Consider the following 72,089-nt stretch of genomic DNA (forward strand, 5'->3'; position numbering starts at 1 on the left):
CTACTTATAGGCGTCTCTGAGGAATAGATCCGTTGGTGGAGATCTTTTTATAAATTGCATATTTATTTAAATTGAGCATTGAGCATTTACACGAGCTATTTAATTAGCGAATCCTGAAGAATTATTACAGTTTGAATTATTTAATCCTAATTTTTTTTTTATTGTCCAATCAACTCTAGTACTCTACCTTCCTACCACCCACTCTACACTGTGCTTTGTACCTCAAAGCAACCCCAAACATCAGCTTTAAACCATGCCTAAGAGTGGCAGTCAATTCCGTAGTGCTCTGCTTATTCAAAGCTTTACTGAAGCCCTTCATCATGGCTTTTCCTTACACCTTCAGTAGTTCACAAGGCTTCTTCTCTTACAGCTAAGGCTGTCAAAATGGGCCGAGAATGGCCCGGCCCGATGGGCCCGCCCGTAGTTTTGGTCGAGCTGGGCTAGGATTTCCAAGGCCCAAAAAAATCCGGGCCTCCCTGGCCCGGCCCATGCGGCCCGCCGGGTCACGCGGCTCGCGGGCCAAAAAGTCCGCCAGGCTTTCGGGCCCAAATCGGCCCGACAATATAGAAGGTGAAAATTTCAAAAATTTATATCTCCTCCCAAATCTCAATCGGCCAATCCCAATGGACCCAACCCAATCTAAGTCCATTTCTTCAATTGACGACAATGACGAGTCGAAGTCTAACTTATGATATAAATTAGCAATCAACAATCAATATTAAATTATTTTTACTTGAAAGATTTATTTATTTTTGATTATTTTTGGTGGTTGTTATTTGATTCCAATTGATTTGATTACTGTATTAATTTATTTGTGAATAAATCGTTTTCAGTTTTTGTTGTTTTTGCAATTAGTTTTTGTTTTTTACTTGTATTCATATTGTTTACATTTAGTTTTAATCATATTTGTTTACATTTAATTTTAGTCAATTACGTAATTTAAATGTAGATTGTTTAAGGCCCTTTTTATTTTATCGAATTTGTCTTCAATTTTTTTCCTTAAATTTGATTTAATTTATTAATTTTTGGAAATATATATATATATATATTAATTTATCAATTTTTGGCCCGTTTTGGCCCGACCCGCCCGGCGGCCCGTATAGGGCCGGGCTGGGCTTCATTGTTCGAGGCCCGCTGAAATTTTGGGCCGGCCCGACCCGGCCCAAAAAATTACCTAGACCCGCTGGGTTAAACCGGGCCGGCCCAGCCCGCAAGGTTTGACAGCCAGCCGAATTTTAAGTGCATCAAGGTAAGAACTCAAAAGCTATTTTCCTACTTCCTAGTTAAGTAAACAACCCTTCATTGTTTTTAATCCTCACAATTCTAAACCATTCCACAGCAGTCAGCCGAAATCAGAGCACCCACACCAAGGTAACCACTTGTTTTACCACTTACCTCTCTTATTCATACATCGAGCTTCAGTTTAGTTCAGAAATGAAGTATAAACTATGAATACACACATCACTTCCACATAGCATTTATAGATTATACATATAAGTGATTGAACAAAATGACATTCACAAATTATTTACATAAATGCATACAATCTGTGTACATGATTGAAGAAAAAGAAGAAAGATAAGAGTCTTGAATTTTAGTCTCTGCTTTTGAATTGGTGGTGCATCGAGTCGGGATGCTGCATATGTTTGCGTGTGAGAGTCGAGTCTGAGGAGTAGTGGAACGGCGGCTCGTCGCTGCTGGTTCATCGGAGAGGGACGGCGGTCGGTGCCCGGCGTGCACCGTCGTCTGTAGTTATGTGAGTAATAGGCCAAGGGATTTGAGGAGTGGTAGAGAGAGAGAAGAAATGGGAAGAGGGAGAACAGAGGCTGAGGGGCGAAGGTCTTGCCAGAAAGTGGAGGGAGGCGGCGGCGATAGTTTTCGCCGTTGTCAAGGTGAGAGGCGTCGTGGCGGCTTTGCCGTCGTCGTCCGCCGGAGTAGAAACTGAAACTTGAGGGCGGTGGTCGTGGATTGGGGCTTCGGCTGCCGTATTTCAAGGCACCGCTCCTCGCCGGGGCCGTGAGCGGCGCAAGGTGCGTCTGCGTGTGTGGGTTTTGTTTGAGTGAGAAGAGGGGTGATGGCCGGCGGCCTTGCTGCCGTCGACCTGAGGAGGGAGAGCCGAGCGTCGTCAGCGGCTGTCGCTGTTGCTCCGGCAAGCTTCGGCGGCGGCGGATTTCCGAGGGAGAAGGGGGCGGATTTCTGGCGTGAAGAGAGAGAGAGAGAGAGTGGATGGGGGCGCAGCGCAGCTAGGGATGAAGAAAGGAAGGGTAGGGTTTAAGTTGCTGGGCTGGTCTGTTGGGCCGGGTCTTGGGCCGATTTTTATGAGTGTTGGGCCCGTTTTTATTATTTAATTGGGCCATGTCTATTTTTTTTAGTTGGTCTGCTACCTAATAATTTTAAAATGGGCTATTCTTATTTAATTGAGATTGGGCCTTTGCTTTTAATTAACATTGTGTTTATTTTTATTTTTATTTTAAAGGATGATTTCATAATAATATCATATTATTATTATGTGCATATTTTAAGTAATTACTTACCATATGCTAAGTATGCATTTGCATCATGCAATAAAAGTATTCATGATTTAATTAGTTCTTTTTATAAAACCAATTATTAAAGAAAATCGAGTGAGGATATTGTTAGTGTCCTTGACTCAAGAAATTTAGTTTTCAATTATTTATTCATGAAATTTTGAAAACCCAGCGTGATCAATCATAGTAGTTAAGTGCACCCACTAAGACTTTATGTTAGTTTCAGGATATGAATTGATTGAAGAACTGATTATTCGTACTACGATTTTTTTAATAAAAAATTAAAAATCGGTTATTTATTTTATCCCCTCTGCTACTCATTGCAATTATTTTTCCTCTTGACAGAGCTCAGCATCAACAGTTTACTTGCTGTATTCGGTGCCGGAGTCAGAATCGGTTTCCGGTGGCGTTGGGGGCTACTGCGAGAAATATCCGCCCCCTTTTCTGAACAGAGGTAAATTTCCGGTCGCATTCTTTCTTTCTGGTCTTCACTTTACATGTTATATTGGTTTTTCAAAACAACTTCTTTGTTGTATCATGTGCGCGCGCGAGAGAGAGAGAGAGTATTTTGTGGGTTTTAGTAGATGTTTGGTTTTGGGGATTTTTTTCCTAGTGTGTTTATACAACATTAATCGCTCATAATTTACAATGTGAGAATGAGTGCGTGGCTGCTGCTGTAGTTTGAGCACTTTGAAAATGAAGTTATCCATCATACCCAAGTAACAAATTCTATCCATCACACCGAAGCCACAAATTCTATAAGTTTTGCACAATGGTGTTGGTTTCTTAGATGATCTTTTGAGCCAATTGGTTGTTTTTGTGCTAGAAATTTAGTTGCTGGAAATGTATCGAACTGATGTCAGAACTTTGAAGTTCATAGGTTTTCCTGATATTCTTCTTGGATTAAAATAAAATATTGCAACTCTTATTCCATTGTAGTTCTGTCATGTAAATTCCTTGATTGTATTTTGTTCCTGAAGCGTTTATAATTTAAGTATTAATGATTCTTTTTTTTCAAATGTATCATTGGTATTGCTTACGTTTTCATTAATAAAGTGAAAAACCGATTCTTTTTGTCTGAAATATTAGTGTAGTACTAGTAAACTGTATGGGGTTAACTTTTACAAGAATTGTGAGCAGTAATATTTCTCAGATATAGCCTGTGTATACTACCACAAGACGTTTTAGCTTCTTGGTATTGCCAGTGTTTAGATATATTAATGTGGTAAACCAGAAATGAAAACTATCATTAGATGCATTGACTACAATACTTATATTAGCTCTTTCAGTTTTAGCAGATTTGAGTTCTAGCATGACTGAATATTGTCGATGTAATTTATTCCTTGCTCTCTAGTTTGTATTTGTAACCAGATTGCACGGTTTGAACAGGATATTGAGTTGCTGAGGAATCCATTGCAGCTGCCACCACATATTGGGTACTATCACCATCACTTTTCAGTGATCTGCGAACTGATGAGGCCAGTCCTTCTCGAGAAAGTCCTCTTCACCTATAATAAGAACCGTGTCTCCTCCTTTACTTGTGCTCCTTCACCTCCCTACTCCTACATTCAAGCACAAACTTATGTGCAGGCATATATGAAATGGAAAAAGGACCCCTACTTTGACTCGATTGATTCGATTCACAAGTCCCTTGAACTGAAGCCCATAATCGCTGTGAAAAATTTCTTTATCACAACATCTTCCTCGCCACATGACAAATATTCCATTCCCATCTCAGCTGTCTCCAAAAAAGGCTCAGAATTTGATATAAGTATCAAAGTTATAAGGTTCTTGAGGAACTATCCTTCTTTCTTTGAGGAGTTTAAAGGTCCTTGTTATAATTTACCTTGGTTTAGACTGACTGATACAGCCATTGAGCTTGATAAAGAGGAAAGATTAGTATATGAAGAATTTAGAGATGATATTTTGGGGAGATTGAAGAAGTTTATAATGATGAGCGGCAGTGCACAGATGCTTCCTTTAAAGGTCATTAAGGGCTTGCGGTGGTATCTAGGTTTGCCTAATGAGTTTTTCAGGGATCCTACTGAGTATATCGGAGGTGATGGCCATTTTAGGATTGTGGACATAGAAGATGGATTAAAGGGGTTGGCTGTAATCGAAAGTGATAAAATCTTGTCAGTGATGCAACAGAATGCAATGAGGAAGGGAATATACAATGGGGGTGCTGATGAGGCAATTGCATTTCCATTGTTCCCGTCTAAGGGGCTGCGGTTAAAGCAGAAGATAAAAGATTGGTCGGATGAATTTCAAAAACTGCCGTACGTGTCTCCATATGATGACTACTCATATTTGAATCCGGACAGCGACATATCAGAGAAACGGGTGGTGGGAGTGATACATGAGTTGTTGTGTTTGTTTGTGGAACATGCTGCTGAAAGAAAGTCGCTTTTTTGTTTGAGGAAATACTTAGGGTTGCCTCAGAAGGTTCACAAGGCCTTTGAGAGGCATCCGCATATCTTTTATTTGTCGCTCAAGAATAAAACCTGCACAGCTATTCTGAAAGAAGCTTATCGCGGCGAGAAGGCTATTGATCCGCATCCACTTGCTAAAGTGAGGAGAAGTTATATTGCTATGATGAAGGAATCAACAGAAATTATGCGGAACAAGAGGCTCAAGAATACCAAGGCTTCTGATCAACAAAGTGTTCTCTCCGAAGATGGAAGATCTCATCCTACAGAAGCGTGACTCCCTTTTCAGATCACACTGAAAGTTGTTCCTTATACTCAGAGGTTGCATGTGTGCTGCAGTTGATCTGACTCTCTCATTTTGCATGGGCTGCAAAATTAATTTGATTATGTTGATAATTATGATTACTGCTTCTGTGGAAACACGCATCTACTAGTAAGCTCTACTTGAACAAACATGACAATCTGGATTGCATTGATCAACATGGGAAAATGAATATGAGTGATGGCCGCTCGCAACCCTTGGAACATACAACAACCCTTCATCGAAGTAGAACTACTTTAAAAAATACACTTTTTCGTCAAAATTTCAAAATTATAAATAATTAGTTTTTTTCTTTCTGCTACTCTAAGTCATAAAATATATTTTTATTATAATTTTTTTTACTCATAGAATTTATCACATTTTCATGATTTGTAATTATTATTTTAAAAATGAGTTTATAGTCTAAATCTGTCATATATGATCATATTAAATATATAATAACATATTTATGTTTAAAATGATCACAAAATGTTCAGTAAATGTATATAACATATTTAATAAACATAAATAAAATAATCAATATATATATATATATATTTTTTAAAATAATAATAAAAAAATTAATACAGATTAGATTTATGAATGGACTTTTAACATATGTATTTAATTATTCTTTCTTTGTTTCATGAACATTTAGTCAACAAGTATAGAAAGAATTTTGAACATTTAAGATTAATAAAGCCACTATATAAAGAATATGCACTTATATAGCCATATAGGGGATTGAAATAAGTATAGAAAGAATTTTGAACATTTAAGATTAATAAAGCCACTATATAAAGAATATGCACTTATATAGCCATATAGGGGATTGAAACACAATATTTCGCCCTCCATCTTAAAAACATAAATGTTTGGCCATTTTTTGTAATTTCGAACTGTAGTGCCCTTAATTTGGCCAGACTAGAACGGAAATCAATGGCTTTTCCTTAGCAACCCAAACATCAGCTTTAAACCATGCCTAAGAGTGGAAATCAATTACTTAGTCCTCTGCTTATTCAAAGCTTTACTGAAGCCCTTCATCATGGCTTTTCCTTACACCTTCAGTAGTTCACAAGGCTTCTTCTCTTACAGAAGAATTTTAAGTACATCAAGGTAAGAACTCAAAATCTATTTTCCTACTTCCTAGTTAAGTAAACAACCCTTCATTGTTTTTAATCCTCGCAATTCTAAACCATTCCACAGCAGTCAGCCGAAATCAGAGCACCCACACCAAGGTAACCACTTGTTTTACCACTTACCTCTCTTATTCATACATCGAGCTTCAGTTTAGTTCAGAAATGAAGTATAAACTATGAATACACACATCACTTCCACATAGCATTTATAGATTATACATATAAGTGATTGAACAAAATGACATTCACAAATTATTTACATAAATGCATACAATCTGTGTACATGATTGAAGAAAAAGAAGAAAGATAAGAGTCTTGAATTTTAGTCTCTGCTTTTGAATTGGTGGTGCATCGAGTCGGGATGCTGCATATGTTTGCGTGTGAGAGTCGAGTCTGAGGAGTAGCGGAACGGCGGCTCGTCGCTGCTGGTTCATCGGAGAGGGACGGCGGTCGGTGCCCGGCGTGCACCGTCGTCTGTAGTTATGTGAGTAATAGGCCAAGGGATTTGAGGAGTGGTAGAGAGAGAGAAGAAAGGGGAAGAGGGAGAACAGAGGCTGAGGGGCGAAGGTCTTGCCAGAAAGTGGAGGGAGGCGGCGGCGATAGTTTTCGCCGTTGTCAAGGTGAGAGGCGTCGTGGCGGCTTTGCCGTCGTCGTCCGCCGGAGTAGAAACTGAAACTTGAGGGCGGTGGTCGTGGATTGGGGCTTCGGCTGCCGTATTTCAAGGCACCGCTCCTCGCCGGGGCCGTGAGCGGCGCAAGGTGCGTCTGCGTGTGTGGGTTTTGTTTGAGTGAGAAGAGGGGTGATGGCCGGCGGCCTTGCTGCCGTCGACCTGAGGAGGGAGAGCCGAGCGTCGTCAGCGGCTGTCGCTGTTGCTCCGGCAAGCTTCGGCGGCGGCGGATTTCTGTCGTGAAGAGAGAGACAGAGAGAGTGGATGGGGGCGCAGCGCAGCTAGGGATGAAGAAATGAAGGGTAGGGTTTAAGTTGCTGGGCTGGTCTGTTGGGCCGGGTCTTGGGCCGATTTTTATGAGTGTTGGGCCCGTTTTTATTATTTAATTGGGCCATGTCTATTTTTTTTAGTTGGGCTGCTACCTAATAATTTTAAAATGGGCTATTCTTATTTAATTGAGATTGGGCCTTTGCTTTTAATCAAAAACATTGTGTTTATTTTTATTTTTTTTAAAAGGATGATTTCATAATAATATCATATTATTATTATGTGCATATTTTAAGTAATTACTTACCATATGCTAAGTATGCATTTGCATCATGCAATAAAAGTATTCATGATTTAATTAGTTCTTTTTATAAAACCAATTATTAAAGAAAATCAAGTGAGGATATTGTTGGTGTCCTTGACTCAAGAAATTTAGTTTTCAATTATTTATTCATGAAATTTTGAAAACCCGGCGTGATGAATCATAGTAGTTAAGTGCACCCACTAAGACTTTAAGTTAGTTTCACGAGACCTATTAAGAATAGAATTTCTTGTAGACTTTGTGGATTAAGGGGATTAGCGCTACTTTCCCAAGATGAGTTTATATGATTATGATCTTCAGGCTTTGCCTAACCAGGTGGGCTTACTTTCCAAATGTATAAAGTATGATTAAATTATTAAGCTCTAAATGTTTCAATGAAATGCAAATTGTTTATTCAATAAAATGCAAACTGTTTATCCATTAAAATATTTTGTGCACTCTGCTCCGTTTAAGGCTCGCAACAATGAATCGATTGAGGTTCTCTCTTGACCTAACACGTTATTTGAGAATTGTGTACACCTATTAGCTGACCTGGTAGGTTGATCTCCATCGGGCACTAATCATGTATGAGGCGTTATAAGGGTGCTCGACGGGATGTGTTCCGGAGCATTGGGTCCCAAATGGGAACTTAGCTGGGTTACGCCCTCAGTTCAAGCAAGCGGGAGTAATGGATTCGTCGGTGGCTAAAAGGTCCGGGATCACAGCGAGTAACGGAAAGGGAGTGTGACATGTGCGCACAAATGAAAGAAATTATTTTAACATGCTTAGAAGTCCTTTCAATTTAAAACCTTCTAAATCATGTCAAATATGATTGGATAAACTGCTCTTACAAAAATATGAAATGTTTATGAAAATGCATGCCCAATGAGTACATTAGTACTTAGCCTAAAAATACTTTCAAATGTTTTCAGGTTGGCTGGCCGGTGCTGACGGGACTGAGCTGAGGCTAAAGTTCAATTTCTATATAGACTTCCGCTGTAGTAATAACTCTTATACATCTTTTGTTTTCTCAACTTAAGATGACTTCATGTCGAGCTTCAATTTAAAATTTCTAGTTTCGAGTTAATGAACGTCGGTTGTCAGAAACATGAAACAAAACTTGTGATCCAAAGGGGCCTAGCCCGACTCGTTATCTTATTATTCGGGTTTTAACAAGGTTGTTCCTTGTTTATTTCTATGAATTATTCACACCTCGATCATACTTATTCATTCAAGAATTGGGGTGTGACATCACCCCATACTTCTTTTCATCTTTTATTGCCATGTGTCAAAATTCAATTGGTGTATTAGATTTTATTTAGATAAACTTTTATAATAATTTTCTTTATAAAAAATACATTAAAATTATATTAAAGTTTTTATTATATTCAACTCTATAAATATAACCTAATTTCAGTATATTTTCACACACAAACCAAATCTCTCTATTTCTTCTCAATTTAACATTTTGTTTAGTTTTTTCCTTGCAAATTTGTTTTCATTCTAAGTTATGGATCCAAATCATCCCAATTACTTTAATCCAAATTCTCAAAATCATCAAAATTACCAAGATTATCCTAATTATGAAGATTCTGCAAATTTTACATCTTATCCGACTCACTTTTTTTTCCAAATTTCGAAAGCCAACCAAATTCTCAATTTTATCAAACTCAATTTTCTCCAAATCTATGTCAAATTCCTACATCTCAAAAATAATTCACATAAGAAAATGGCACCCGCAATTTGTTTATGGGTGTTCAACGCCCAAACAAAAATCAGAAATGAGCAAAAATGTAGCTTGGTGTGTGAAAGAAGATGTAGTCCTTATGTCATCTTGAATCTATGTTAGCGAAGATAGCATTCGAGGAAAAAATCAGAAGGAGGAATCGCTTTGGGCACGTGTTCATAAATTGTATCACAACACTGAAGCAGAAAATCTGAATGAGATTAATGAACGAACATTGAATCGATGAAAGGTTGTTGGAAATGTCTTAACGAAAACGGAAACAAATGGGTTGTTGCTTGCAGGGAAGCAAATGCTCGAAGAAGGAGTGAGATGAGTGACAATGATGTTGAGAAAGAAGCTCATTCCATTTTCGAAGTAGGTGGAAGCAAATTTCTAGACTCGGTTGTATTTAATGAAGTTATGAGTAAACATCCTAAGTGGAATCTTCATTATAGTACACATGTTTTTCGTCATCAAAGTGAAAATGTTAAGGACTAGCAAAGTGGTGGCAGTTCGAAAAGATCAAAGACTTCAGAAGATAGGGATTTTCTATCTCTTCTAATCCAGAAACTCCAACATCTGAATAGTCAACTCCGACTAGTCACAATCTGAATCTACTAATGAATCTCTTGTTGCTGCAGAAATTTGTGTAATGAGACTCACTAGAGATGCCGAAGTTGAGTTAATGAAGACTCGAATCGAACTAGAGCGCAAAAAGTTGCAAAGAAACGCAATGAAGATGAAAGAAACAATATTGCTTCAATTGTTGGTGAAAGATCACTTATCTCCATAAGACAAAGAGATGAAACGTCAACTATTTAAAATTGTGTTTGAAGAGTGAATGTATTTTAATCATGCATTATCTATGTACTTTTGTACTTTCTTTGTGTGATTTAGTTTATTTACTTTCTAGTTTATGTACTTTCTATTTTAATCATGCACTGTCTTTGTATTTTATTTTGTTGGCAAATTGTGTTATGAATTTGTTCTGCTTTTAATTAATGAATAACTATATTTCATCTAAAGTTTACTACATGTATGATTTAAATAGCACTGGATCCGTTTTACTCTCTAAATTAATTATCTTTTGTACAATCACATGCATAAGTGCATTTCAGACAAAGCATTACCAAAACATGCAATTATCTATTTCTGACAAAGTGATGAGGACTGGAATACTCATCAGCGCTGTACTTAGTAATCCAAGCCTATTTTACCTAATTATTATTATTATTATTATTATTATTATTATTATTATTATTATTATTATTATTATTATTATTATTATTATTATTATTATTATTATTATTATTATTATTACAGAAACTAACAGCGCAGGTACGATCGAATATCTTAGATAAAAGAGTAAGAAATCCACCTAAGTAGATGGAGTGAAGAATGATTGCACAAAGAAACCTTCCCGCGTAGCCAAGTAGCTTTCCCGTGCAGCCGCGCAGCCAAGGTACTATCCCACGCAGCCAAGGTACCTTCCTGCGCAGCCAAGAAGCTTGCCAGCGCAGCCACGCAGCCAAGGTACTATCCCACGCAGCCAAGGTGCCTTCCTGCGCAGCTAAGAAGCTTGCCCGCGCAGCCACGCAGCCAGGATGCCTTCCCGCGCAGCTACGTATGATAGTTCAACTTCGGGAATAAGACCGTTGTACTGAGTTTTGGGCCCAATTGACTAGATGAGTGGGCTTTTAGAATTAGGGTTTGCTCACAAACTATAAATAGCACATCTATTGGAAAACTGGAGGATCAATTCATTTTGGAGCAACACACTTGTAATATGTAACTCTCTCAAAGTATAGTGAAACAACTAAGAACCTCCCGTGGATGTAGGTCTTGATGGCCGAACCACGTAAATCCGTGTGTCGTTTATTGCTTTCTAGTTACTAGTTTATAGTTTAGGTGTTGGTGATTCCGTGCTTCACCACTTGGTATAACAAACACACTTCCAATTTGTTGTGTTTCGTAAGTCCCGAAAAAATTGTTTTGGGTTTTGTATGTTTTGTATGTTTTGTGTTTCCTTTCATCCACCAAACTAATATATGGTGAAATTACCTAGCTTATCTATAAACTTTTTGTACCTTATTGATGTTAACAAATCATATACAAGAATTTTAGTATAGCTGCTATAATTCTTCATGTGAGAGTGAAGAATAAGTGTAAGCATAGTACATAAAATATTACTTTATGCGCATTTTTAAAAATTTCTTAATGCGCATAAAATATTTTTATGCGCTTAATTAATAATTGATGCGCATAAAATAGGTGAATAAAGCATTAAACAATAATCATGGGCATAAAAAAAATACTAGAATTGCGCATTAAAAATACTTATGCGCAAAATTTAATGTGCATAAAAAAATAATTATGCGCAAAATACTTGAATTACGTAAAATACATATGTAGAGCTGTCAAAACCTCCAGGCCGGGCCAGCCCGGCCCTACACTGGCTGTCGGGCGAATTAGGCCAAAATGGATCAAAGTTGGACAAAACTTATCACAAATTCTCAATTTTATAAAACCTATTAACAACGTATAGATATACAACCACACACTTCACTTTTTTATTTTATTTAAAATAAAGTATAACACACACAAAATCAAGCTAAAATAATATCCCAAAAAAATAATTACGTATCGCACGCTCTTCAAAAGAATTATTGGGTGGTTGAATTATACAAACCTAGGATCAGTACCCAAATCTGTGGAGTGAGAAATGGGTCCGCTTGCCCCCATAGAAACCCCTAACGTGGGGACCACAAGCTGGACAACTGGTTGCATGGCCCCGCTTGCCCAGAGAAATGAAATCTGCTTTTATCAACGCCTCCCACCTAATTCTACATTTCTTCATCCCTTGATAAGCCACAGCAATTGATGAAGAAGAAATTGGCTTTCTCCCCTGACCGTTTCCTTAGCACAGAACCGTACGTTAGGCGATAGAGAATATAATTCTTTATTTTTCTTTTATCGGTGGTCATAGATATACAATCACTAAAAATATATCATAATTAAACTCATAAAAATAAATCATTAAACAATAATCATGGGCAAAGTACTAGAATTGCGCATTAAAATTACTTATGCGCAAAATCTAATGCGCATAAAAAAATAATTATGCGCAAAATACATATGTAAGGCTGTCAAAACCTCCGGGCACGGGCTGTCGGGCGGATCAAGTCAAAACGGATCAAAGTTGGACAAAACTTATCACCAATTCTCCATTTTATAAAACCTATTAACAACATATTGATATACAGCCACACACTTCACTTATTTATTTTATTTAAAATAAAGTATAACACGCACAAAATCAAACTAAAATAAAATCTCAAAAAAATAATTATGTATCGCACGCTCTTTGAAAGAATTATCTAGTGGTTGAATTATACAAACCTAGGATCTGTACCCAAATCTGTGGAGTGAGAAATGGGTCCGCTCGCCTCCACAGAAACCTCTGGTGTGGGGACCACACGCTGGACAGCTGGTTGCATGGCCCCGCTTGCCCAGAGAAATGGAATCCTCTTTTACTAAAGCCTCCCACCTAAATTTACATTTTTTTTCGTCCCATGATAAGCCATATCAATTGATGAAGACAAAATTGGCTTCTCTCCCCTGACCGTTTCCTTAGCACAGAACCGTATGTGAGGCGATAGAGAATATAATTATGTGTTTTTTTTTCGGTGGTCATAGATATACAACCACACACAATCACTACAGCAATATCATAATTAAACTCATAAGAAACATTTCAAGTATCCAACAAATCTAAAATAGCGAAAAGATAATCTGAACTGACAAGTAACAACTCATAACCACAAATCTTTCCTTAATTATAGAACAAAATGATGGGCCAATTTGGCTCGAAAGCCCAACGGACTTTTTTGGCCCGTGGCCCGCTTGGCCCCGCCAGGCCGCATGTGTCGGGCTTCGCTTTGATATTTGTAGCCTAACCCGGCCAAAACTACTGGTGGGCTGCACAATTTAGGGCCCATTTTGAAAGCCCTATCATATGTAATCAGTACACGAATCAAGAAATGCGCAACAGACTTTAATTGCCCCCTATTTTGCACAACATACTTTAATTATGAATTCCCGTATAAGCTAATAGATTCACGCATAATGTTTAATAAAGCGAAAATATCAAAGTTAACAAAAAACACATATTGCGCATTAAATATAATTATGTGCAATAAAATTAGTAACCAAGTTTTGAACAATTAAACTATTGTGCACTAAATGAGCATTAAAATAACTAGATTGCGCAAAAAAAATTGCGCAAAATAGTTTAATTGCTCAAAACTAGGTAATAAATTTTAAATACATATTACGCAATAACACACATTTGTGTAAAATAACTAAGTTGCGAAAACTAAAATAAATTGTGGAAAATAACTAAATTGCGCAAAATAGATTAATTGCGCATAAAAAATAAATTGAGCAAAATAAAATAAAAATGGGCAAAATAGGTAATCAATTGCGCAAAAATGGATAATAAATAGTGCAAAAAATAAAATAAAATGAGCAACATAAAATAAAAAATGCGCTAAATAATTTAATTGCGCAAAACTAGGTAATTGTGAATTAAATTGTTAATATCTCGAATTTGTAAATTTGTAGAAACTCTTTCTGCGTGAATATCATTTCGGAAACAATTTTTGGAGCATAACTGTAAATTAGTATAAATTGTCAATATAGTCGCATATTCATTACAAATCTTTAATTCCGACATCTTATATCTAAATTTCATGCATTAAATAGCGCATAAATAAAGTCAATATCTGCATTTACGCATAATTGACATAAATTTCACATAAATTATAAAATATGCGCGTTAATCTACTCCCTCCGTCCCATAAGCTTAGGCTTGTTTTCCTTTTTTGAATGTCCCATTTATATAGACTTGTTTCCATAAAAAGTAATATTTTTTTACTCATTTACTATTATATCCCTATTTAATTCTTCAATTTACTCTCACTTTAATACATCATTAAATAATAAATATGGGCATACTAGGAAATTTACTCATATATTTTCATTTCCAATGATTTTTCTTAATCTTTGTGAAAATCCCAATCAGCCTAAGCTTATGGGACGGAGGGAGTATTAATCTTGTAATACACATGAATCTTTATAATGTGCATCTACTATGCACATAAATTTCAGTATTACGCACTTGCAACCCCGTAAATTATGAAAGTGCCTATCTGCTAATTGAATATTCCAAAATATTAATCAATTCCCAATCATTTGTACTTTATATGACACATCACAGCTTTGTCATCACAGCTTTAGGGCTGGTAAACCGGTCGGTTAGGTTAGGTTTACCGGTTAACCGGAACCGAATTAAGCCATATGCAGTAACCGAAAACTGAACCGATTTACGAACCGGTTAACCGAATAACCGGTCAAACCGATTAATTCGGTGATTTCAATTTCGCCCAGAATTAACCGGTTAATTTGGTTAACCGGTTAACCAAATAACCGAATAACCGAATTAATCCCAAATAATTCAAAATTAATGAATTTGTAAGAAGTGAGATTCAAACCTTGGCCTTTCAAAGAAAGGATAAGATCCTATCCACTTCACCAACTAATTTTTTATGCTTATTTAGAACAAAAAAATATTTTATAAAGACTTGTAAGGTTATATTAAAAAAAAGAACAATTCTAATTCTAATAAATAAATTCCCAACCTAAGCAACAATTTAACCACTTACTAGTAAACAAACAAGACAACTTATTAGTGAACAAACAAGTTAGTCAATTTATAAATCACTTACTACTTTCTCTTTAAACATCATATAAAAAGCTCAATTTACACATAATCAAGACAACATCAAGACTAAAAAAAACTAATTAACAAGAAAATGCCTACACATGCATATATTTAGGAACCAAGCTACTAATTAACAAGCTACTAAATGAAATTCACGTAAATTAATGCCGGAGAGCACCTATGATGGACCAAAACATGCAAAAGACGGACAGCAAGTGATCAGGCAACCGAGATAATATAAAATTCTTTTTGTTCATGGTCTGTGAATAGAATGCCTACTGGCACCTAAAGAACTCTGCGTTACACTTAAAGTTCAGTAAAAGGCCTCACTTCCAAAAACTTGCTGAGATCTACTATCAATCTGCAAAATGATTGATTTGCTGCTCATGGAGGCGTCCCTTGTTAAATCAACAACTATGGGAGCACGAGTAGCACCACCTTCCCCAGTTGGCTGTATAGTTAAGGGTAATCAGAAGGCTTGAGTTTATTCTTATGTTAAGAGATAAAAAAATTTAAAAATTGATTATGAGCTTGCTCACGACTCTCACCAATGCAGGATGACCAATTAGACTATTTAATACAGCAGACTTACCTGCACCCTGATAAAAATGTCCCAGTCAGAAGTTAACCCGAGGAAAAGACAACAAAAAGATAGGTCACCAGGTAGCTCTTAAAGTTCAAAGGTAACAACTAATATCAACTCCTTCAATGTTCACCCTAGTAAGAATGTAAGATGCTAGCCTACCTTGCATGTTTTGGTCCATCATAGGTGCTCTCCGGCATTCACGCCTGCAGAGTGGGCGACGTCGGCATAGCAACGCTGGCGGAGGGCTGAAAGATGTCGTGCTGGTGGGAGAGGCAGCACGAGCGCCAGCGGGACTGGGACTGGGACTGGGACTGGGAGAAAGGTGTCGTGCTGCTGCTGCTGCCTGCTGGGATTGGGAGAGCGTCGGCGGAGAAAGGGAGGGAGACGCCGGTGCCGGTGGGAGGCGTCGGTGCAAGAGAGGGAGGCGGAACTGGGAAGACAGAAGTCACAGAACGGGAGGGGAGGCGGAACTCAATATGGAACAGGAACCCTAACTAATGGATCTAATGATGTGGCAGGGAGTTTAAATTTTAATAAATTAATTAATTTTAAAAAAAATGGTTAATCGGTTTAACCGGTTAACCGACCGGTTAAACCGATTAACCGGTTTACTGTAGGAGTACTAACCAATAACCGAACCGAATCGGGAAAAACCGATTTTCGGTTAACCGATAACCGGTTTTTCCGGTTCGGTTACGGTTTTAACCGAATAACCGGCACCGATTTACCAGCCCTAGGTAGTTTAGAAAATGTCAATTTTATTTTCTAGCATTATCTTTCATCCCCCTTCCACCCCCCCAAATGATTGTTTTATAAACTTTCGCCTTTAGACTATATATGTGATACCCCACTCTTTTAAGAGTATGCTTTTGAAATAGCCATTTTGAATAAGGAAACACAATATTTGGCCACTAATTGAAAAAATACAAAATCTGATCATTTATTACGTGTAAAGACTGTTTTGCCCTTAATTAGGGCGGACCGGATTCGGGTAAAATTCAGGTTTGCGTGCGGGTTAGGCACATATGACACTATTAGTGCCATATGTGTCAACCGAAAAAAAAAAATCTAAGTATATGGCACTAATGACACTAAGATGACCATAAGTACCATTCGTGCAACACTACAAAAAAGAGTATATGGCACTAATATGGCCATAAGTACCATTTGTGCAGCATACTAAATAAAAAATCTAAACTCTGAATGGATAATCTAAACCCTAAATGAGGAATCTAAACCCTGAATGATAATCTAAATCGTACCAGGAAGTGTTCAAAATGTCATAGTACCCATCTAAAAAATATCAGCACACGAGTATATGGCACTTACGACACTAGTATGGCCATGAGTATTATTCGTATGGCACTAATAGCACTAATATAGTCATAAGTATCATTCGTGTAACACTGAGCATATGGAACTAATGGCACTAATAATGCTATGTGTGCCTAACTCGCACGCAAACCCGAATCCGACCAAAATCTGGTCCCAAACATAAAAAAAAATTGTCAGATTTTGTGTTTTTTCAATTAGTGGTCAAATACTGTGTTTCTTTCTTCAAAATGATCGTGCGAGTATATTGTTTCCTCTTTTAATGCATATTAGATTAAATAGTTGCATTAGTTATAATAGTTCTTTTGCATATTTAATTTTTTATTTTTTAGAATGCATATTTAATTATTATTTGTGACTATTATATCAAGATAATATTATTTCAGCAAATACCTGTATAAGTGATAGAATTTGCGATTCAATATTCAGTCCTAAATCAAACCAATAAATAAATTTATTGGTTTGGCTGCGCGTTTGAGACTTTATCCTACCAATTGATTCAATCAATAATATTAGAAATTTCAAATTTATAAACGATTTCATAAATTGTGTTATTTAAATCGAATTACTATAATTATAACTTGAGCTTGTGTGAATAATAATTTTATTATTTCGCATTATATGTATTTAGTATTAAACCAAGAATCAATTCCAATTTTCACGAATTAAATCCCGAATTTGAGGATTTAATTTATAGAAATATGACAATATTTAATTAGCAAGAATCGGAGAATTATTACAAAATAAGGATGAATTAGGAAAAATTAGATCATGATAAATAATCATATCAAAATCCTACTACACTATTTCATTGTCCCCTTCAACACTGCAACAATCCACTTTTTTTCAAAGGGCGTAAATTTTCACCATCCTCTTCAACACTGTAGCAATGCACCTTTTTGAAACGACCACGGATTTTCAGAGTAAAATCCTCCAACTTCCATAAGTATAACTTCCGCTTGTGTGGGGGAACACATCTTTATATTGACCCAAATTATTCAGCTCAAAATAACGGTAAAGTCTATGCTAGGTCATACTCACTGAGGACCACCGCTCGGATTGAAACACGTGGCCTCCGTTTTATTTGAATTCAGTACCGATTTTTTGTTTACCAAAAACCAGCCTTGAGCCCGGTCCCCCCAGGATATAGACTGTTCATGTTGTTCTGCAGCGCTTTTTTGAAATTGAAGCTTACAGGGCACGCTGGTACATCGGACAAGTTTTAAAATCGCCATTAACGTTGAAATTTTGAAGCTTTCTTGCATCGACCGCAACTGTGACCGGTTATCCTCGTTAATTTGTTGCCGATCCCTCATCGGTTTACATTCTTCCATCCTTTTTTCTTTTTGAAAGGTAATAATTTGAACCGTGGAAATAGATATGTATATATTGTTTCGTATTATTTTGCGGGCTTATTTGGTCAGCATTTCGGAATGTGTTTGCGAGGTACCGGAGAAAATTGGCATTGTTCGATTTTGGGTTTCCTGAAGTGAATCAAAATTAATGAAGCTTGCAGTACAAATTTGTACGAGGACGCCAATAGCAGTTCTTCTTTCGCCGGAGTTTGGTAATTTTTAATGGGGTTCTAAATGCCCGGAATTATTTTGGAAAATTAAGTTCATTTTTATCCAATTTTTTCCTCATTTTGTTGTTAATATCGGGTAAATTAAATGCTTGTCTGAATGGGAATGAAGTTCTTCTAAATTACCGCTATAAATTTATGGAATTAAGTATATTCTTTGGTGTTGTTCTATAGATTTATGTGTTATTACCAGAAAATTGAATTACATGTATTAATTGGAATCATATCTTTGTAGGTAATTTGTCGTCGTGTATCTTGCCTTGGAGTTATTCTGCAGTGACACTATTATGTTGATACATATCTGTGAATAAGAATTTCTGGGATTTAGTTAATTTCTGCATTATGGTTATTGATTTGAATGTTAGTGATGACGGATTTGATGATGAAGAAATTGAGAATGATTTTGAGGGCAATGAATGTAGCTTGTCTGAAGAGATTATAGAATCAGATCTCCATCTGGAGTTTGAGTCATATAAGGCAATAAGAAATGAACTTGAGGAAAAATTGCAGGTTGGTGTTGTTTATGATAGTTTGGATGTGATTTATATTTTGTACTTACAATATGGTGTTTTAAGTGGATTTAGTATTAAGAAGGGAAGCCAAAAAAGATTCGATAATAGTGATGATCTTCGGTTAAAAGTTTATAATTGTTCTTGTGAAGGGTATCCAGATAATAAGCGTTCGGTTGGCCGAATTGCTTGTTACAAGAAGCAAGTTAGTCGGACGAATTGTAAGGCAAGGTTGCGGGTCGTTAGAGGGGAAGAAGGCCTATGGACTGTAACTGTTTTTTTTAACCAACACAACCATGAATTAGTGTCACCTGATCAGTGTTATACGTTGAGGTCGGCTCGACAGATGTCACATGCCAAGAAATCTGTATTAGACGCTCTTAGGTCAGTTGGAATTAAGATCAGTAGTGCCTATAGGTTCATGGAAAAAGAAGCCGGTGGACGACCGAATGTAGGATTTACCAAAAAGGATGCATATGCACATGTAAATTTATCCAAAAAGCAAACGAAACTTGAGAATGGAGATGCAAATGCATTATTAAAGTATTTCATTGGCAAGGGAAATAGTGAGACTAACTTTTATTGGAATGTAGACCTTGATGATGATGGCCGGTTGATGAACTTTTTTTTTAGGGATACCCGGTGTGCTGTTGATTATGAGGTATTTGGGGATGTTTTGTCGATTGATACCACCTACCGAACCAATAAGTATAATCTGTTTTGTGCACCTTTTGTTGGTATAAATCACCATAGAAACAACGTCTTGTTCGGCATGGCCTTCTTGTCTGATGAAACAACTAAATCATTTGAGTGGTTGTTTAATAGTTTTTTGGAGTCGATGCACGGTAAAGAGCCTGGGATTATATTTTCAGATCAATGCCAAGCACTCATGAATGGTTTAGATTATACATTTCAGACTGCAAGTCACCGTTTGTGCCAATGGCACATAAACCAGAATGCTCCGTCTCATTTTGGTGCTCTAAATGGTAACGCAACTTTCAAGAAGACATGGTATTTTTGTATGAACGGTTGCGAGAACGAAGCTGAATTTGATTCTACTTGGCAGGCAATGATTAAAGATTATGAGCTCACTGAGAATCGATGGTTTCGCAACATGTATAATTTGAGAAAGCGTTGGGCTTCTGTCTTTACCAATGACAAGTTCACAGCCGGCTTACACGCCACCTCAAGGAGTGAGGTGACGAACAAGGTTTTGAAAGGTATATGTTCTGCTACAACCTCTCTGCATGAGTTTGTGATCCAATACGAAAGACTACTACATGAGTGGCGTTTGCGAGAATCTGAAGAGGATACTATGTGTCGTGGTGTCCCTGGGCAATTTATCCAAAATAATAATTTGCTCCGAAATGCTGCGAGTGTGTACACGCGCAATGTGTACAAAACGTTTGAATGCGAGGTGGCTCATTCGTTGAATGTGAAGATTATTCAGCACCCTTATGATTTTGGTGGCGATGAGTTAGTTTACGGAGTGTTGTCCAGTTCATCAATGAATGGCCTTCGAACTGTTCATTTTACACGTCCTACAAGTAATGCTACATGCTCATGTCGAATGTGGGAGGCTGAAGGTATTTTGTGTCGCCATATACTGAAGATTTTCTTGTTGTTGAATATAGATAGTTTGCCTGCCCAATTCATTCTTAATAAGTGGAGGAATGATGCAAAGAATAGAATTCTACCTTGTGAACAAAATTTAGCAGACCAAGCAGCAGTGGATAACATTGGAAATATGGTTTTTGTTAACCATCATATGAAAATTCTTTACAACATGATGTTGGAGTGCAAGGGAGATAAGATCTGCCGGGATGTAATCAGTAAATTTGTGGTGAAATGTGTGAAAGAAGTTGACAGATTGAAATCTGCAAGGCCCGAATCGAGTCATGATCGTGGAAGTCAAGGGACCAATTCAGCACCTGTCAATATTAAAAACCCGCGAACACCGAAAAAGCGAAAGTTCCCTTCAAAACGTTTGCGTCGACATTGGGATTTGCCTCGTCCCAAACGTGGTGCAGACAGTTCAAAGAAGCGAACTTGTTTGGGTAATGTCTTGCACTTTGTAAATTACTTGCCACCTAATTACTATATTTTATTGACACTTTGAAATCCATTTATCTAATATATATATATTTTTTTTTTTTTGATTTAATGTCCTTCACAGATGATGATTCAGTGTCCAACTTCGACCTCTCACAGAATGAGAAATTGCATTGTAGCCAAAATTCAGGAATCCAACAGCGAGGGCCAAGTTTGAAAGTCCGCTGCCAATCTGTTTCCCAAACCAAAAACATTACTGTAAGTGGCTTAATGGATTGTGTTGTTTAAGTTGTTTTCCCATGTTTGATTCCATTAATAATGCGGCGTTGTTTTTGTTACTTATAGTTTTTTTGTTTCGATATTTGTAGGAAACGGATGCTTCTTATTGGAATGGTTTTAAGGACTAATATTTGTCTCCAGTCATGTTAAATAGCTAAAACGGTACCTACTTTTTTTCCTTTACATTTACAAAGACCACCCGATTGTAGTTAATTTAGGGCGTAAAGACTGAAGGAGATCGATTACTTAGGGCTTAACATTTTTGAATTTTAATCCATAAATCTCTTTACCATTTGTGAATCTATTAAATTGTGGTGTCTCTCTAAAATTAGATATGTAATAGGTTATGTGCATTGTTCATATTTCTGGTTTATTTGACATGTGAGTTGTGGCCTAAATTTCATTTGAGCTAAATTTCATGTGAGTGGTGAATCACTACCATTGACTAAATATGCTGAATCACTACCACTCACCTGTGTTATTTGACATGTGAGTGTTGGACTAAATTTCATTGAGCTATTTTGGCTGTGGCAGTATATTTCTGAAATTTTTTTTAACAACTTGTGAATTAGTGGCAGAAAAACGTTTGTTTCACATGTGATTGGTTTGAATAAATTTGACCATGTGAGTGGGTGTGTGGCAGGCTAGTAAGGACATGTGAGTGATAGGCTAGTAAGGACTTGTCACATATTATTAGTTCTTTGAAATATGTAACCTATAATTGTAGATGTGTTAAAATGGTTGTCAGTATAGCTTATAATGCTTTCTCGTGAACCTTTATCCACCCCTAAATATTATTTATATGTAACCATTATCATGTCAATGTATGAAATCTGTGAACCCAAAAATCTTCCCCAAAAAAATGTCTACCTTTACTTAATTTGTATGATAATGTATGGTCAGAAGCAATGGAAGCAAAGCTAATGGAATTAATCGTTTCCGAAAGCGATTCAAAGGGTAACCCAAAAGGACTTCCTAAGTCATGTGACTTCCTTGTAAAAGTGCAAGAAACGCTTAATGCACAATTCAACATGAACGAAGGTGTATATTTCTATATTTCGAAAATCGATTATCTTCAAACCAGGTATCAAGCTTGGGTGTCTCTTTTGCACGAACAGGGAGTCTTTTGGGATGACCTTAGCAACACAGTGAGGGCCTCCGATGAGACTTGGCGGAGAATTCAGGAGGTAATCTTTTACACTTTACTTTTGTTTATGAATATTTGTTTGTTCTATTTTGCAACTAATGATTCCTTGTTGGTTTGTTTGTATACCGTTGTTGAAATATAGACCAATTCTACACAAATGCTTTATAGGGAGCGAGGGGAGCCACATTATGTTGCACTGGCCAAATTGTTTCACGAAGAAGTCTTCAAATATCTGGATTATGACGAGAGTGAACCTGAGTCCGAATCCAATTCAGACTAATTGGAGCATGTGTGTGAAGGGACAATGTTGTCGTGCTTTAATCCAACATATTTATCTTTGTTTCATGTGTTGTTGTAATGTAGTTACTTTTCAAAAGTTGGATTTACTTTGAGTAGCTTTAGGAACGTCGGTCGAGTCGGTCCAATAGTGTGGAGATCCACTTTTTCCAATTTGTAATGATCTCCTGTCAAGATTTATGAAATATTCCAAAAAAATGAGGCTCTTTTACAGTTTTCTATTACCAATGATGGCAGACATTGAAACATAAGATTCTTTATTGTATGTCATTTTGTGCAATGCTCTTTATTTATTTGTGCAGGGCTATTTTATTTGTCTTTGAAAATGAGTATTTGCCTATTTGTGTCGTTGGCTTTGAAAGCAGTATAAATGGTGGCCTCATAGGACAGACTACTAAACACAAAAAATTCCCAAAAAAAGTTTGAAAATGCCTCGTGCAAAACCAATCTCACAAAACGTTCTATTTTATTACGGGGAGTGGACTCGTTCTGTTGAGTCACTTGTTTTAGGAAAATTGGAGTACAAACGCTGGGAGGGTGTTTGGATACCAGGCCCTTCTTCACACAATATGCATCTCTTATTTGGAGTCAAAATGGAGATGCGAGACCACTTGCATATCGACATCTCTCTTGAGGACTACCATATGAAAGTGCAAGAATGGGAAGATCGATATCATCAATTCATTTGGTTGATTAATCAACCAAATTTTGTTTATGATACTGCGAAAAATGTGGTCAATGCTTCAAAGGAAACTTGGGATTCAATAGCTGAGGTAAACATTTGTAATTATGTAAATTTTTTTACATTGCCCAACTATAATCTTGAAATTTTATTCTGTCACTTTTTCCATTTTTCCTAGCTTCGTCCCGAAATGTGTGTGTATATGAAAGAAGGTGAGTTCAACTATGCACGACTAACGACACTATTTAAAGAAATTCCTGAAAACAGTGCAAGTCGAATTCAACTTCCACAGCCGACGAACTCCGGGGGAAGTGTTTTCAGCGAAGTGGTGGATAAGCCTAACTTAGACGGTAAAAAAACACCCATTAAAAGTTTATCGAGTTACTCTCGTGAATTCTAGATTAAAAGTAACGACGAATTTTATGGCACATGTTTTATTTTCCTTTTATTCCGTATTTTCAACTATGCACGAGTAATGACACTATTTAAAGAAATTCCTGAAAACAGTGAAAGTCGAATTCAACTTCCACAGCCGACGAAAACCGGGGGAAGTTTTTTTAGCGCAATGGTGGATAAGCCTAACTTAGACGGCCCAAAAGCACCGAGTAACAGTTTACCGAGTTACTCTCGTGAAATCTAGATTAAAAGTAACGAGGAATTTTATGCAATCAAGGGAATTCAGCTAATCCCTTTAGAATGTTGGTGAATGAATCTCTTATGGCACTTTTTTTTTCCCCTTTTATTACGTATTTATTTTTTGTTAGTTTTATTTTGATGTAATGTAGTACATGATTGACAAAATTTAATTAAGTCGGAAATGGTTATATATTTATGTGTAAGCATTTAATTTCAAAGGAATTCCATCAAGTTTGGAAAAGAGCGTATGGGTTTCCAATCTTAAGTGATTAAGTGTGATAATTAAGACCAATTTGAACAATAATATTAATTAACTTATCTGTTGTGGGTAAGATCTTGCTTCAGTCAAAGTTTACATTATTTATTATATTTATTTGTTAATTAATTCATAAATTTATAAAGTACTAATTCACAAAAATATATTTCTATGAAGTATATATTTTATATTATTATAATTTAGAAAGGGTCAATTTTAGTAAGACTAATATATTGTTTGTATATATATTATGTATATTATATACTTTATGAAGAATGAGATTGTCACTCGTCCTTCGATAACAAATATTAAATTCGAAATTGTGTTATTCGTATTCCATAACAAATATTCGATTCGATTCGATAAATATTCAAATACTTATATGAATATATAATATTCGGTTCGATATTCGCATAGAAACATGATTACACACACACATTCTCCATATATATAAATATTCGATTCTATTCGATTCGGTTAGTATTCAAATATGATGACAAATATATGATATTCGACGATTCGGTTAGAAAGCGTCCGATGGATCAGTGCTAGCTATTCAGTCTATATGCAAGTTAAATACTATTAATGATGGTCCGATACTGTTTTGCTAGTAATGATGGACCTAATAATGATTACGATGAGTCGGATTAGTCGCTTCAGTGCTTTCAATAAATTACTATTGTTGTTGCTGAATGAAATGCTTTGGCTTTTCTGGCGAGGACCGATTACTTATCAGTCTTGGTTATGGGATTCAGGCAACGGTGAAGGGACACTTGCTATTGGCACATCAATGTCAGCGGTGGGTAGCTGTATTGCAGATCGTAACATGCGACGGCAATTAGAAAGCGTCCGATGGATCAGTGCTAGCCATTTAGTCTATTTGCAAGTTAAACACTATTAATGATGGTCCGATACTGTTTTGCTAGTACAATATTGCGAAAAGCTCAGTTCGATACGGAAACCTGATTGCTGGGGATTTGGACTTGTACCTCCCCCATTCTAGTGCGATTTGGTGTGGACCTAATAATGATTACGACGAGTCGGCTTGGTCGCTTCGGTGCGTTCAATAAATTACTATTGTTGTTGCTGAATGAAATGCTTTGGCTTTTCTGGCGAGGACCGATTACTTATCAGTCTTGGTTATGGGATTCAGGCAACGGTGAAGGGACACTTGCTATTGGCACATCAATGTCAGCGGTGGGTAGCTGTATTGCAGATCGTAACATGCGACGGCAATTAGAAAGCGTTCGATGGATCAGTGCTATCCATTCAGTCTATTCGCAAGTTAAACACTATTAATGATGGTCCGATACTATTTTGCTAGTACAATATTGCGAAAAGCTCAGTTCGATACGGAAACCTGATTGCTTGGGATTTGGACTTGTACCTCCCCCATTCTAGTGCAATTTGGTGTGGACCTAATAATGATTACGATGAGTCGGCTTGGTCGCTTCGGTGCGTTCAATAAATTACTATTGTTGTTGCTGAATGAAATGCTTTGGCTTTTCTGGCGAGGACCGATTACTTATCAGTCTTGGTTATGGGATTCAGGCAACGGTGAAGGGACACTTGCTATTGGCACATCAATGTCAGCGGTGGGTAGCTGTATTGCAGATCGTAACATGCGACGGCAATTAGAAAGCGTCCGATGGATCAGTGCTAGCCATTCAGTCTATTTGCAAGTTAAACACTATTAATGATGGTCCGATACTGTTTTGCTAGTACAATATTGCGAAAAGCTCAGTTCGATACGGAAACCTGATTGCTGGGGATTTGGACTTGTACCTCCCCCATTCTAGTGCGATTTGGTGTGGACCTAATAATGATTACGATGAGTCGGCTTGGTCGCTTCGGTGCGTTCAATAAATTACTATTGTTGTTGCTGAATGAAATGCTTTGGCTTTTCTGGCGAGGACCGATTACTTATCAGTCTTGGTTATGGGATTCAGGCAACGGTGAAGGGACACTTGCTATTGGCACATCAATGTCAGCGGTGGGTAGCTGTATTGGAGATCGTAACATGCGACGGCAATTAGAAAGCGTCCGATCACCGATGGATCAGTGCTAGCCATTCAGTCTATTTGCAAGTTAAACACTATTAATGATGGTCCGATACTGTTTTGCTAGTACAATATTGCGAAAAACTCAGTTCGATACTGAAACCTGATTGCTGGGGATTTGGAATTATTTTCCAAATTATTTATTTTTTTACCTGAATTTTCAGTTTATTTATTTATTTATTTTCAAGTTTTTTGTTTGTTTATTTTTTCTCCCTTAATTATTTCTGAATTTGTTTTTGAATTTTAAATTTGAGTTTATTTTTTTGCCAGTTTAATTTATCTTCATATAATTTATTTTCCAGTTTTTTTATTTCCTATTAAATTTATTTTAGTATTTTCCAATTTACTTATTTGTTTTTTTGAATTTTCAAATCTGGTCTTGCTTTTTCAGCAACGAGGAGTAATAAATGGTTTTGGTGTTTCCCCTTTTTATATGAACAGTGGCAAAAACAAACTAACACAAATTAGATGCAATATTTATTATGGTTTTTTAATTTCAGGAATTAAGGTATCTTAAATTATTAATATCACAAATATATTCGAATATATTTGTTAATAATTTAGATAGTGGGCCATAGACCGCAAGCTTTCAATGGAAGTTTCAAACGGAAGTAGAACAGTTGGGGTGGGAAAATAAACGCAAAAGTCTTTTTCACTATCTTCTTCCCGCGTGCTACAACACAAGATCTATGTCGTTTTTTTTTGGGGGAGTTCTTCGGTGCTGAAGTTTCAACATTTTTCTGCACTCAACCATGTTGGCGATGCTATAACCCAGCGAACGAAGTTTCAACACCATAGGTTTTCGTTCAAAATTTCTTAATTTCTTCAATGTTTGCATGCTTGTTGACATTTTTAGTTTTTCACAAAGAATGTAGCAGAAATCAAGTGTTTTTAAGTTAATAGAGTGTTTTCCTGGTTCGCGGTTGTATTATTGTAGGTAATCGGAAATAATCCTAAAAGATGACAGATATTACGGGCGAAAACATGGACGAATCCGAGGATACAGGTATTATACACTTCCTGTGTTGCAAAGAATGCAAATGAAATCTCTAATTCTTCCACTATTTGGTATTTCTGCAGTTTCCAATATTAGGGGACATCTTCTTATTTTCATTTCCTTTGTAGTGGACATTTCAATATTTTAGGGTTTTTAGTGTATACAACTGACAACTATGCTTTTTGTTTATTACTGTGTGAGAGTTCTATTATTGAAGGCCCACATACATCAATTTCTACTTTGGTGCATAAAACTATCCCGAGAGGACCACAAATTTATTTGCACAAATTTGTGTTTTAGGTGCAGGTATAAAAGTATCACCACGGAACCAACCAACTCTATACATTCAAGAAATCCGCCAGTGGTTAGGTGCTACAAACCTAACCAGGTTACAAAACTCTTGTTTTGGTGCTTTTCTAGGGTTAGATAAGCTTAAGTACCAAGGACACCTACTATATCTGATGTATTCTAATCTTGTCCCGGAATCTATGGATGAAAGACTGCTACGTATTTCTGTGTGTGGTAAAGAATTGGAACTAGGGCCAACTGATTTTCATGTGTTAACTGGTCTCTCGTTTAATGGGTGGGAGCAACCTCCAAGCACTTCAAATTTCTTTAAAAAACATTTCAAAGGGTTGAAAAAAATAACATTCAGCCAACTTAGAGAAGCCTTTCAGAAGCATTGTACTAAATTGGGTGGGGCTGATGACGATGCTTTGAGGTTTGCTTTGTTGATAATTTTGTATGGAGTGTTATTGATAAAACACTCAGCAGCAAGGGTAGAAGAAAGTTATATGCATCTAGTTGATGACTTGGAACGTTTTGATAAGTTTCCTTGGGGACTTGTGGCGTAAGAATTCCTTGTTCTTGTCAGCCACAACAATAGAATAAAGCTGAATCTTCAGAAGAAAAATAAAAAGGGATTTACGGTCGAAATACAGGGATTTGGCTATGCGCTGCAGTTGTTTGCTTACGAAATGCATAACAAAATTGGTGGTCTTTGTGCTACGAGGCTGGATGAGGCAATAACTCCAAGGATGCTCAGATGGGCTCCGGTGCCACATAAGGTTGGTCGGCAAAAGATTCAGGCACTATTGAAGCCAACCTTTGCACGTGATCTGGTATTTGACTTTGAAATTCTTATAATTGTGAATGATGTACTCCTTATTGGTTTTCGATTTTACTAACATATTATAAGTTGTTGTACATTTTCAGAATAGCATGCAACTATTGCCTGGTGAGTTGGAAAATTTACAAGCTGCGGGAATTGCGAAGCGAGTTGAATGCCGTGTACCGCTGAATGAGATCATACATTTCACAAAAAAGACATAGCCACTGCTTACACTTAAAAAACATCAAAATGTAAGTAAAGACGATCCGTTGAGTAGTATGCCCGTTGAAAGAAGAGGAATTCACCTTCCCAAAAGGTCCACAAGAGCTGCCCATTCAGTTGTTGACATCACAGATAGGGAATTGTTTAGCAAACGTGGGCTGAGGGACATTCAGGCAGAGAAGCAAGGAAACATTGAAAAAAAGGAAACAAAAAAAAGGTAAAAGAAAGATAATGGAGAAGGGACAGATTTCTTCCCCAGGCTCGAAGAATAAGAGAAAAAAGGTATCCAAGTAATTGCACCTCCAATTGGTTTCATAGTTAAAATGATTTTGTGTGTACTTGTTTCTCTTTTGTTGTAGGTTGCTCTTCAGAAAAAACCAAATGTACCACCAACAAATGAGCCCCCGCTGAATGATGGACAGCCAAGTGCCAGCCAACAAGGGAATTTGGCAGAAGCAACAAATGAGCCCCCGCTGAATGATGGACAGGCAAGTGACAGCCAACAAGGTAATTTGGCACAAGCAAATGAAGCCCAGCGTTCTTCTGAGCCCACTAGAATGCAATTTCAGGAGGTAAACATTAAAGCAGAATGATATTTACAAAATGTCAATGACCATGAAATATCTAAATTATTTCCTTCTTTGGTTTACAGCTTATAATGCTTGGTCGTCAATTACTTGAGAGAGTTGGATCTATTGATGAGAATCTCAAAAGGTCGTCAAACAACAAGAAGATGGAAAAAGGGACAAATGATTACCAGACAAAAGCTGAAACCAAAGATTGCCAAAGCAAACCAATGAAGAATCCTACAACAAAAGTTCCCACGGTATCCTTGGAAACCGAGGTCGTTACAACTGAGGTAGTGGATTGTGAATTAATAACGGATGAGGAGTTTGAGCCAAATCAGTCAAGGAGAAAATCAAGCAGATTAAAACGACCTCTACCACTGAAGTATGGACTTAGGGAGGGCCCTTATCCATTACAAGTAGCATCGGCAGCTTCAATTTCAGCTTTCGAGGCATGGTACACTAGCAGCGTCAATGATCTACAGTACGTACCGAACATTTAAAGTTTTTATGTTTGATAAACTAGTAACATGAACAAAAGATTTGTGTTCTTTTATTAGGTCTAGGCCATTAAAGGGAATGCCATACGTTGGAGAGCGTCATGCAACTTGGTTTGAGGAGTTGTGGAAACCCAATGGATGGGTTAGTGGTGATGTGAGATATTCCACCTAGTGATAATATCTTCTTCTAAATTGAAACTTGAATGAGGATGCTTGCGAATGACGTACCTTTTTTTTTGCAGCATATCGATTGTTTAGTGAATATGAATATTGCTGCATTTAAAAGGGACCAAACGGGCTTTCTTGCAAAGTGGACTGTGGTGGAGCAGACTGGCTGGGTAAGTTTCTGAAATTATTAGCATCTTCTATGTTAGGGCTCTTATTTGTATGTTAAGTGAACCCAATTTCCTTTTGGCAGAGATTTAATATTTTCCAAATGATGGCAGAACGCTCTTTGCGCCTTGACCCACGGCGTTTTGCGCAGTCAACTTAAACCTTATGTCGAAGGTAGGGCACCATTTCAGCTGGCTACTCCGTGGTGGGAGGCGGAGAAGATCTTGGGATTAGCACAGATAAATAGGGACCATTGGGTTTGCTATGAGATCCAGATTGACAAACAACAGGTCACCGTGTACGACTCCCTCTCAGACACGAGGGTGGCCGAGAGGGTTCGCAAACCATTTGACCAGGTGTTGAAAAACTTAGCGTGGATTTGTAAGGAGTTTAAAGTTTGGGACCGACGATCGACGAAGAGCAGGTTGAAAAGAGTGTGGGATTTCAAGATACATCAACACCCGCCTCAACAAGGAAATACAACGAACTGCGGAATCATGGCCTTGAAGTACTTCGAATGCTTGATAACCAACACGCCATTGAAGGTACTACACGAGGATCACGGCTCAGAATTTCGTCGGTCTTATTGCGCACAACTATTCGAGTACGGAGTTTAAGATGACTAAGAGATGACATCTGTTGAAGCCAAATCATTTGATGTGTGACTGTTTTGTAAATAACTCAACTATGAAATGCTTTTGTTTGCAAGATCGAACTTGTGGTTTAATATGGGCAGGTTACTTTGGAAAGTAATGTTACCTGTTATGCAGTGCTAGCTAAATGATTGATCTGCTGAATGAACTATTTAGGTTAATAGCAGCACAATATTTTTATCTATATATTTTTCATCTATTTATTGCTCTATATATTGGAGTCACGAACTGGAGTCATATTGGTCTTTATTGGTATATATTGGAGTCACTTACTGAATGAACTAATTATGTAATATTTTGATCAGGAATACGAGAGGAGTTCTGCACCATTGGTTAAAAGACGAAAAGAGCCAAATTGAGGTAGTTGAGCAGGAATACGAGAGGAGTTCTGCACCTCTGATTGTTCAGCCGCTTGCTGTTGTGACTGACAACAACGCTGTGCTAACTTTGACTGGGACGACAGGACCCATTTCTCGTACACGAGGGCGTCCGAAAGGGGCTATCACCAAGAAGGGGAGAGTTTCTGATTCTTCTATCAAGCACAGGCTCCGTCGTATCATAATCAATGGCATGTCTTCGGATTTCCAAAACTCAGCACGCCGTGACGATATGCATGGCCCAGGTCTTGACACTTCTTCGCCTGTGGAGTTCCTGAATAAAGTGAAGTATGCTCAGTCTCGAGGACATATACTGCAAAACTTTGTGATCAACTCCTCTAACTCTACCGATGCAGCCCATGCTATGTCGGTTGTGGCCTCTTCAAAAATGAAGAAAAAATGGGGCGATATGTTGGACGATGAAGAGGACGATTTAGACGAGGACGACCCTCTTAAAATGTTCTCTTAGTCTTGGTTTGTTTTTTGGTTACCCGGGGTTTCTTGCGGGTGCTTTTGCTTGCTTCCTTTGTATCTGGTCTCTCTTTTTTTCTTTTTCTTTTTAATAAAATTTCTATTTCAGCTCAGTAATATTTTGATCTTTATATTGGTCTATATATAGGTTAAGAGCAGTAACAATATTGGAGTCACTTACATATTTTGATCTATATATTTTACATATGAGGTCTAATATGAAATAAAATTCAAGAATCATGAACATTGTGCAAGGTTTTAGATCAAACTTACAAAGTTTTTTTTCAAATAAATGGCATATCCGATAAGAAGTTATGGCATTATGGCAGCCATAATACCAGTTATCAATTCATGCATTGTGTGTTAGCAAATACACGTTAATATATAATAACAGAATTCAAATACTTGTTTAAGCGTCCAACCTATTATAATGGTTGCTTCGTACTTAATAGCATAACTAAACATCCAAGTTAAGATAATCTTAATACTAAAAAAAGGTTCATCATTCTCCCCATGAGAGCTAAACACACATGCTAATAAAAACTTAATAGAGGCAGATGCCAATTTCACCAATCATCTTCGTCTGAACAAGAATACACTTCTGGCTCGTAGAACAGGCGTTTTAAGATATCCCAGTTTGCCTCTCCCTCTTCCATGTAACATAACGCGCTTGGATTTTCCTTATTGAAATAAAATTACAAAACATTAATATAGGTATTTAAAAAATAATAATAACTAAGTAATTTTGAAAAAATTACTTACGATTTCAATTTGACTCCATGATATATCTGTGCAAAACACTCGCTTACTCTCTTCACAATACCAAGTTCGATCATCCTTCAACAATGCATTGAATCGAACATATCGGAACCACCACTCCATAACTTTCTCATGATACTTGTGCTTTGGAATATGCAATAAGTAAGGATGACCGGTTAACTCATCGCAAACACTGTCAATGGCAGCGATATTGCCTTCATGATCGCCGGGGTTCCATTTCCCATCTATTCTTGCACGATCCAGCTTTAGTAATACAAGAAGCTCAGTTGGGCGCGACCATGGCGGGTAGTAATGAACATCACTTTGGGATATGGCATTTGGTTTCATTTTTTTGGGAGAAATGAGTTCTGCCCAAATGAGGCTCAAATATATAGCCAATAAAATTACCTTTTTTGTTGCTCAAAACTAGAAGTGGAAATCTGAGATCTCAAATACACTCATGGCCAAGTATTGTCATATCAAACTTTATCATTTATCAGATAAAGCATAAAGCAAGGAATATATGCTCCAAAAAAACCAGCAAATAAAAGACACTTCACTCGAAGACAAAAATGAATATATTCCTTTTTAATTCAAATTATATTAACTAAATAAAACATACAAATACATAGATACGCGTAACAAACTTTATGTGAGTTGTCATCTATACTAATATCTTATTTTAAGCCTTAACATGAAAAAAAACAAAAAAAAAGGGAATAAGCAATTCACCGAACCTTATGGCATTAGATCCAACAACAAATAATGGAAATCTATTAGTAATAAATATCCATAACCAAGTCATTCATATTACAGATAACCACGAGTATTGTTGTTGTCTAACATAATTACATCAAAATATTCAAAAGAGACCTCTGCTCATAACTTTGCCTTTGGCTTCCTAGAAAGTACAATACAAAACCAAACTCAAAGCTATGAAGGAGGATTCTTTCCAAAACAATAAAATCCATGATTGTTCAAGTTCCAAAAAAACACGTGCTGCACATCACAAGAAAGGGTACCTGCACCTGCCAAAACTCCAACATACCGACAATTTAGGCTTCAAAGGAGGCTCCAAACAGACGGACTACGTACCTCCGACGTAATATGGCACCACGCTCAGGATTTATGCGATCAACGGGGACACCATATGTACGGCATTCCATATACTTTAGCGCCATGATTCCACAATCGCTGGAATTTGTTTGTTGTGGAGGGTTCTCGAACTTGACAACATCCCAACGATCTACGACCGCGTCTGAATAGTTGGACCTCTCCCACACTCTACCCAAACGGCATAATATAGGTATATTCTTCCGGACATTGTCAAAATGGCTGGCAACTACATCCCAACTATAATTGAAAGAGTCATAGACCACAATACGTTGCTCCGGTATACATATCTCATAGAAACACCAATGATTGCCATTGATGTGAGCGACACCAAATACACGTCGAACCTTAAACCATTCAAGCCCACCTATGAAAGGAAGACTTCCTCGGACATATGGCATCAATGCGGCAACCATTTCCTCAAGGTTTTCACTTTGCAAAGCCAACTTCTCACATATTAAAGGCAAGATAAAGAACAAAATCAGTCGTGTATACACAAAACTTAATGGAAAACAATGAAAGTATACTTACCCAACAACCCATCTCGAGGCAACACCAATCACGTAATACTGGAGACGCTACGTCTTTGTTGAAATCAATCAATAGCAAATAGATGAGTGCATTAATATGCTGCCAAAAAAAGAAATATTATTCCCGCTCACAATATGAGTTACGAAATGAGTTAAAAAAAAATATTGTTCCTCCCACATAGATGCATACTGTACTCACAATATTATTCCTCGTCAGAATATGAGTACCAAATCAATTAGTGCACTTTTATATGAGTAGCAATATGAGTCACAATATGAGTAACAGTATGACTCAAAAAATATAAATATTATTAGGGCCAAATACATGAATAATATGCTCACAATATTATGCCTGCTCACAATATGAGTACGAACTTAACGAGTGCATTATTATGATCCATAGTGAAAAAAATTCTAAAATTGATATGTTTCTTACCTTGCTCTCCAGCCATCCATGACATCAAACCACTCAGAATCTAAAACACGCAGGAGTTTGATCGGAAGCCTACGATCATATCGGCTACAAGTGCAAATGAGTCAAAACAATATCAGTTAAAAATGGGAAAAATTCAACAAATACATAAACTAATGAATGGGCAGTTGCAAAAAAAAAATCATACCGATCTCCAAGAGAAGCAGCCTTCTGCCATCGAAGGAATGGATTTAGTTCAGAGTAGTTGAAGTCATAATCACAAGGATCATATTTCAGGCGTTCCATCAACATTTGGTCAGAACCAACTTCCATGTTCGCCGATGTGCAACCAACATTGAGAGACGGGATGAAGTTGGTTGTATAGGCATGGCTGTTTTCTGTAGTTATGTCCTTGCTCTTCAAAGCTATACCAACACCAGTACTCATACGTGGAAAGAAGCTTTTTTCTTCATAACCTTTAGATTTTGACCTCTGATCATCACAGAAATTAGACTTCTTTAAAGGATTATCAGTTAAGGGAACCGACTTCATGGGTTGATGACGAATAAACTGATTCACAGCCAGTGGATCTTCATGCATCAATTCGTTGCCACACAAGTCATTACTAAAACCCTCCTCTTGCTCGTGTGTTTTACACATATTAATAAGTTCTTCAATATTCGCAAAGCGAGCAAATTCACCTCCATCACAAGGAAACTCTCCATTTATTTTGCCAAACAAACCTTCATCAAGTTTACTGCATTGTTCTCCACCAGATTTTATTGGGTTTGCACTTGCCTTCGGGTGAAAGTAAGACCGGAGGCACTCTAACACCTCATCGTGTAGAGTCGTAGTACCACTCTCAACTTTAACAAATAGCTTATCAATTTTCTGATCTAACTTATCGACTTTCTCCATCAACTCCATCATCAAAAAGATCAAGGCCTGTCGTACCAAAAAAAAAATTAAATATAACACAAAAATCATTTCTGTGTTTTAAAAAAAGGAAATAAGACTCACATTGCTATTAGTCTTTGCTTTTTCAGCAACCGTAGTGTAATTCAGAATTTCCACGCTATTGTTAGAAAGGGCAGGGCTAGATGCTCGATTTTCTGCATTATCATCCTCAACTTTCGCCTTCTTTGCTTCTATATTCTTTGTTTTTCCTACCAAACGAGGGGAACGGCGGGGATCCAAGCTTATCAACGGCTTCTCTCCACAGCCTTTTCCAACAGCCACATTTCCCAACGGATCCAAGCTTAAATGTTCTGAATTCTTCATTGGAGTATTCTGGATTGCAGCTTCTTTTCCAACAGCCTCAGCTTCTTTTCGTACCAAACTCTTTGCATTAAATACAGGAATGGGTGAAGCGGGATGCAAGGTTGAAGGAATACCAAGAACATCCATCAGCTTATATTCCGTGGGAGAAACAATGATGGGAACCTACAACAATGCATAAAATGTTATTAAGACAACAAAAAAAAAATGTAATGAATAGAAATGTTCAAAAAAAATATATGCAACATACCGGATCCCTTCTGGATCTAGGTAAAAAATATGGCCACAAGTCATCAAAGTGAAACCCGGAATCAACAGACCAACGTTGCATTCTTGGAATGTTGTTCTCATGCTCCATCAATCGCTTGCCGCAAAAGGCAGCCAACGATGGCATAATTTCATAAGCCCAAGCCTGTAAGGCGTACACAAAACCATAAGCCTCTACTGTCAGCCTATTTTCAGTTCTTCCCATTTTATCGAGGAGCTTTCTTGCATTATACGTACGAGTGACCAAGAAATCATAAGCTGTTCTGCCCTACGGATACCGAAGGAACCTCTCAAGGTCATCCATGAGATGAATATAACCAAGATCGACGTTCTTCTGCGTCCTATCCTTCATCACCAAAAGCCTGTACACAATATACAAATAGGCTAGCTTCAAGCTTGTCTCTGATCTGCCACAGGTCTCTTTGCATTCTTTGATAAAGGTTTTCTCTATGTTTACCAAACGCAGATAACGTTGTCCACCAAAAACTTTTTGGTGGAAATAAGAACCTTGAGGTAAAATGATACTACCACCGAACTTCAGTCCCGTCATTATGGCAAAATCAGCCGGCCCAAATTCTACAAAATGGTTTCCAACTCTATATTGTAGTACAGACTTTTTCAACGAAGCACTCTGCAATCGCCGGCACATCACGTTGTAGAGTTGCCCTTGGAACTCAAAATTTTGGATCTCCAACAAACCTCCAAAGCAAGAGCCTCGTAAATGAGCAAAGTTTTCAACAGATAAATGCTCTCGTAACAAGTTCAAAAACCGAAGGTGAGACCTAGCAGATACGAGCGCACCTACACATATTATAAAAAATCAGCTTACATACCACAACTACACGACACCAAGTTCAAAAATTTACACAACTACAAAAATATTAAACTTTTACAGCACATACAGGACCATTCTTTTCAATAAAGACAAAAAAACAAAACATATACACATCTCCAAGTTCTAATGGAATTTTAAATGGAAACACATACACATCTCCAAAAATCGAAACATATACACATCTTCAGGTTAAATGGAATTTTATAAAATCATACTCAAAACTCAACATGTTCTAACAATGTTCAAAGACAATAAGCCAAGCCATCAAAAAAAAAAAAATAAGACAACAATCCATGACTAATGAAACAAAACATTTAATGTGTACAGTTAACATACAATAAATGGGTATTCTGGACAAAACATTAAATATCACCAACCAAAACATATTCATCAAATACAGTTAACATACAATCAACGGGAAAGTATCTCAAACATGATTACATAAAACAAAAAAATAGTATTTCAGACAAAACAACACTAATGTCTACATAAAAACCAACCTCGGTTGTTAATGGCTACACTTTCTTCTTAGGTTCGATTACTTCAAAACGATTCGTCACTTTATGAATGAGAGACGCCGAAAGCTACGAATTTAACTTCTCCAAAGGAACGCAAGTTTGGAGAGTTTCTGGGTTTCCTCCAGTACTAGAATTATTTTTCAGGAATACAACCAGGCGGATGGTCTAGATCAAAGAAATGGGCATTCTTGACCAAAAAGGACAAATCCATTCTAACGAAGCAAAATCTAAAGGGCAAAGAGGTCAACTTCGAAAATTCACCTAAGCAACAATGATCGGGAACTGTGAAACGAAATCAACAGCATATCTCTAAGTATCAACTCCTACATACACAGAGAAGTTTCATCTCCAGAAAATGTATTCAAAGTTAACCACAAAACTTCGATTTAATTGTAACCGATATATCAATCAACCCAAATATCACAGCCTAAAAACCTATCAAATTTTCAACAGAATCAAACTTCCTTTCGAAAATTCAAGTGCAATTCGATTTAATTCAATATCGAATTGAAGCCCACACCAAGAAATGATTTTCTGCATGACCCCTATTGTCCGAAAATCGAGAAGCTAAAGGCTAGTTGGGTTTTCTCAAATTGTAGACTGCTTTAAACCGAACAAGAACCGGGTTCGGAGCAAGTCGAGTTGGGTTTTCTCAAATAAAACGGAGGCCACGTGTTTCAATCCGAGCGGTGGTCCTCAGTGAGTATGACCTAGCATGGACATTACCTCAAAATAACACACTTCACCCAACAAAAATTCTAAATTGCAGAGCTGTTCTGACAAGATTTAGTAGAGCAAAGTTATCAGCAAAAGAAAGGTGTTACATCCAGCAGAACTTAAGCAAATCATATTATCACTTTCACAGCTTTACATATTTCTTGTGTACATCAAGTTTTCATTGAAAATCACACATTCCTAGGGGTGTAACCGAACCGAGTCGAACCGAATAGTGGTGTGCTTAAGTTTGATTTGTTTAGTATCGAATCGAATCCCGAATTTTACTTATACTTTGAGGCTCGCGAGCGGCTCACGAGCCTAATCCAGCCTATACGAATTTTCTAAATTTATATGTATATTCAAAATATTGATTATTTTATTTTAAAAATAAATTATTTTATTTAAAATAATAAATATATTAATTATTTTCTTATGACAAATAAAATTAATTAGAGATTTAATACAATTATTATTAATTTTAATAGATAAATATAAGTTGTATATATACTAATAATTTATATTTTTAAAACTGAATCACTTGACGAACATATTCACGAGCTAACGAGTCGAATATTACGAAGTTCAAGTTTGATTTATTTATTTATCGAGCTTCTTTAAACGAAGCTGAACGAACTTTTTCGAGTCGAGCTCCAAATAGCTCGCGAGCGGCTTGGTTTGTTTACACCCTTGACATTACATCACTATAAACTAGAATACAGAAAACCAAATTCACAGTTCAAAGTTGAGGGCGGTGGCTGCCGAGGCCCCTGCTGTCCACGGCGGCGGCGACTCCGGGCGAGGTGGTTGCTGGCAGTCGACGGCAACTTCAGTACCACCAGCAGCTCCGAGCGGCGGCGTTGCTTCAGCGGTGTGCGCTTCAGTGAAGGAGAGAGAGAGGTGTCGTGTGAACGATAACAGAGAGAGGGAGACGGCGATTCTGGGAGGCCGTCGGCGGCGAGCCCCCGCCGGAAACAGAGGAGGCGAGAAAGAGAGAGCAGTCGTGTGGGTGTGCGTGCTGTGTCGATGAGGAAGAAGAGAAAGGGGCGCCAGGCTCAAGCAGATCGACACCGGCATGGAGGCGGACGGCGGCGGCCCGCGCCGAACCTTCGTCGGCCTCAGGCGGCGGCGGCAGAAACGAGAGAAGGGAGAGAGGAGAGGCCCGTGTCAGTGTGTGCGCGTGAGTTCTGAATTGAGAGAGAGAGAGAAGAAGGGTTTTTGAAATTGGGCCTCTATCTTTAGGCCAAAGTTTTTGTTAAAACTGATTTTTGGACCTTCCTATTGGGGTGAGAAAATTGAATAAATGGGCTATCAAATTTCTTTTAATTGTTTAAGTGAGTGAGCTAAATATGTGGGCTGAGTTTTATTACTGTATTTGTTATGTTGGATTTAATTTTTAATTTTTAATTTGGCTTTGATTAATTAAATTAGTTTGGGTTAAGTTTTATTAATTACTTCGATCCTTTAATTAGTTAATTATTGGAGCCCTATTATGTTAAACTAGTGTATAACCCGTCGAAATTCGACGGGATTTTAAATTATAATTTAAATTATTTTTGTATAATATAATTAATTTTTAATTATTTAGTTTGATGTAATAGAATTTACATTATATTAATCTTAATTATATTTGTCAATAACTTTTTGTTAGAATAGTAAAAATACCCGTTTATATAAATTTTGTACATTTTTAATATATTGATGGATAAGAATTAATTTAAGATCTCATTTTTCATCTAAGCATCATCTCATCTCATGATCATCAAGAACTCGAAAGACGATATCTGACTTTTGAGCATTATCTCGTCTACACCCTAAAATACTATGCCTGAATGCGTCAATCGTTTGAACATCACTATCTGATGCTTTAAATATCATAATTCACTTCTAAACATCATTTTCATTATGAGCTTGAAAGATCAGGGCTGACTTGTGAGATTATATATTTTGAAGCTTGTGAGATTATAACTAACTTCTAAATATCATCTTGTATAGAGCTTAAAAAATCACCACTTGTGCATCATCTTATTTAGAGCTTAAAATATCATAACTGAGTTTCAAGCATCATTTTGTTTGGAGTTTGAAAGAATAAAACTGATTCGTGAGAATCATCTTATTTGAAGTTTGAAAGACTATAACTAAGTTGTGAGAATCATCTCGTCTAAGGCTTGAGAAAATTGATGTGATATTCAAATTATATCATATCAATTTATTTAGTATTTCAATTGGTAAATTTTCATAAAAAATCAATCTTCATGAAAAATTTATGCAAAATATCTTATTTCATGACCAAATTAAAATGAAGAAATAATTTATTTAATCACAAGTATTTATTTTTTAAAAAATTAAATAATTTTTTATTCAACTAAATAAATTTGATCAACTTTTATTGCAATTTAAATTGTATTAATCTCAATCACTTCACCAATTAAATGTGGGTTTTTGATTTGGAGAGTAAGAACATCCTTCAATATAGATTTTATTTTGGTGAAATCTCATAAAAAATCAATGTTCGATGAGAAGATTTAGATAAATAAGAATGAATAAATATGAAAATGTTTAGAGAATTAGGATAAATAAAAATGCAAAAATATGGTGATGCCACACAGGAGTATTCCATTTTCCTATTAGATATGTGATGATTTTAATACTTATTCTCGTCCTAAACCCATATAATAATATCAACTAATTTCTCGAATTTGTTTAAATTTATAAAATATGTATATAAACAAATAAAATATCAAACAATAATTAGTTAATAATCTCGATAAAATTTCAAACAATAAGAACCTATTTATTTCAAATATATTTAAATATATTTTTATTATTTTTTCAAAGTTAAGTATTTTTTTTATTTAGATTTTAAATGGTAAAGTTTAATAATCATTTTATTTAAATTGTGAATTGTGAGATTCAATATATATGAGCATGTCTTAGATCAATTCGAGAATGATAATTTATTTGAAATTATTTTTCATGACCAAATTTAATTGAAGAATCTATTTATTTTAAATGCATCTGAAAAGTATCCTTTTATTTATGTTTTTTTCATGGTGAAGTTCAATAAAGATCAATGCACAATGATAAAATATCAATGTGGGAACGATGATAATTGATAAGCTAATATATGAATGAAGATTAAGCCTTTTATTTAGATATATCATTATGAGATTAATGTGGAAATGCATATTTATTTCAAACTATTTTACATGAAAAATTAAATTGAAAATTTTATGAATTTAGATAAGCTAATATTTATTCAAATTATTTAGATATATCATTATGAGATTAATGTGGAAATGCATATTTATGAATTAAAATAAATCTTCATTTCCACATTAATCTCATAATGATTTATTCATATATTAGCTTATCAATTAAATTTAAAATCCCGTCGAATTTACTTAGACTCGAATTATGAAGTTTAGTATAAATCTAATATGAAAAACTATTGCAATTATAAAAAAAAATATGGAATACTATTTATTTGAAATACATATCATAAGTATTTCTTCATCTAGGTTTTCCCATAATTAAATTTTATAGAATATCAATTTGGGAAAGATAGATGGGCTAATGTATTAATGCAGATTGACCCTTTTATTAAGGTTATGATTGATGAAGTTTAGTATAAATTCAATGTGGGATAAATGAAACAATTCTACACCATATGACATTTATACATTTGTTTTCATCTATCCCACATTGAATTTATACTAAACTTCATCAATCATAACCTTAATAAAAAGGGTCAATCTCCATTAATACATTAGCCCATCTATCTTTTCCACAAGTGCCACATAGGATAGAGAATAGTGGAGAGCTCTCTAATATGTATAGATAATTGATATAGTACATAGATAAATAACAAAATATAAAAAATCAAATTTGATGTACATATTTGGATATTATATAATTGATTAAACCCATTTTGAATTTATAAATCCATACCCGTATTCGTTTGAAAACTAATAAAGAATTATTTACTACACATTTTGATTGAGGACCAATTTATAGTAATACCCACTACTACTCATACTTATTTAAGTTTTGGAAATATATAGATAACTAAATATAATTTGTAATCTTAACTGATCATCTGTCTCAACAAAAACTCGAAAGATGAAAGGCTAATATATGAATGAAGATTATGCTTTTTATCTAGATATATCTTTATGAGATTAGTGGGGGAGTGAAGTTTATTTCAAATTATTTAACATGATCAAAATTAAATTGAAGAAATTATTTATTTCGTATATATCTTAGTATCATTTTCTTTATTTATATGACCAATTAAATTGAATAACTTATTTATTTAAAATACATTTAAGTATTATTTTTTTATACGATAAATTCATTTGAATAACCTATTTATTTTGAGAATATCTAAACTTTTATTTAGGTTTCCAAATATTGAAATCTAATTATAATTTTCTTAGACTCGAATTATGAAGTTTAGTATAAATCTAATATGAAAAACTATTGCAACTATAAAAAAATATGGAATATTATTTATTTGAAATACATATCATAAGTATTTCTTTATCAAGGTTTTCCCATAATTAAATTTTATAAAATATCAATATGGAAAAGATAGATAAGCTAATATATTCATGGAGATTGAACCTTTTATTTAGGTTATGAATTGCAGTTTAGTATAAATTCAATGTGGGTCAATGAGTGAAACAAATATAGATTAGTTTCACTCCCAATTCTACACCATATGACATTTATACATTTGTTTTCATCTATCCCACATTGAATTTATACTAAACTTCATCAATCATAACCTTAATAAAATGGTCAATCTCCATTAATACATTAGCCCATCTATCTTTCGCACATTGATATTCTATAAAATTTAATTATGGAAAAATATTGATAAAGAAATACTTATGATATGTATTTCAAATAAATAGTGATTAAGTTCAATAGAATATTAATGTGAGAATGATTAAAAGCTAAAATATGAATGAAAATTAAGCTTTTTATTTAGGTTATGAGTTTAATGTGAAAATGAGGATTATTTCAAATTATATACATGATCAAATTAAATTGAAGAACTTATTTATTTAATATGATCAAATTAAATTAAATTATTTATTTATTTAAAATATATCTAACGATCATTTTATTTACTTTAACCAAGTTCAGTTTATTTCGGAAACATCTATACTTTTATTTACAAATATTGAAATTTAATTTTGATTTTTTAGATTTTGAATTATGAAGTTTATTATAAATTTAATGTGAAAATCTATTGAAGTTACAAAAATATGTGGAAAACTATTTATTTGAAATACATATTATAAGTATTTCTTTATCTATATTCTCCAATGATTAAATATAATATCAATGTGAAAAAAATAGATGGCCTAATGTCTACATGAAGATTGAGCCTTTTATGTAGATTATGAATTGATGAAGTTTAAGATAATTTCAATGTGGGATGGATGAAGAAAAGATGTAAAAATGCCATATAATATAGAATTGAGAATGATCAAAATACTCACTTGTGGGAGTGCCACATAGGATAGAGAATGAAGGAGAGCTCTTCAATATGTATTCTATTTAATAATAGATAGATTATTTTTCTAATTAGATTTGATTATATCTAATTTATTTACGAAGGGCATTGGATATTCTAAGTCGATATGATTAATGTGAGTTATTAATACAACTCATTAATCAAGTCTTTAATTTAGTTTTGTTATAGTTAGAAATTATTAATAAAACTACTTGAATTATTATCTAAAAATAATAATTTCATGATTAATAGGGATTTCTTAGTAAACATGCATTCTCATTAATTGAGAATTTCCAAACGTGTTACCGTGTATTCTAGGTTAATCGTGGGAATAAATGTCATCGGATGAATCATTGTCTTAGTAGTAAAACTCTGCAATCAGGTGGACTTAGTTACATTTCAAAAAGATAAAATGATATGTTGAAGAAGTATATTCTTTTCAAAAATCTTAGATCTAAAATTATTTGAAATTATTATCTTGCTCCAATTAGAAATTACAACATCATGAAAATCAGATTCCAAAATCGAAACCCTGTATCATCGAGCTCACCCAGTTGCAATTTTGAAATCATGCTTCATTTCACGGCTGCAGTTTTGGGCGAAGTCAGCGCCTCTCGACCTCTCCATGAATTTCACCTCAGCGGTTGGCTCGTGTCTTGCATCAGACGCCGTTCGCAATCGTGTGCCAAGGTCGAGTTCTAGATTCCCCCGAAGTTGCCACCGTTCCTCTTCCTCAACGAATGAGCAGCCACGGCAGTCGACGCCTGCATTCTACCTTTATTTTCAACTTGTTAAATCTGAACGTACTTCTATGATTATCTTCATCACTTTGGATTTTGATTTTCTTCTTTGCTGTGTGTGGAAAATACAGGGCTTGACACCCAAAATTCTTGCTGGGAATTATGTGGAGAAACGCAAAATAGCAAAAGAAAAAGATGATATTCAATGATGAGCAAGGAGGCAGCATTTATTGGTGATAAGCTGAACATCTCGTTAAGAAAATGATTGTCCTGCTTGTCGATGGAGAAGCTGGGTTATCTCTCTCTCTCTCTCTTAGTCCCATTTGATTTTGAATTAATTAGGGAAAAATGCAAATGAAAGATGCATGTGTGATAATTGTACTATGTTTGGGGTGAATTGTTTAGAGGAGAATCTTATAATTTCGGGAAAATTGTCTGTTGATATTGCTAAACTTGGTGAGCTCAACATTTTGTCATCTTCATTTTAATGAATTGAAGGGAGGTTTTTTGTGATCATTATCACCTGGTACTGTCTGTTTATTTCGTTGACAGTGGTGACCATATATCTCTATTGTGGTAGATATCCTAAAGTCTTGCTAATTTGCGATGCAGGTTCCGTGATTTTGTGCGTTAGAAATTAGACTTATATCTGGTGATTGATATATTTATTTGCTTTAGCTATTTAGTTGTCCACCCTCAACTAGGGCTGGAAAAATATACCGAAAACTCGGTATACCGGTCATACCGTACCGTAAAATACCGCAAAATATCGAATTTAAGGTATACCGGTTTTTTTGGTAAGGTATGATACCGTACCGAAGATTTACGGTAAGGTAAAGATATGAATTTTTCAAATACCGGGGTATACCGGTGTATACCGATACCGCGGTATATACCGAAAAAATCAATAAATACCGTATTAAAGGTATATACCGGAATACGGTATGATACCGTATTACTGGTATACCGAATATTACTGCATATACCGGTGATGCGGTATCATACCTTATTCTGGTATACCTTAATATTCGGTATATACCGGTAATAAGGTACAATACCTTATTCTGATATACCGCAGTTGTCCGTATATATTGGTATACCGAAAATCGCGGTATATATCGTATCAAAATCTATAGTTTTAAAATATATAATATTTATTTTTATGTCTATATTTTTAAAAATATTTATAAATTTTATAAAATGATGTGTATAATCTATATTATGTGAATATATACAATTGTACATGAATTTATAAATATCATTAAATGATACAAAAATAAATAAAATATAGTATATAGTATAAGTCATACAATAAAATAAAATTGTTTATTTTGATATTATAGTATAGTTATAATATATAACTAATATTATTGTTTTGCAATAGATTATACATCTAACTTATAATAGTTACATATATAATAGCATAGTTATAATATTAGTATTATATTATAAATAATATTACGTCTAACATATAAATTATATGTAACTTATAACATCTATATAATTTACTATATATTACATGAATGCATACAAGTATGCGAATATAAATATCATCAAATGATATAAAAGTGAATAAAATATAATATAGTATGTAAGTTATATAATTTAATATAACTGAATTATTTATATTGATATCATAACACAGTTATAATATAATATTCTATATTATATAACTAAGATTATTGTTCTACAATAAATTATACATCTGACGTGTAACATCTATGTATATAATAGCATGCTATAATTAATATTGATATTATATTATAACTTAGATTACATCTAACTTATAAATCTCATATTACTTATAACATCTATATAGTATATAGTATATAGTATATAGTATATACTATATAACTTATAAATTTATAAATATCATCAAATGATACAAAAAAAAATATAGTACTCCCTCCGTCCCATTAAAGTTGGCTACATTTCCATTTTGGGTGTCCCACTAAAGTTGGCCACTTTCTAAAAATGGCAAAAAATTAACTTAATTAAAGCCACTATTTATTTTAGTTAAGTTCCAATTAGTTCATTTAATTAAAATTTTCTAATTAAATCTAAACCCTCTTTATTTAAACACACACACACACACAAAACACACACTAACACACGCACACAGCCACCCCACCTCCCCCCAGCGCCCTACCCCCTTGTCTCTTCTTCTCCGGCGGGTGGTCGCCGCCGCCTCCTCTCGCCCCTCCGGCCGCCGTCGTCGTGGTCTTCGCCGCGACCACCGCCGACCCTTTCCCTCTCCCTGGCCTCTGCTCTCTCCCTCTCGCCCCACCCCCTTCTCTCTTCTTCTTCGGCGGGTGCCACCCGCATGGTCGCCGCCGCCTCCTCTCGCCCCTCCGGCCGTCGTCGTCGTCTCAACTATCTCCCTCCCCCAGCGCTGCTCCGCCTCTCCAGTCGACGTTGCCTCTCCGATTTTGGGCTAGGGCTCCGCCTCTCCAGTCGGCGCTGCCTCTTCAATTTGGGGCTAGGGCTTTGCCGCCGCCGCCGATTTGCCTCTCCAGGCAACGCCGCTTCCTTCAGATTTGGAGATTGAGGGGAAATTTTGAATTTTTAGGGTTTGGAGATTGAGGGTAGTGGTTGTTGGCGTCGATGGTGGTGGTGGTGCTCCGGTCGCCGGCGACGGCGAGTTGCTGGCGATGGTGGTGGTGGTGGTGGTTGTTCGGGTATGCGATCCAACGGTGAGGAAGAAGGCGGAGGATGGCGGAATCGTCGAGTTTGAAGCTCGCCGATCGTTGATTCTGGTTTCAGATCTCCTCTTCTCCTTTTCATTTCTTGAAATTTTTGCAAGATTTGTGGTGGTGGTGGTGGTGGTGGTGGTGCTCCGGTCGCCGGCGCCGGCGAGTTGCTGGCGATGGTGGTGGTGGTCGTGGTTGTTGGCAGATTTACTAATTAAACCATTAAGATAAACAAAAGTCATTTAAAAATATGGACCACTTAATTAACTCATAACAATACATTTCTTAATCTCCGTGCCGAAATGAATGTAGCCAACTTTAATGGGACGGAGGGAGTATATAGTATAAGTTATACAATAAAACAAAATTATTTATTTTGATATTATAGTATAGTTATGATATATAACTAAAATGATTGTTTTACAATAAATTATACATCTAACTTATAATAGTTACATATATAATAGCATAGTTATAATATTAGTATTATATTATACTCCCTCCGTCCCGACTTTTGGTATCCAGTTGAGAACGACACGGGTTTTAATAAAGTGATTGATGTGTTGTGAGTGGAATAAGGGTCTCACATTTTATGTGAGAGTTAAAATAATTAAAGTAGAGTAAGGGCCCCACCTACTTTTACCAAAAATAGAAATGGATACTAAAATGTGGGACAACCAAAAAAGGAAAGTTGGATACTAAAAGCTTGAACGGAGGGAGTAAATAATATTACTTCTAACATATAAATTATATGTAACTTATAACATTTATATAATTTACTATATATTACATGAATGCATACAAGTATGCGAATATAAAGTACGGTATACCAATTGAATTTTTTCGATTTTGATAATATCGATTATTTTGGTATACCGTTAAAGTGCGGTATACCGTGAAAGTACGGTATACCGAAATTCGGTAAGGTATACCGAAATAAAGGTACGGTAAAGGTTTTATATATTCTCCATACCGTACTTAAGGTATACCGAACTAAGGTATACCGTAGGTAAAGGTAAGGTAAAGGTATGAATTTTCTCCATATCGAAGATAAAGGTAAGGTATAAGGTATGGTCGATTTAATAAGGTATACCGTACCGTGCCACCCCTACCCTCAACACCACCTGAATTTACAAGAAATCAAACACTAGAAATCATAAATCACAAGTTGGAGGACAAATTGATATCGATAAATCAAACACACAAATTCAATCAACAACACACAAACTCTGAAGAAGAAAAAAAAAAAGAGCACAAATAAATAAATAAAAGACATAGTTCAAAGAAAACAAATAAAATAAATAAAACTGATAAAACTCGAAAAAAATTTAGGATGAACAACTGCAATCTTCAATTTTGCAAAATATAAATCTAAGCCATGAAAACTATAAAAGAAATAAATTAGAAAATTAAAGATTGAAAAATATGAAAATGAATGGACCTATATATAGGCACATGAGAAAAATACAGTACAGTACTAAAAAATACTGATAAAAGCCTGAAATTTAAAAAAATCCCGTAAATCTGTGGGTCATTATTCACTACTGCGCGCGATTTTCTTGTTTCGGCAATATTTCTTTCGTTCAAATTTCGATTTGCAATTCGTTTGCGCTCACGAACTTATATCGCGATGATCTACAACTTTCATTAAGACCATATCTCCAAATTCAGCTTTAATATTTCGGTAAATTATAGTATCAAATTATGAGCAAGTATTATATTTCAGAAGACAAAAGAATTTAAACACAAAACAATTATTAAACACTCAATTTCATATAAAATTGACATTATAAGAAAATTAAAACAATGAAAAAATGAGTGTTATCACGAACGACAGCGCTACGCAGGCAGCAGCAGACCGCGAGCGCCGGTGCGGAGCGATCAAGCTACGGAGCGTTGACACGATGGGCGTGCCAAGGGATTCGATGGTGGCGTGTGGGTGGGTGGAAAGTAATTACTAGAATTTATTGGATAATTAAATGAGGAAGAAAGAAGAGTCCGGTAAAAGAAAATACTTAATACTCCCTCCATCCCATTAAAGTTGGCCACATTTCTATTTTGGGTGTCCCACTAAAGTTGGCCACTTTCTAAAATTAACAAAAGTTTACTTTAATTAAGTCAACAATCACTCACTAATTTGGTCAACAATTGTAGGCCACTTTCTAAAAATGTCAAAATTACTTTAATTAAGTCAACAATTACTTACTAATTTGGTCAACAATTGTAGGCCACATTTTATTAAAACATATAACACTTAATTTCTTAACCTCCGTGCCGAAACGAATGTGGCCAACTTTAATGGGACGGAGGGAGTACTTATGTTGCGATTTGATAGAGAGAGAAAAAAGGCTGCTGTGATTTGATAGAGAGAGAGATTTGTTGAGATCATTTTTCTATTAATAATATATTTAATTATTTTTATTAAAATATGTATCATCCCTTTTCAATTTTTATTTTTTTTATGAACGTAATATTTTAGTACCCACATATTTTATTTTTGCTGCAACAATGGCATGATTACTTGTAATTATGATATTTTTTGGAAACATATCTCACCTTTAGAAAAACTTTCCACTTTGCAGACACAACTAGGACACGGCAGATATGTCAACAAATTGTCGCGCATTTTTCACGCGCTCCATAACTGATTACTTTGATGATCCATGCCCCTGATGTACCATAACAAGTATCGCTGTTTTTTTTTTTTTTTTTTTTTTTTTTACTTAATAAAATTTGGGTTAATTGCCTATAAATACAGAAACTAAACTCAAATTTTAGTTTTTAATCAAATTTATCTTTTCGATAAAAAAATACATAAACTTTTAATTTTTTGGAATTTGACATGACCCCAAAAGTTCGTTGGCCAATAACTTGATTGTCTGAATTCTTATGGCCAATCTGATGGTATAATTGGAAAGTTATTGACGTTGTCTTTCTAATGATACTTATATTGTTGGATTTTGTTAACCGAAAGTGGTCGAAAAAAGGAAAAAAAATATAGAGTTTCGTGACATCGACTTTTATACCATTTTTTATACTACTTCCGATTACCAAAATCCAATAATATAAGTATCATTCGAAAGATAACATTAAGAGTTTTCCAACGGTACCTTCGGATTGCCCATCAGAATCAGATAATCAATTTATTAGCCGACGAATATTCGGTTCCGGTCAAATTCCAAAAAAATAAATTTGGTTTTGAGTATAGTTCATGTATTTATAGACAATTAACTCATAAAATATTAATAATCATAAAATGAGAATATATTAATCATAATTATTTTTTTGTGTAATTAATTATTTTACCCTTAATAAAATTATAATCCAAATACATAAAAATATATATAAAATTAAAAGACAATTCAATTAAATAAATTGGAACAAAAAAGAAAAATGCAAGAAAACTCCCAAGTAATCCCACCCCCGCCCCCACCTAGGGGTGTGCAGCGGGTCGGACCCGGACCGACCCGGACCGACCCATCGGGTTTGTAGACCCGAAATTTTTTAAAAAAGGGACCGACCCGGACCGAAAGTAGCAAGTGGGCCGACCCGGGACCGGACCGAACCCGGACAACGGGTCCAGTTCGGTCCGGGTCATACCCGCTAAAAACCTGATTTTTTTTTATTGTTTTTTTTCCTATTTTTCACCTATTTTCTTCAATAACAAGCAATAGAAGGCCAACAACATGGCTGCACGAATTGAGCATTAATCGAGAATTAACATTGAGCATGAGATTCGAGACTTACCGGAGGAGGCCGTGGCGAGGCGGCGAGGGCCGAGGGGTGGTCGCAGGTCGGCGTCTGGGCAGGGGAACACCGCGTCTGCACGTCAGGGGCGTGGTCGGCAGCGGTGCTGGGCGTCAGGGGCGTGGTCGGACCAGTAGGCGGGGCGGCGGGTTTGAGTGAGGCCGAGGCGTCTGGACTCTGGGCGTGGGCGCGCAGGGGGGGGAGACCTCAGACCGCGTCTGCGCGTCAGGCATCTGCGCGCGGTGCTGGCCTGCTGGGAGTGGGCGTCAGGGCGTGGGCGATCCGGGCGGCGGGTTAGGGTTAGATTGAGGAGTGGATGATGGGTGTGTGCAGCGCAGAGGAGAGAGCAACAACAGATTAATTTTTATTTTTTAGGGTTAGATTCAAAAGTATAAGTTAGATTAATATTATATTATTATTATAAATATTAAATATTAAATTTTAAATGGGATGGGTCGGTTCCGGGTTCGCCGGGTTTCGACCTGGTTCGACCCGGAAATCTCTCGATCCTGAAAATAGGACCCAACCCGGACCAAACACCTATACTGGGCCGGTTCGGTCCGAACCGAACCCGTCGGTCCGGGCGGGTTCGGCGGGTCCGGGTTGGGTTTGCACACCCCTACCCCCACCCAATTTCTTCTTCTCTTTTCAGACTCTAGCAACCATCGCTGGCTCATCTTCCCCCCCCCCCCCCTAAAAAAAAAAAAAAACACACACACACACACCCTCCCCCAATTTCTTCTTCTATGTCGAAGTTGCAAAGGGTATTTAAGTAAAAGTTTTTATAATTAATATATTATTAATTTTATGGTTGTAATTAACTTTTATTTAATCAAAATGGCTATTTTAATATTTGCCTCTTCATATTATATACTTTTATATTTTGAATTTCATTCGCATAATATTTTACTTAAAATTTAATACATAAAAGTTAAAACCCTTTGTAAGACCATAATAGAATACTCTATAAGGGCCTTTTATCCATTCAAAATATATTTTGTGATGTTTTATTATAAACTTGTGTCCTAATAACACCATAATTTGAATGGTATTATTAAATTAAATTCGTATTGCCTTTTACTAGTATTAATTTTTGTGCATGTAGGAGCTAGTATATATGTATATATTATCTACCAATTGATTAAGTAGTCATATGTCAATCCACTTAAACGAAAAATTTCTCCACAAAAAATAATACTCCCTCCGTCCCCCAAAAGTATTCCACAATTACTATATTTGGCGTCCGCAAAAAGTATTTCACTTTCCTTTTTATGCCATGGTCCCATCATCCACCTTTATATTTTATCCTTACAAACACTCTTTATTTACAAAAAACTCACCCCAAATTCAATCTCAATCACACATGTCATAAAGTGGTGGGACTCTTTCTCCACTACATCCACACCATCACACATTTTATTAAACTCCGTGCCCGGTCAAAATGGAATACTTTTGGCGGACGGAGGGAGTACATATTAAATTAATTTTAAATTGTTAGTACTTTTTAATTATTATTACAACCCCCATAAATTGTAACACCATCAATTAATATGAAAGAAAAATTTATACTCCGTCCGTTCCTGAAATAAGTTCATCTTTTTTCCTTTCTGGGACGTTCCCCAAATAAGTTCATCTTTCTTTCTTTTTATTCTTGGACAACTACCCCACCACTAATAATACTTTTTTATACTTACTTTTCACTTTTTCACCACTCCCAATACTAATTATAACACTTTTTCACATTTTCACCACTCTCAATACTAATTACTCCCTCCGTCCGCCAAAAGTATTCCACTTTGGCTGGGCACGGAGTTTAATAAAATGTGTGATGATATTGATGTAGTGGAGAAACGGTCCACCACTTTATGAGATGTGTGGTTGAGATTGAATTTGGAGTGGATTTTTGTAAATAAATAGTGTTTGTAAGTATAAAATATAAAGGTGGATGGTGGGACCATGCTTAAAAAGAAAAGTGGAATACTTTTTGCGGACGCCAAATATAGTAATTGTGGAATACTTTTGACGGACAGAGGGAGTATAACATATTTTTTTTCACTATCAATACACTTTACCATTTTTCCTTAAAGCCCGTGCCGTCCTCAAAGAGGAACTTATTTTGGTTGAGATTAATATCATTTAATCAACACCATCAATTTAATTTGGTTAAATTTATTTAGCCAAATAAAAAGTTTAGTTAATTTAATTAAGACATTAGAAGACATGTTGAAGCATATATAGATATATGGAGTATTACAATTAATCGTAGTAAATAGTTAAAACCGAGAATGTTGAATAGATTAGTGGGATACATGATTAAAACACAAAATAACTTATGTTTCCAATTCACCCCAGCTTGTACAGTGCTAGGGAGATATTGAAAACACAGCCATTTAGAGAGAGGCGAGGCATCAGCGGCAGCGGCAGCGGCAGTTCCTGCCCACATTCACCGGCGCCGGAGGATTCGGGTCGGACCCATCGCGCGGCGGGTCCAGAACTACCGCCAAGAATTCCTCATCGTCGCACATAAATCGGATCTTCTCCACCCTTTTGATTAAAGCTTCTTTACCCTGAAAATATTTTTATTATATCCAACTGTAAATAAAAACAAAAATGTATAAAAAGTTCTTCACCTGAATCTTTGCCCAATTAATCTCGCACACTTTGTTGCTGGAGATAAGTTCCCCAGTATCAGTGTAGGTGTTGCGCCATTCGTAGTTGCAGAGAATGTTCTTCATTTTCTGCGCGGCGGCGGCCCTTGTGAAATTGACAAAGGCGTAGCCCAAGTTGCCCAGCCTTCTGTAAGAACAGAGAGAGAGAGAGGGTAAGCTACGTACAAAAGAATATGATAAAATAACTTTTTTTTTACCTGAAATCAAAAGGGAGGTAAAAAAAATCGTAAGCAACAGAGTAAGTTTTACAGTAACCGTCCAGGAATTTCAGCATGAAATCTCTCCTACACAAAACAAATTAATGTGTAGATCATCAGAAGAAGGAATTTCATTAATGCAAAAGAATAGGCAAAAATCTAAAATCTTTGACATGGATACTTTTGGAAATGCATTTATTAGGAGTTCGGAGTTAAATTAATGATGAGCATTAATAAATCATGAGCAATCATGTGCATGAAGCATAAATGCATACATGCATGCAGATCGATGAAGATGAAAAGAATAATAGTAAACACATTTAATGCAGATAAAGAAAAGATTCGGAAGATTTGCCTTTTTGGAGCACAAATCAGTTGCTAGACAACAAGAGTAGCAGATAGACTATCACTAACAAGCAGTCGCCAATTAAAGCTGCAAATATAGGAGCCAAACAACATGCATTCCCGATTAATGTTTCAGGATTTTGGCAGCCTTCTATCCCATATTATGAACTTACAGAAACAGACATATCAACGAATAAAACAAACGGCAGATTGTAAGAATATGAAATTGACAAAAACCCAAAATCAATATTTCGAAAATTGTTAAAAACAATATAATTAGAAAAAAGAAAACTTGAAATTATGCAAGAAGAGCCGATAACCTGCCTGAGTTGATTTGGTATGTTTCTTATCATTAAAGTAGTCTTCGAAGAGACGGCGGCGGCGGTGCCTGGTGCAACTTTAGGCCGCCATTCTAGCTTTGGCGGCTCACTGTGCAGCTTCGATGCCCTTCGAAGGCGAGGTGGCAGGAACCTTTTACCATTTTTGGGTCTCTGCTGGCCGGAGCTTTCGCCGCAAATAGGCGGCATTGCGGCGGGGTGCTCGTACTGAGTGTGAGGGTACGATATTATGCATGGCAGCGGCGGCGGTGGAGCGAGGGGAAGGGGATGTAGAGGTGGTGGTGCTGGCAGGGTTGGCCGCCATTCCTCAGCTTCAGGATTTAGTGGCTTCGGGAGTTTCATACACATCGTGAGAAGAGAGAGACAGAAGAGAGTGAGAGAGAGGTGGTTTTGAAATTGAAGGGCTTCTCTTCTTCGCCCCCCTCCTACCTATATAGTGTACTGTATGACAAAACTGACATTCTATATCATGCTAGAGATATAAAATACGATTACTCAATTGATAACATTTCGTTGATTTTATAGTAATGCATAAAAACAGTACTACATAAATAAAGAAGCTCTCAAATAAAATCATTCTGCTCTCAACTCCCAAATCGTTCACTGTTTTAATATAAAACGTAGTACTAACTAAGTATTATTGTAATCTTAATATATTATTCGCACATATTCTCACATCAAAGAAAAATAGTTTAGACTCTTGAGTGGATTTTTTGCACTAACATTCATTATTAATTCCGCAAAATTAGTACTATCTTATTTTTATGGTAATGTAATTTATATTTAAAAGAAAAAATAATTATTATAAAATGTTGTGGTTGAATGATTGAATTGGATATTCATAAATCTCTTAAAATAGATATGGTAGTCTTGAATTAAATATTGAATAATTTGAATAGTTGATTGATTTGACTATGCACTAGTCACTTATAAATCTCTCAAATATGAAAGATTTGATTGTAATAAATATTGCTGATATAAAAGAGATGAAAATTAATGTAAATTAAGTTATTGACTAAAAATCCAAAATAAAATTTAAAGAAGTTATTAATGATGTGATAGTGTGGGAAGTTGTTTTTTTTTTTTTTTTTTTTTTAACTTTATCATTTGGAGAAGAGATGAATTCAAATAGGATATAGGATGAGGGTTGAGGGTGTAGCCGTGTAGCTGAAGAATTTTAATTATTAGTATGACATTAATGTGTAGAATAGGAATACAGGTCTAGGTTTAGGGTTTAAGGTTTAGGGGTAATTAAAATATTTTATCTCTTTTATCCTTGTTAAAGGAAATATTTTCTTTCAGCCAAGAAACGTAACACCCACTCGTGAATGATCATGAATAAATCTACATAAATTAGCCATTCTCGTTAATATAAAATAAGCAAAATTGTCTTAAATAGTCGAACAATTTCAAAAATAACAAAAAATTATTAAACAGTGACAAATTAGTTTCAAAAAAGTTACTATTGGACTAAAACTCAGATATGAAATTTAAATATAGAAATTAATAACGACCTACTCAACATCTTTTATGTACAAATCAAGCAACTATTTAAGAGTTAATGCTAATCAAGCAATTAGGGGTGGGAAGATAGGGTTCGGGTATAGGGTACCCGATTACCCGATCTGAAAAAATCGGGTATCGGGTACCCTATACCCGAAAAATTCGAGGTCGGGTTCGGAATCGGGTAGCTTATGGTGTAAAAAATCGGGTATCGGATATACCCGAATACCCGATTAAAAATAAGGCTTAATTTTAAGTTATAAAATTAATTTTTAATTTCAAATTTCATCCCCGTATTTTGACTAATTCTCTCATTTAGTCCCTCTCGCCGCGCCTCCACACATCCACGCCTCTGCACCCAGCGGCGACCCCGTCGCCAGTCGCCGTTCCCGTCGAACCCAGGCCACACCGCGCAAGAGCTGTACTGCACAGCAGCAGCTGTTTGCTCCAGGCTCCAAGCTCCAGGACTCCACCGCGCAGCGGCAGCAGCAGCAACAGTCTCGCTGGTGCCGCTTCCTAGCTCCGACAACAGTCAACAGGTATGCCGGCGAATTTTAATTATAAAACATGCTGCAATATTAGACTTGTTTTTTTATTATTAGGATTTGAATTTTAAAATACCAGCGAAATAGGAACAATTGAATTTGTTGTTTGTTCGTTGATGTTGAATTTAATTGAATGATGTGGAAGTTTTGAGTTTGCTGTTTGTTTCAACTTTACAGACATTTTCATTTAAAAAAAAATTGGGTATTTCGGGTATTAAGGTACCCTATTACTCGAAATACCTGTTTTCACAGTTTTACTTGACAAATGCAATTTTGACCGGATAACTTAGGGTACCCGAATACCCAACTCGGGTACCCGAGTCGGGTATTAGGGTACCCGATTTTTTTTCAGGTTCAGGGTCGGAATTAGGGTTTTGGTCTTATTCGGGATCGGGTACCCAATTTTTTCGGGTAGGGTACCCGATCCCGACCCGATTCTCAGCCCTACAAGCAACTACATGTTGTGTCTTGAATCTTGATTTTTATTTACGTTTTGCGGAATTTTATATATAATTATTTTAATTTTAATTTTAATTTTTAAAGTTCAATTTTTTTTTCATTAAAAACAATATATAAAATTATGATTACAACAAGAAATTGTAAAAAATAAAATCAAGCAATAACTATGAGATTATAATAATCCATTCTATAGCCAATAGCTCACTCATTCTATAGACAAAAGCTAACCAATTCTATAGCCAAAACATAATCCAGTAGATAGCTCATTCTACTTTTTCCTTATGTACTCTTGTTATTGGTACTACTGGTACCTGATTTTAATACTAGTTTTTACCCCTTTTCTGCTAAAAAAAAAAAAAGATAACCCATGAAATTACATAGAATAAAAAATTGAGAAAAATGAAAATTTAATGATGAATAATGGGTAAAATACGTGAGGAAAATAAGAGGATTTTTGTGTGTGCAAAAATATTGCAAATGTCATGTTTATTTATAGAGAAAAAAAGATATTATATATGTATATATATATATATATAATATACTATCATAATATCTAAATTAAAATTACAACCAATGAAATAGTGACAAATAACTTACATTTTGGCTACAAAAGAAATAGACCACACCGGTCTGATTAGGTCTCCATGCGGTCTAGGTCTGTTGAAACAAATTTAATTGTAATGAATTTATTATTTGTTTTTAATTGTTTGTTGATGACGTGGCATAGTCGACCTACACCATATGGTCGCCAATATATATGGTCTAAGAGTTGGCGCAGCAAGGCTCGCTCAGCCGACTCAAGCCGTGCTCCAGTGAGTCCTGCCCCAATGCTGAGCCCCAGGCTCAAGAGGGGGCGTGATGAAACAAGTCCGGCTCGTATGGGTTTATGTGGAATGCGTATTATGCATTTTTTCCTTGAAAAGAAATTAAAAAGATCATTTTTTTTTTTTGATCAGTAAAGTAAAAATTTTATTAAAGAAAAGGGATCAAGGCATCAGGAATGCCAATCAAAACAACAAAACAAGTTTGAAGTCTTTGGAACACCAAGAAGTAAAAGTAATTCCTAACTCCACGATTTTGTAGGCCTCGTTCCAACTCCAAAGTCTCCCCTTAATCTGTAAAACAAGTCTATCAATATCCCAAGCCTTGTCCTGAAAACGACTACCATTCCTGCTTTCCCAGAGCAACCACACTGTTCCCACCCACAAAGCTTTAAGCAGTCTTCTTTCTCTCTTCTTTTTTCCAGCCGCAATGAAAGAAATGAAGTGTTGAAAAATACCTCTCGGATTTGCCGTTTTGATGTCAAGCCATTGAAAGATCTGGTCCCACACCGCCGCTGCTTTCGGACAATAGAGGAACAGGTGTTCCGTCGTTTCCTCACTAGAAACACAGGCATTGCACCATCTCTCCTCCACGCTGATCTGTACATTTCTTCTACTCAGATTATCACATGTTGCCAATCTTTTTCTAAGACATCTCCATGCCGTCACCTTGGCTTTATTTGGTGTTGGGGCCTTCCAAACCTTTGCCATCTCCAAAGGTAAAACTTGTTGCTCCTCTCTTGTTTTTGCCACAATTTCATATGCCGACTTGATTGTGAAGCATCCATCTGGTGTCGCCTTCCAGTTCCATCCGTCTATTACATCTACACAAGGAACAAAATCAGCTATAACCAACTGGAGATCCTCCGCAAACCCTTTCTCCCTCTCCCTTAACTCCCTCCTCCACTCCACCCTCCACACCCACGACCCTCCCTCCCAAAATCCGCTTTCACCAACCAGCCTTTTCTTGTTCAGGCTCAAATTATACAATCTCGGAAACACAAACTTAAGGGGTTTGTCAACCGCCCACACATCCTCCCAAAAGCTGGTCTCAAGCCCATCCCCAATTCTTCGCCTCAAATTATTGATGAACCACCGATCTCTCCTTCCTCCTTCCTTATCCACAATTTTCTGCCACCACCCTTTCTGTCCACCTCTTCCCGCCACCGAACATTCACCCCCTTCCCCCCACACTAGCTCCCCATAAATCGATTTGATCACCCTTACCCACAGAGCTTTCCCCTCCCCTAAAAATCTCCAGAGCCACTTACTTAACAGGACCTGATTAAACCAATCGATATTCCGAAACCCCAGACCTCCTGAATCCTTGTTTAGGCACAAGGCATTCCACTTAAACCAAGTGATACCCCCCGTCTGTGTGCCTCCTCCCCACAAAAATCTGGAGAACAGTGAATTAAGTTCCTTAATCATCGCTTTAGGTATGAAAGCGAGGGATAATTGATATACCGGGATGGATTGCAACACCGACTTGACTAGAGTAATTCGCCCTGCCAGCGAAAGGTGTCTCTTCTTCCAGCTTGCCACTTTGTTTGAAACTTTTTCAATCAAAAACTTCCAATCTCCAACACCATTGATGCGCCCCCCCCCACTTTAGTACCCAAGTAGTTGCACGGAAAGGAACCGATCTTGCACATGAGGAGCGATGCCCATCTCCTCTTTGAATTAAATATAGTTTATCTTTTTATACTGCACTACATTGTAAAGTACTCTATACTTTTCAATGTGAGATTTAAAATACAAAATCAAATTAATGTAACTTCTCTTTTTATAGTACTACACATTATAGAGAAGTCTGCACTCTTCGATGTGAGATTAAATACAAAATTAAATTAATGTATCTTATCTTTTTATAATGCACTGCAAATTGTAGAAAAAAGTGCACTTTTCGATGTGAGATTCAATACAAAATCAAATTAATGTATCTTCTCTTTTTATAGTACACTCCATATTTTCAAAGTGTATGTTTTCAAATAATTTTAATTGTAATTTTTAATTTCCATTTTACTTATTATAATATTCAATTTTTGAATTTAATTTTAAAATGTTTATTTTTACCGAATGGAGATAAAATCCCCATTGCGGAGGATTGCCTCTGTAAGGTTGGGGTCCACCTCTGTAGAGCCTCCAAAGATAGTTAAGATTTGATTTAAATAAAATAAAAACACTTACTAATGCGGATGTCTTTGGTAAAAATATTACCGAAATTTGTATTGATTTTTGTCTATGAATAAAGCCCCAGTACTACTATATTTTCATAAATAAACTAAAAGTCTAAATCTCTCTTTTTCTTACAATTTTCCTTCTCGTATTTTCTCCATTCTACATCTCTGTTTATTTGGGTTAGTATCCTAGTAGTGTGGATTAGAATATTACTCCAACTTTTCTGTTCCATCAATACAATTACAAATAGTCTGGGTTATAAATTCACTTGTAAAAGACACATAGTTATAATTTTATTAGATTTTCCGAATATAATAATATTAGGTATATCTTTAAAATAAAATTTATTATAAATAATACTCCATATAATTAAAAATGAAGTAAAAAAAATTAAACATATTATAAAATTGGACGAAAGTCACGAGTAGAGATAGTCTGAAAAAAGAAAAAGAAACACTTGTAAAATACAAAAGTGAGCTTTTGATAAATCTTGAATTTCAACAAAACTAGAAATATCTTGACCAATCCGAAACAAAACAATAAAAAGTTGATGTCAAAATTTCAAAAACGATCACCAGAATCCCCCAAAAAACGGTGACAAATTTTTGTTATGTTTGAGATTATTTGGCGTTTTCCTACAATTGTAACTCATAAATCCCAAGGCCTTTATTTTCATCATACATCAAAACTCTCACTTTCTGCAGCCTGCATAAAAATCCACTTTCCCGTCTGTTTCAGGTAATAATCCTCTCACTTTTCCTCATAGACATTTCGTCGAACATATGGAAGACACTCTCTCTCTCTCATCTTTGTCTCTCAAAACAAGCAACAGTTTTTGCCGTTTTCAACAAAGGTATACTGCCGCATTCGAACGGGTTTGACCCGCAAAATCGTCTCTGACCATCAGATTCTTTGCCTTCATCAGTAAATTGATCCGACAGTTTCCGTTTTCAGCTTAAACATCTCTCTGAAACGTTGGTGCTGCAAAAGGAAATCATCAAAAATAGTTGCTAGAAACAAGCAAACAAAAGGCGCTGTTTTCAGACAGAATATGCGTTGTTTTCTACGTCTAAATCTGTGTGAGAAAAGCTGGCTCAGATTATAGAGTTGAATGAGAGTTTTCATGTTTAGTTTGTGTAAGTTTTGATTAGGGCGAGATACATGATGATCTTTTAGATAGTGTTGCAAGTAAACAAATTTATGGATCATTTACTATTTTCCCTATAAATGTTTACTTACGAAAATTTGGTAAAGTATTACTTCATTGATATCTGTTCTTTTTTTTCTTCAAAGCTTGATTTCACTTTCAAGTTTTCACTTGTCATTTATAAGATTTAACTTTATGGATTTAGGTTTAAATAATTGCACTACGTATAAAGTACTTGTACTTGACTCATGGTTTTAAGATATTGAATCCTATATGAAGCACAATTTTCTTTGTATATTCTTTTTTAGGTTAAATACAATTACTCCCTCCGTCCCATGAAGCATGACACACTTCTTTTCGACACGAGAATTAAGAAAATTGGTATTTTGTGTGTTAAGTGAAAAAGTGAAAAAGTGAAAATGTGAATAAAGGGTAATTTTTTTGCTATTTTTAGAAACGTGTCATGCTTCGTAGAACAGACCAAAAAGGAAACTGTGTCATGCTTCGTGGGACGGATGGAGTATTTTATACAAACTTTTTTTAGAGTACCAGTACTATTTTATATGTTAAGTTCAAAAAATTCATAGTTTTCTTTTTTTTATCAAAAATTAAGTTTCTATTATAATTCAACTCTAGCATTGTATTCTTCATTCACAACTAGTTTTTCTTTTATTGTTTCCTTAAAATGTCAGTTGAATTTAAGGAGGCTTTAAATAAACGAAAAATCTTTCTCTCCAAAAAAGAAAAGGTAAAGGAAAAATCTTATGATCTCGATCTCGATCAAGATCAAGTCATTATTAATGTATAGTATTTTTTTTCTCTATTACCTTAACTTGCATGTATAGGAAAAATCTTTCTCTATTTTTTTCTATATGATCTCGATCTCGCCATTATTAATGTATAGTATTTATGAATTATGAGAGAGAGAGACACTAAAAATATAATTAAAGCCCATTTTGGGTCCATAAAAACGGGTCGGGCTTGTGGCAGTGCTTTTTCTCCAACATTCAAGACCAGTCCAGCCCAATTTCGAAATTCCAATAATTATTTTTGTTGCTTTAGAATTTCAGATCCCAAGCAAAATTAAGTTTAGCGAAGAAAATCGTGGTGGAAATGACGGTTTTTCCCCTTTGCCTTTGATTTATTGAATCTAAAAATTGTAGATGAATAAAATGAAATCTGAAAAAGTTTGAAAGCCCAATCAAGTTAGCAGGTGTCCCCTATATGCCGACTCACAGATCTTTCCTAGTAATGAGAATTGTATGTTAGGTAGAAAATGATTGTGCCTTTGAACTCGCAAATTACGCTTTTTATTTTTATTTCTATTTTCCAAGAATTTGATTCAATGTTGTTTCAGTAATCCATACAACGTGGAGACTGCTGAATCGTGAAGAAGTCGTTTTTAGATGTGATGTTGTGTTGTGTTGGCCACATGCATTTTGCATTCATACAATCAAAGCGTGTGAGTGTGAGGCAACACACAAATTCCTAAGCTTCTTCAACTCAAATGGAAGACTCTCTCTCGCCACAGTCGGCAACTCCTCATGATGGAGTATTTTTTTGGGTTCTAGGTAAAATAAAAAATAAATGCCATTTATACAATACTACTTTTCAATTGAACCTAAAAAAATTGAGTAATATTTTAAATGAAGTGTCAATATTTAAAAAAGAATAATAAGTAATATTTGAAATAAAGTAGTATGTTTTTTAATTCCCTTTGTATCCTTAGAGCTTAGGCGATCGCACTCTTGTCCTGCAATTCCAGAAAAGTGGAAGCCTTTTTGTCTTGTTTAAATGTGGATGGGCCTATGCCAACAGTTGTCATCTTTAAATTAGTCGACACTGATTATTGTAGAAAAGCAAGTTTTGATTGCGAGTCCTCAAAACTTTCAACTATGTTATTGATAAACATCAATTTTGTTGTTGAGTTTTCTATTATATAACGTATGCCAAAAGAATTTATTGAATTTTGGAAGTTTTAAGGACTTGGACCCAAGAATTGTCAGATTGCAACCCAAAATTTAGTGCACGTCTACGTTGTTGAAACATTATAAAATTCTTAAAAATGAGATCAAGTGACTAGAAATTGAACTCTCGGGCTACTTGTAAAACTAATCATTTTGCTAAAGATAAGCACTAGTCCCTACAATAATAGTAAAATTGTATTTGAATTTACATGAATGCAGCGTATTTTCGTTCAAAATCAATGGCGGCAGTATGCGAGGGAGGACAGCGTTAATTCGGTTATAATTAGATTTTGATTTTTTTCTTCTTAATTAATTTTTAAACTACTTTCATTATGCTAAATTTGCATATTTACACAAAAAGTGGCTATATGTTGTGTGTTTGTATAGTGGTGGCTAGATTTGTCTTTAATATAGAAATAGCTATTATTTCATAACTGCCTAATTTATTAAGTATAATTTGGTGACATAGTGGATGATATTAAACAGAAATGTACCCTATGTATACTTTGATTCATTTAAGAAAAAAATATAAATGAATTATATAATTTATTTAATCATTCAAGAAATGTCTTGCTTATTCACCCATTTAAAATAAAGCAAAACGACATTGGAAGGTAATTTTTGCTTCTTTTTTTTTGAGAACGGAAGGTAATTTTTGTATTCCACCATTATCCACACTAAACTAATATATTAAGGCCTGTTTCATAGGTTTGATAAGGCCTAAATAGCAAAGCTAAAGTTAGCTATCTGATTTTATCACATTATCTCATACTATAACTTAACAGAAAGATCAGTGTTATTCTCTCAGCCAGTTAAAAAATACTTATTCACGTGTGCTGTGACGAGATAGGATTAAGGAGCACAATCAAATAAAAAACGTAAAAAAGACACAGATTTATGTGGTTCACCAATTTGGCTACATCCACGGGCAGAGAGGAAAACAGATTTTATTATGCGGCTAGGGTTACAGATTACAGATCTCAAGTATATATAACACTGAGATAAAACACCAAAATTGGACTTACAGACCCCCGTACTGCGAAGCGGGAAATTCAAGACATAACAACAACCTGTTTCATAGAATTTCTAAGAATTGTCTTAGAATTCAGAGATTGGGGATCTTTTTTTCTACTCTATTTTCTAATGTTGAGGCATATTTGTCTTTTTAAAATTTTAATAAGGTTAAAATTATAAATTCTAAATTTAATCCAAATTTTAAACTAGGATACAAATTAAATATGAATTTCATATTATCTAGGTTTTATATATAGGATACCAAACATACAAAAATGGTATCAATCACCCTATAACTTATCTTGATTTAAGCTATCTTTCCAGTATGCTTACAAAAAGAGCCCTTAAAAGAAAAGACATATTATTTCAAAATAAAATAAAATAAAATAATTAATGTCTGCTGTAAAAAAGACTTAAATTCGAGTTCATGGGCACACACAACTTTCAAAGTTTATATATTCACAACAAAAAGAAAGTACCTTGAGAATCTTAAATTTTAATAGTCGCGATTGATTTCTTAGGTTAAAGTTTCTCACCATATGAATTTTCTCTTTCCTTATACCGACAACTATTCATATATATGCTAGTTCCAAACCTGCAACTAAAGAAGAATAATTCCTTTGCCGAAATATGTGAGGAGTAAAATGTAGGTGAAAACGTATTGTCCAAACCCATATAACTAGTATATATGTAACTCATCGAAATTTCATGAGTAATTACTTTAGTTGTGATTATAGTTATAGGAAATGAAATAATTTTATATCGGAGTCATACATCTGAATTTAATACTATAAAAAATGATTTTGCTACTTGTTTTCATCACAAAAATGTATAGAAATACATGTTATAGATTGACACTCGAACATTACAAAATGAATATTAATGTACAAAAATAATAGATTAAAAAATAAAATAAAATAATTATGTAGACAAGTTGATAAATATTCGTACTTGTCAAGGATGTATACTACTAAGATTAAGACTTTGATCCAAAATTAATTTTGTTATACAAAGAGGCTAAGACTCATAATTCATCAAGCAAGTTAATTATATGTGACAATTTCTCAAGAATAAGGATACTTGATATGATGGAATGAGATGGAGGTATGTAGGAATTTGAGATGACGCAACGACGATTTTTGTTCTGATATTTCTGCACAGAAGTGAAGGAACATATCCTAATTCCTATTCATTCATCACTCTAGTTAGGTCTAGTCATATATACATTCCTGTCATGTCATTATTTATTTATTTTTAACAATAAATCTCTTCATTTCCCTTAGAAAGGAAAAAAAGAAAGAAATCTCTGCTTTTCATATAAAACTAGTATTGTACCCGTGCGATGCACGGTCCAATTATTCATACGTATTTGTAATACATAATAGGAGTATTATAAAAATCTATAAATATATTTAACTGATACAAAAAAAAATTCAGAGTAATGAAATCAAATTAAAAATTTAATGAAATATATAATATAAACGAACATCGATAATATAATAATTACTGTAATAAATCTAATATTAAGTGAAAATATTTAATTTCGTGTACATACTGTACACAGACATGATATATATATATATATATATATATATATAGAGAGAGAGAGAGAGAGAGAGAGAGAAAAGATCAAATTAGATTGGACAAATGTAGTGAATGGAGAATGATTGCATAAGTCAATATATATGTTGCATAAAACGCTTGTAATGACTGCATAACGAAATTCAATTAATTATATAAAATTTTCGCTCCCTCTAGGATTCAAATCCAGGTAAAAAATTTAAGCAGCGTAATTTTGCAGCTTATGTAAGATTATATACTGAATTATAGTGTTTCCATGGCCTAATCGGAATCGCCCCGGAGTCAACGGTTCTGACCCGGCTCGTTGACCAGGGCCGGTTCTGGAACCGGAACCGCCAATAGCCTCGGGTCGGTTACGGTTCCAAAATTCTCGACCCGCGACCCGGCGATTCGGCCCGAAAACCGGCGGGCTTGGCGCGGCAGGGCTAGGCGGCACATTTTGCGGGCTCCGAGGTAGAAACCGCTGGTTTTGGGCGGTTAACCGACGGTTTCGATCAAAATTTAATTTAATTTTTTTTTTCAAATTCAAATTCAAATTTATCCTAACCAATTTTATCTATAAATACCCCCCTTCTTCCACCTTCAAAACCATCCCATAGTGTTAGCAATCCTACACGAAAGATATATTGTCTTATTCATTTCATTGTACTCACGATCTCACAAAAAATAACAATCTAACTGAAGTGCACCCCTAAAATTGATATATATGTATATATATATATATATATATATATATATATATATATGTTTCAAAAAGAGAATTAATAATAAAACAATACATGTATATATCTATACATGTATATATATATATATATATATATATATATAATGGTTTATTTTCTAAAATTGAATTAATAATAAAACAATTTAAGTTCACCCATAAGTGTACATAATTATCGAATTATCTTAGGAGTATTCATTTTAGTTTACAGTTTTAGTATTGTTCTTAAAATATTGCAATTATGTCATCGTTTTTTAAGTAGTTGAAAACTTAACATTTTTTAATATTTTCAATCGTCGAAAAGTTTACGTAACCTGCTTCAATAAAGTTAGTATATTGCGGTTGCATGATTTCGATGTTTTGGATTCAGTTAGTAATATGTTTGATATGCCGACTTTTAGTAACAAAAAGAATTGAGATTTTATTTTTATAACAAATTGATGGTTGATGACATTATCTTACAGTTTTAGTATTGTTTTTAAAATATTGCAATTATATCATCGTTTTTTAAGTAGTTGAAAACTTAACATTTACAAATATTTTCAATCGTCTAAAAGTTTACGTAATCTGCTTCAATAAAGTTAGTGTTGTCATATTGCAGTTGCATGATTTCGATGTTTTGGATTCAGTTAGTAATATGTTTAATATGCCTACTTTTAGTAAACAAAAAAATTGAGATTTTATTTTTATAACAAATTGATGGTTGATGAAATTATCTTGACATCTCAATTTTTTTGTTCAAAATTCAAAATAGATTCAAAATATGGATCATGCAATATGTGTATGTGGTACGCTAGGACTATGACACGTTACATATGCCTTATAAGGACTTTCAAGGCAAAATACACGCATGGGTTAAAATAAGAATAAAAATTTCTAAAACAATAATAATAATAATAATAATTTTTAAATTTTTTTATCTATTTATTTTTTTTTACCAAAAATCATTTTTTCCCCCACAATATTTATAAAAAATTATGCATATAATTGAAAGACAAATATGCATAACGGTGAATAGAAATATGCTTGGGAAAGTATTGCTTTGCGACCTCTCTAGTGCCTCTCGTTGCTGCTCATCGTTGCCATAGTTATGCATATAGCTGAATATTACTATACATATTTGTGTATAACATTATGCATACTTATATTTAGGAATGTCAATCCAGCAAGAAATCTACAAAAATAAGTGCCTATATTACACAAAAATATATTGGGCCTGTTTGTTTGGCACGAATTCTATCATAGAAAAGTAATCTGATTCCAAAATATTAAATTCCTGTGTTTTGTTAAATTTTTGTCAGGCAGAGAAAGTAATAAGAATCCTGAAAATAACGAAAGTTGTGCAACTTTTCAGGATTCTTATTTCTGACTTTTCTTTGGTATTCTTTTTCCTAATTGTCAGGATTCTTACTTACATATATATTCAATATTATTTGTATTATTTTATAAAAGGCAAGTTACTTATTATTATTATTAATTATTATTATTATTATTATTATTATTATTATTATTGATTAATTCATTCATGAATTATTTTAACAAAATCATAATTTAATTCTTAGAATTATGAATCATACTTATTATTATTATTATTATTATTATTATTATTATTATTATTATTATTATTATTATTATTATTATTATTATTATTATTTCATAACTTATTTTAAACAAATTATAATTTAATTCTTAGAACTATGAATCATACTTTATTATGAAAATCTTAATTTAATTTTTTAAAACTATAAATCATATTATTATTATTATTATTATTATTATTATTATTATTATTATTATTATTATTATTATTATGTAAGAAAAAAAATTGAATTTAATTTTAGAATTATAAATCATATAATTAACCTTAATAATGTACTTTGTTGTTACTATAAAATTAATTAGAGAAATTTATTATGAAGATTAAATTACAATTCTCTTATATATACACAATTTATTTTAGCCCTTCCATATATATATATATATACACACGATTTATTATGTTTATACAATCAAAAGGCCCAATGTAAAATTTAATGCATTATTTCATATTGATATGTTAGGATATAGCAAGATAGTTTAAATCAAGATATGTATCATAGATAACATGTGATTGATATCATTTATCTGTGTTTGATAGACAAGATAAAAAAATATAGATATCATGAATGAGTTGTTTGATACTCTAGATTAAAATTTAGATTATATAATCAAATTACTATTTTAACCTTATAATTTTAAATTACTCAATTTTAAAAAAAATCCGAACAAATGAAATTAAAATTGATCTGATTCAACCCCACTAACCAAATAAATAATTTTTGTTTTCGAGGAGCTAGCCAAACAAATAATTAAATTCAAAAATCTCACCCAAAGTAAACAATACCCCACTGACCAAACAAATGAAATTAAAATAAAATAAATTAAAAATCTCAGCCAAAGTAAATCTCATAGTATTACTCACTACCCCCTCCCTCGATGTCTTTTTTATCTGTCGCCGACTCACTGCCAACTCGAACCCCCTGTTCCTCATTTGTCACCGGCACAACCAAATTCTCCATTCCCCGACACCGCTCTCTTCTTTCATTCACACTGAAACGCGCCCGCCTTCCCCCCATATTAGATTTGAAAATCGCAGCGAAGTGTTCTCGGCGATTTTCAGCTAGCTAATTTGAGGATGGTGCCCTTTTCTTCTTTTTACTTCTTCATTTCAATTTATGTTCCAGTCGATTTTTTCTTCGTTGCTTGGGAAGAATGAAAAATCAACTTGCTTGGGTGAATTTTGAATGAAAAATCAAAGGGTAATTAAGACAATTTTCAATATCAGATTCAAGATAGCAACGGTATCCGAGGGGGGTGAGCGGATGGGTATTACCGAAGGAACAGTGAAATTTCACCGGGCCTTCCCTTTTTTCCGGGCTTCGTGAGATGCGTATCTGAGTACCAAACACAGGTATTACACGGTATACCTCTGCTATTCTGCCATAATACAAGCTACCAAACGTGGTATAGTAAAATAGTAGTACTATATATTATCCAGCAGATAACAAAATTTTAGATACCCATTGAATTATAGAGAGCTGCTGTTGGCGGGAAAAAATTGTAGGCCAAAACTTGGCATTAATATGCGGTAGATTCGACAGTTGCGCAAATATGATATAATTAATTTCCTAAATTTGTTTTCTATATACATATGTCCTCCCTCTATATAAAATAGAAACTTCTTATAATGAGAATTGTGAGTAACACTTCGTACATTTATAACCAATGCAAAAAAAGAAAAGGTGGAGTCAAGTTTTTTTTTTTTTTTTTAAACAAACACTTAGAGGATGAGGGGTTAGGCAAATCCCAACTTGTAAATAACATATCAACCAGTATCCAATATACGATGCTACTCAAAAGTGACAACGCCCAGTAAAAACTACAGAGAAAAACAAAAAAAATAAGACAGATCAAAATCATAAATAGATGTAGCCCAAAAGTTACTACATTCAAAGGATAAAGGAAACAACATCAAAATGGAAACAAACCAAAACAAACTAACTATCAACAAAAAATCTGAATATAAAGTTAGGAGCTGATTCATCCTAACCAGAGTAAGAAAATAACGATGAGCTAAAAAACAATCGAAAGTAATCAATGTCTGGGCCTGATGCCCTCTCATCGCCATAAAGTCAACAGGTCGGTTTCTCTCGCAATGGATGTGAGTGAAACGGACCCGCCAATGCCGAATAACACTACAAGAAACTGGGCGATTAGCATCGCCAAAAATCCGTCGCTAATTTCGATCAACGACGGCCGCCGTGTGTCGCTGTAAAAGTGGTCGGTAAAAAAAATAGCGATGGAATTCATTTCCGTCGTTAATTACCGACGGACCGTCCGTAGGTAAGCACACGACGACGCAGGCGTCGTCTGAAATCAGCGACGGAAAATTCCGTCGGTATTAGCGACAGAAATGAATTCTGTGGCAATTTTTTTTACGAAAAATAATAAATATATGTTAGGTCCTGAGGGTCTCGAATAGGTGTATTGGGGGGGGAGAATACACCTATGGGCTATTTTTCAATCAATCCTCAATCAGAGGGATCTCAGTCAAAGATCAAAGCGAAACTTTGCATGCAAACTAAGACGCCTGTTTTACTGAAATCAGTTTTGACCAAACAGGGTTGACGACTGATACTGAAAGCTCTTCGGTAAAGAGTTATCAGTTAAGTTGCTGGAACTTAACTGATGCAAGTAAGGGCTTCAGTCGAGTTTGCTAAAACAGAGATGATAACACTCTTCCTGACTATCAGAAGATAGATCAGTCAGACTGATATCATACGCAGCGGAAATTAAACTTAGTTTCGTAATAGCCTCGGTGGAGCAAGTTGTTGGTTATGGTTTCTCTTTGCAGTTAGTCAGTGTTCAGTTTTATCAAATGAAATAACACAGGTAAGAATGTAAAACTGAAAGCTGTAAACAACACAGAGACTTTTACGTGGTTCGGAAAAACTCTTTCCTACATCCACGGTTGGTTGATCAGACCAACAATCCACTCAGCAAGTGCTTAACAGGTGCACTGCAAACCAAACCGTGTGCTTGCCGGGTGCACACAACCGTACACTGAAGAAAACCCTTCTTCAGTACCCACGCTTCACTCGCGTCGGATTTCCCTTGCTTAACACAACCCGTGCTAAGACTCTCAGAGTCAGAAAACCCTTCTAACCTCCGAATCACTCAAAACACTCTTATGGTGGGAAGGTTTGAACGAGTGCCAACTATACTTACAAAGAACAAGTTCTTTGAAGCAAGTTTGACCTTTGACTTCTGGGTGAACAGAGTTTTGCCTAAGGTCTAAGAGAATGTATGTAATCAGCAGTGACTGATTTTGGCTTTGGAATTCTCTTCTTCGATTCAAGCTTTGGGGAGTTTAAGCTTAAGGCTGAGTAGCAATTTCGGCAGAGCTTCAGCTTATGTCGTTGAATCGGTGAAGGTTGAAGTGATCCTCGAGCGCTATTTGTAGGAGAACTCTTGAATAGATCCGTTGGCGTAAATCGTCCTCAAGATTTCTTCCGTTGGAGAGCAATTCGAATTTGGGCTGAGGCTTCAATCTTCGAGGTTCCTTGTCTGGGTGGAAACGGCTCTCTTTGATGTACAGGAGATGTGACGTCTCTGAAAAGTAACCACCAGATAGGAATGTCCTCTGCAGAGATAAGATCATATATATATATATATATATATATATATATATATATAGGGTTAGCTTATATTGAGATTTTAAATATTTTGAGATTTTGAGATAAATGAACATATCAATAAATTCTTTGAACATAACCAATATAACTGATGAACATATGAATCTATTTAATTTATTTAAAAAACATGCCACTTGTAGGGTTTGAACCCTAGACCAACGCGCGTTCATACAAATTAATTGACAAGTTCATCAAAATGTACTTATATGTTCATTTATCTCAAAATCTCAAAATATATATAAATCTCAATTGAACCAATTCCTATATATATATATATATATATATATATATATATATATATATATAGGGGTGGGCTACCGTGAGAGCACATCTTAAAATAAGAAATAATAGCAATTTTTAATGTATGAATTTTATGTAGAACACGTATGAATTCGCGGTATAAAGTAATGAATTGTGAAAAATAAATTTTTGCTACCTTTGAGATTCGA

At 35.2% G+C, this 72,089-nt stretch overlaps 5 protein-coding genes across 5 annotated transcripts; 4 read left to right on the forward strand and 1 right to left on the reverse strand.

The window, feature by feature from the left end:
* The first annotated feature begins 1,266 nt into the window (after positions 1-1,266).
* LOC131011946 (protein WHAT'S THIS FACTOR 9, mitochondrial-like) lies at positions 1,267-5,460 on the forward strand. The gene is made up of 3 exons (XM_057939846.1): positions 1,267-1,371; positions 2,874-2,982; positions 3,918-5,460. The coding sequence occupies exon 3, from the start codon at positions 4,002-4,004 to the stop codon at positions 5,232-5,234; it is 1,233 nt and encodes a 410-aa protein (XP_057795829.1). The 5' UTR covers positions 1,267-1,371; positions 2,874-2,982; positions 3,918-4,001; the 3' UTR covers positions 5,235-5,460.
* Positions 5,461-18,982: 13,522 nt separating this feature from the next.
* On the forward strand, positions 18,983-21,645 carry LOC131009661 (protein FAR1-RELATED SEQUENCE 5-like). The gene is made up of 3 exons (XM_057937072.1): positions 18,983-21,206; positions 21,326-21,459; positions 21,570-21,645. The coding sequence occupies exons 1-3, from the start codon at positions 18,983-18,985 to the stop codon at positions 21,606-21,608; spliced, it is 2,397 nt and encodes a 798-aa protein (XP_057793055.1). The 3' UTR covers positions 21,609-21,645.
* Positions 21,646-22,372: 727 nt separating this feature from the next.
* On the forward strand, positions 22,373-23,189 carry LOC131011948 (uncharacterized). Its single transcript, XM_057939847.1, has 2 exons — positions 22,373-22,667; positions 22,770-23,189. Exons 1-2 carry the CDS (start codon positions 22,389-22,391, stop codon positions 22,905-22,907), a joined length of 417 nt encoding a protein of 138 aa, XP_057795830.1. The 5' UTR covers positions 22,373-22,388; the 3' UTR covers positions 22,908-23,189.
* Positions 23,190-23,344: 155 nt separating this feature from the next.
* Positions 23,345-24,190, forward strand: LOC131011949 (uncharacterized). Its single transcript, XM_057939848.1, has 2 exons — positions 23,345-23,697; positions 23,785-24,190. Exons 1-2 carry the CDS (start codon positions 23,353-23,355, stop codon positions 24,004-24,006), a joined length of 567 nt encoding a protein of 188 aa, XP_057795831.1. The 5' UTR covers positions 23,345-23,352; the 3' UTR covers positions 24,007-24,190.
* Positions 24,191-32,173: 7,983 nt separating this feature from the next.
* On the reverse strand, positions 32,174-32,997 carry LOC131011950 (uncharacterized). The gene is made up of 2 exons (XM_057939849.1): positions 32,551-32,997; positions 32,174-32,468 (listed from the first exon to the last, which is right to left on the reverse strand). The coding sequence occupies exons 1-2, from the start codon at positions 32,893-32,895 to the stop codon at positions 32,355-32,357; spliced, it is 459 nt and encodes a 152-aa protein (XP_057795832.1). The 5' UTR covers positions 32,896-32,997; the 3' UTR covers positions 32,174-32,354.
* Between the last annotated feature and the right edge of the window lie 39,092 nt (positions 32,998-72,089).

Source organism: Salvia miltiorrhiza, chromosome 2, assembly GCF_028751815.1.
Source record: "Salvia miltiorrhiza cultivar Shanhuang (shh) chromosome 2, IMPLAD_Smil_shh, whole genome shotgun sequence".
Classification (NCBI taxonomy): Eukaryota; Viridiplantae; Streptophyta; class Magnoliopsida; order Lamiales; family Lamiaceae; genus Salvia; species Salvia miltiorrhiza.

What these genes read in the sequence shown, in the direction of transcription:
- LOC131011946 (XM_057939846.1), top strand. Translation starts at nt 4,002, where the DNA reads ATGAGGCCAGTCCTTCTCGAGAAAGTCCTCTTCACCTATAATAAGAAC.
- LOC131009661 (XM_057937072.1), top strand. Translation starts at nt 18,983, where the DNA reads ATGGTTATTGATTTGAATGTTAGTGATGACGGATTTGATGATGAAGAA. An exon ending in AAAGAAGCGAACTTGTTTGG is followed by an intron (nt 21,207 to 21,325) that starts GTAATGTCTTGC and finishes TGTCCTTCACAG; the next exon opens with ATGATGATTCAGTGTCCAAC. An exon ending in CCCAAACCAAAAACATTACT is followed by an intron (nt 21,460 to 21,569) that starts GTAAGTGGCTTA and finishes CGATATTTGTAG; the next exon opens with GAAACGGATGCTTCTTATTG.
- LOC131011948 (XM_057939847.1), top strand. Translation starts at nt 22,389, where the DNA reads ATGGAAGCAAAGCTAATGGAATTAATCGTTTCCGAAAGCGATTCAAAG. An exon ending in CTTGGCGGAGAATTCAGGAG is followed by an intron (nt 22,668 to 22,769) that starts GTAATCTTTTAC and finishes GTTGAAATATAG; the next exon opens with ACCAATTCTACACAAATGCT.
- LOC131011949 (XM_057939848.1), top strand. Translation starts at nt 23,353, where the DNA reads ATGCCTCGTGCAAAACCAATCTCACAAAACGTTCTATTTTATTACGGG. An exon ending in CTTGGGATTCAATAGCTGAG is followed by an intron (nt 23,698 to 23,784) that starts GTAAACATTTGT and finishes CATTTTTCCTAG; the next exon opens with CTTCGTCCCGAAATGTGTGT.
- LOC131011950 (XM_057939849.1), bottom strand. Translation starts at nt 32,895, where the DNA reads ATGAAACCAAATGCCATATCCCAAAGTGATGTTCATTACTACCCGCCA. An exon ending in CATGGAGTCAAATTGAAATC is followed by an intron (nt 32,469 to 32,550) that starts GTAAGTAATTTT and finishes TATTTCAATAAG; the next exon opens with GAAAATCCAAGCGCGTTATG.